Genomic DNA, 55,531 nt, shown 5'->3' with positions numbered 1-55,531 from the left:
CCGACACTGTCCAAGGCGTGCCCCCACTGCCGTTTCTAGGGCGGGTGTAGGTGCGGACGATGCCGTCAGGGTCCATCCTCGTGTACTGCAAGTAGTTGCCGACGTTGGAACCGTCGTTCGGCAAAATCAAGCTGTGAACGCTGCCATTCTGAAGCGTGTAGTTGAGGAAGCCCCGGTCATCGAAGGTGATGGTGGTGTTGGAGTCCTGGCCGTTGGTTTCCGTAGCCCAGTAGGCGTTGGTCGTTCTGTAGTCAGCTGTGAAGAGGTCGATGTAGAGGACGACGTTGCCATCGGGCTGGGCTGCCAGGCTGAACCGTCCCACATCAGCAAATGGTGGGCTCCATCTGTCATAATCGTCATCAGATGGGCCAAAGCCATCAACTAGTGTTTTTTGCGAAAGATTAGGCCAAAAATTAGTGGTTTCTAGTATGAGAGTCGTAAACCGGTGTTTTCTGCAAAACTAGGCGCGAATGTGGTGGTTTTCTGCAATTCACTCTCCATGCTCAGTATATATAAACACAATGGAGTACTAGTTCTCAAATTTTTGAAATGGGTGGATTTACTGAATTAAGACAACCATTGAGCCTTGATAGACAGCACGTACCATGTGCATTTACGGTCAAAGCCTAGATCCACGAGATTAGCTGAACCAATGCAGGTTCTACCATCTGCACTTGATACATGCTAACTGTAGGGCTCTCGAGGAAAAATGTGGGCACAATATATGAGAATCAGTTTCAGTAAAACAAATCAAGCAACCAGCTGCTGAGAACGACCATGGACCTCGCGACGGGGGCCATGGGCAGCCTGCTCCTCAAGCTTGGCCAACTCCTCACGGAGGAGTACAAGCTGCAGACGGGCGTCAAGGAAGATGTCGAGTATCTAAAGAGAGAGCTGGAGAGCATGTATGCTGCCCTCCGCAAGGTTGGGAACGTGCCACGAGACCAGCTCGACAAGCAGGTCAAACTCTGGGCCAATGAAGTCAGGGACTTGTCGTTCATAATGGAGGACATCGTCGACAAGTTCCTGGTGCGCGTCGAGAGAGCTGAGCCAGCCATCAAGCCACGCAAACTCAAGAAGCTCATGAAGAAGATGGGGAACTTGTTCGGCAAGAGCAAGACTCGCCATGAGATCTCGGATGAGATCAAAGATATCAAGGTCCGCGTCAAGGAGGCGGCCGACCGATGTGATAGGTACCGGGTCAACGATGTGGCTGTTAATCCAGTTGGCGCAATCACTATTGACCCTCGCCTATTGGATTTGTACAAGGACCAGAATGAGCTCGTTGGTATTGATGATTCATTGAATGAGCTAACCAAGATGATGAGTGATGGAGATGGTGATGTGTCCAAGCAACTCAAGATACTCTCCATTTTCGGATTCGGGGGCCTTGGCAAGACAACTATTGCCAAAGCAGTGTATGATAAGCTTAAAGCGGAGTTTGATTGTTGTGCTTTTGTTCCAGTAGGACGGAACCCTAGCGTGAAGAAACTTCTCAATGGCATACTCCTTGAAATTGCTGGGCAAAAGTACTTGGATTTGGATAAAAGGCAGCTAATCAACAAACTCTGAGGATTACTCGACAATAAAAGGTACGTGACCTACTATGTAATTTCATATGCTTCAAGTAGTAAATAGGGGGTTGTATGAAAGGCAACCAATCGTTGAACTCCGAGAACAAGAGGTATGCACTCTGTTATGTAGTTTCATATACATCAAATAGTAAATGGGAAAAAATAGCATCGACCCTGAGAAGAAATGAGTTTGAGATGAGTGGAAAATTTGGTTTGAGACATATTACAAGATAAGGGTTTCGATGTCCTATCATCACTCTTGTGTATTTTGGAAAAAATATGTGTACTTGTTTGCGCATGGTAATGTATTGTATCAAGTTTTTCTACCTTCTTTACTATAATTTGGGCTGGGACTTTCGTCGAATCTTCGCCGTTGTTTCATATATTCTAGTACTTCTTACAACTAATGTTAATTCAAAAATATATCTAAGAGTTGAAAGTATCTAGATTCGGAAATGTTGTTAATCAAAACTAGAATTCTGGATGATGAAATGGAATTAAACTCGGCTCGTGCATAGATGTCTCTCTCCAGGACCCCTCCATGTCCTGATTCAACAATGCAACTTTAGATTCCTCAACAAGTAGGCTAACATGCATGCATCCTCTTTTTAAAGATATTTTAAATACTTAGGGGCCTTATAAAATATTTCCACTAATTTGCTATACCCCTTGCGTTATGGATGGCGATGACAGGTATTTGATTGTCATTGATGATATATGGGATACAAAAACATGGGAACTGGTCAAGACCGCTTTGGTGTGTAATAATTGTGGAAGCAGGATAATCACAACTCGTATACTCGAAGTTGCCACAATGGCCAGTGAAGTATACAAGCTACAACCACTTTCTCTTGATTTATCCAAGGATTTATTTGATAGAAGATTATCTTGTGCTGCAATAGAATGGCCTAATCATCTTCCAGCAGAGGTATATGATAAAATTTTACATAAATGTGGTGGTGTACCATTGGCTATAATCACAATAGCTAGTTTGCTTGTCGGTAAACCTGTGGAGCTTTGGTCTAAGGTATACACTTCAATTGGTTTTGGGGATGAAGAAAATGAAGATGTGGAGAACACGAGAAAAATACTTTTATTTAGCTATTATGATCTACCTTGCCACCTAAAGACTTGCTTATTGTATGTGAGCATATATCCTGAAGATCATCTGTTTGAAAAAGATAGTTTGATATGGAAGTGGGTGGCCGAAGGTTTTATCCATGAGAAACCAGGGGTAGGACTATTCGAGATTGGTGAGAGGTACTTCAATGAGTTGGTAAACAAAAGCATGATAATGCCGGTAGAGGAGGCACTAGTATTGGACTTAGGTAAAAATAGCATAAGTGAACTTCCAAAGAGTATTGGTCGACTAAGTCAGCTCAAGTGCTTGAACATCTGCGAAACAGACATTGAAGTGCCATACTGGATCGGGAATTTGACTTCTTTGGAAGAGCTAAGCCTAGGAGAAGTTGATGATGACAACTTTGTGACAGAGCTGTGCAAGTTGACAGAGTTGAGGAAGCTCTACATTTCTGGAATTTTAAAATTATCCAATGATCGCGCAATGAATGGCTGGGCGGAGTCCGTAGCCAAAGTGAGCAAGATCCAAGTCATAGACATTAGTTTAGTTTTAGGGTGTAGAATTTCCCATCATGAAGAGAACCCCTGGGAACGGTATGCCCTCTCTCCACAACTCCGTTTTCTACACATGGCCTACGATGAACCTGGGCTGGTGGCAAGGATCAATCCCTCACTTCTTCCAAACCTGTCCCATTTAAAACTGCGTATATTCGATCCAGATCTGGAGGTTTTTGGAAGTTTCCGTGAGCTTGTTTCCCTCAAGCTGGGCACAAGTTCAGCTCCACATCATGACACCATGGGCCGTGCAGGTGCCTTCCCCAAGCTGAGGGTCTTCACGACACAAGCAACGATTGGTTCGTTTCAAGAGGGAGATATGCCGGTCCTTGAATCTCTTGAGTTCGGCGTTGTAGCACAGTCCAATGATGATGGCATTAGCTTTGATTTTGACTTTGGTAGCCTAGGGAACCTCCCTTTGCTTCAAAAATTCATGGTCACTTTATATGCCCCTCCTGCGGACCACAAGAAGGCTAGGGAAACTGCGAAGCGTGCAATTGATGTGCTTCCCAATCGCCTTAGACATTATATCATACTAGAGGATATAAAGAAGTTGGAGGTAACTAAGTGTATATTGATTTATTCATTAGTATCTCCAGGGGCAGCTAGCCATGCATCTCACGGATTTCCTTTTCCCCCTTTTCCAGATTCTCACGGAGCTAAGCTTGCCGTGCATCTCCACCTGCGGGAATCAAGGTATGCACACTCCCTTCCCTGCCCTTTTCTTTTTCTTTCTAGACTAGATAAATTAACAGGAATTGCCGATTAACTGTAAAAAAAAGTCGATTACCAATCTGTGTGCACGATACATATATCTTTCTCATCATTTTAAATAGTAACCATTGGTACTCCAAGTATACATTTACTGAGAATTACTCCATATATGCAGGCTGACAGCGGTGTTAACAAATCACCGCGGAAAAAGAAAAAAAATCGGGAGGCTTCCATTTGTTTGCTCTATTATTTATTGTGTTTTAAGCAAAGGAAAAAACACAAAAAAATATCTACTTATTTTACTGTCTTTTCAAGAAATGGAAAATGAAACCGCACAAAGCCAAAAAGAAGTGTTTTTTTTGCTATGTTCTCTTTTTTTTAGTAGAAGAAAAAATTTCCAATATAAATGCTTGTTTGTTTTACTGCCTTTTGTAGTAAAATAAAATGAAAATCACAAAGAAAATCGTTTCTCTACCTTTCGTAGTAATGGAAAAAAATCACACAAAAAAGTTTGTTTTGAGGGCCGAGTAGTTTGTTGCTTCGTTGTTCACTCAGAAAAACAATTCTAAAAGAGGGTCTTGGGGTTTCGTTAAAATTTATTTGGTGTGTGGTTTGGGTTTGTATCCTGGGTCTTGGTCTTCGAGATCATGCGTGCGTGTGTGTGCCTTGTTCTTTGGGTTTTGGTTTTTGGTTTAGTCGGGTTCGATGTGTATATGGGTGTGTGTGGAGTGGGGGTGTAACTCCGCCTATGCTAAGATGGTGGTACGCTTCATGTTGCATAGCCGGTCTCAAGCCCGGAAAAAGGAGGAGGGGCCAAACTCTGCTTATTATGAAATTGTGTGACCATTCTATCTTCTAATGGTTGAATGTACCCATTACCTGTAGCACCTGCAGAACCAGAGTGCGCAGTGGGTTTTTGCCATGTCCCTTTTTGCCACTTAGAGTTCCGTTTCCATTTAGTGTTATTTTTCCTGAGGGTGCAGCTATATCCTGGCTGCCATCTATACCCATCTCGTACATGATGTCCGGGAGATGTAACGGGCAAAAGAAGTATCAGGCATGGCATGTTTATGTATGAAACATTTGATGTAAATGTGAGGATTCAATACCTTCTGTCTGTAGTTTGATTGATGATTTCATATCTGAAGCTCTGGCTGAAAGAGCAAACTTATGCCAGATCTATTGTCTATATGGATTGCTGCACAATGGGCAGTCTCTCATTATGAAGGATCTCTGCCAGAAGCAACGCTAAATTCTGATATTGAAACAAAACAATCTGAAGGCTATATGAGGTCAGATTCTGAATAGATGCTGGTTACCTTCTGCTATTTTAGGGGCACATCTTTGGCTTCTGCTTTATATCAACTTAGGCACATCTACTTCATTAGAACTAGCGGAGACCAGGGTTTAACTATGAACCTCATGACCACTTGCTTATTACAAGTTTCCACAGTTCACATTCTCATTTTCCGGTGTGTACATGCTTCCATGCCACCAGAACCCCAAAAGTACTGCCGGCACCCTTATTTATCAGTTTATTTCTTTTCCTACATATATTATCATTGAAAGAAGTGTGATATAATCAACTTTAAAACTGATCTATAGGGGTTTCACTGTTTATTTGTGGTGACTACTTTGGTACTTGACCACTATATATTCTTGAATTTATGACGTATATTCTGCTTAATTTCGCTTCAGGCCAAATTTTCTGCCTAGAATTACCCTTGTAAACATATAGGAGCCAGCAAGCAGAGAATCTTGTGGAAACAATATTTGGGAGATAATGAAAGCTTGTTTTGGGATTTTATTTGCCAGGTCTACTTCTTTTTTTCTGAAACGAGGCAAAAGATTTGCCATTTTCATTGATTAAGCAGAAGAGAGTTGCCCGGTTAATTAGCGGAAAACCGGGTGAAAACCTAGATTACAACCCCCACGGGGCACACACAGACGACCTGGCCACAAACGCCAAACAATCGACCGAAGCGTCGAGGACTTGACAGCTCCGATTTTGCTGAAGAGCTTCACATGAGAAAGTTGCACGCCTCGCACCGACCTAGTCCAACGCAACACCCGGAGAGCACCGCCCGCTGAAAACCACCCTCATGGAGTCATCGTTGCCGCAATGGCGTCGCTGACCGCAGCTCCGACTTCTCTGTCACAGCACGAAACCAGCATAGGAGCACCCATTAGCGCACTGGACTGTCGACATCAGAAGGACAAGCCGCGACCTAGCTTCGCTCGCCACCATCGTCGTCGCCACACGAGTCGCAACGCCAAACCGCCTACATCACCAGATGGACACCAGCCGACCGCAATGTTGTGCACGTCCAGCCCGTCGGAAGCACCAAAGGAACCAAGATCTTCAAGACGGTGCCCTAAAGAGGGAAAACGACGTTGAAGACGCCGCCGCCGCCCGACCCTGCAACAGAATCTTGGCTTTCGCCTGAAGATCTTGATCCGGAAGATGAGGATGCGCAGGTCTCCTCGACGACGCCTCCAAGGAGAATAACGACGCCCACAGACGCCGTCGCCGCCGGCCGGCAAGCACCGGCCAGGCTTTCACCCGGAGTAGCACAACCACCACTCCCACGCAGTACCTCCACTGGTCCACGCACCCCAACGCAGCGAGCACGCCAACGTTGCGCAGGACCACCTCCTTCCTCATCGCCGACAAACGCAGGCAAGCCAAAACAGACCAATCCCAGTCAGATCTGGCACCCACACCCGCTGCACCGCGGTGAGCCGCCCACAGCCGCCGCAAATCACCTGAGCCGGAGGGGAGGGCTGCCACCCCGCCCCTGATCCGCAAGGCCGAGCCGCCGGACGGCCGCTCGAAGCCCTCCACATCGAGCCACCGACGCAGACGAGCCGGATCCAGCCGCAGCCGGCCAGATCCACAGGCCGCCACCTCCAGCGCACGCAACACGTTGAGATGGCATGAGCCGAGCAGCGTCAAGGAGCGCGTGAAGCCGACGCGACTCGACGCCCAGGCAGACCACGTCAGCGCCAGAGCAGCCACGCAGCGCAAGCAGAGAGGAGCCGAGCCTCCCCCACCGCGAGACCCCACAGCTAGGCAGAGAGAAGCCCCGCCGCCGCCGTCCGCCACGCAGGCTTAGCCCGGCGGCGTCCTCCGGCGACGGCAAGGTGAGGGAAGGAGGCGGGGAGGGGTCCGGTGGCGCTGGATTGGGGATTCCGCCCGAGCCGCCTGAGAGGCGACGCGGGGGACGGGGCTTCTGTGTACTACTGAAATTATAGATCCGAGCTGTTTGATTCCCAGGTCTACTCTTTAGGTATCTAGGATTTGATATCTGAACCCCTGGTCTTACCAGTAGGTTATGAATATCTCTATTTATATTATGATTCTGGAGTATTCGCCATGTTGTGTGAAACATGTAACCATTGGGAGATAGTCTAGTGGAAGTGTGGAACAGAGGACTGGCCAATGTAGAAAATGTTGATGGATTCTAAGCATAGATAGCCCTTCAGCAGGGTTGTAGTAGTAACCAATGTGCAAAATCTGGACAATGTGCGTACTCAAGATGCACATTGTTGTATAACTTACCATGAGATCACAGACTGGGTAACAGCACCATGATGCAGAAATTCAAGTGCCTTTTGCGATGTGGAAGACAGTAAAGTCTGAATATTCTTACGCTTGCCTGCAGAACAGTTGGAGTTCCACAGAATTAGGCTACTTACAAAGAGGTTAGGGATCGAACAGGAGGCATGTTCCATGTTGATGGATGTTTACCTTCCCTGGTGCATACAGCATACTCAAACACAAGACTGTAGTCATCGAAGTTAAATCCCCTTGGGATACAACATTGTAATATCTGCATTAGAGAAAGAAAATTAGCTTTCACTTTTATTGAAAAAAGCAACATTAATTTATATGAATGGAATGCAGAATGGCAAAGGAAAACACCCAATTAGGAACAGCCTACACAGTACACACTGAAGAATATATACTTGTATTGAAGAGATTCGCCTGAAGTGGATTCACAATCTGATCTGCACAGTACAAGAACCGAATCACCACATTCATCCTCTCCGGCCGCCGCCGGTGCTCCTCTCCCCACCCCTGCTTATGGCGGGTCTCTGAAGCACCGCGCGAGAAAGCGCGCAGGGAGAAGAATGGATGGCGGAGGTTCGTCGCCGGCGGCGTCCAGATTGGGGATCGGGGTGGTCGAGGGCGACGGCATGGGTCTTTGTCTCTTTTTTTTTTTACCTTTCTTCGAGAGAGAGGGACAGAGAAGCCGAGCGTGTGGTGTGCTGTGTAGCTCGACTCAACTGGGCCGACGGCCCATCATTTCCGCTAGCCATTTCTTCCTTCCCGCGTTCTTATGCACGTTTTCTTTGTTTTCGCGCACATGAGTACGTACGTTGTGTGTTCTTCTACACAAACACAACGAAAGTTCAATCAAAATGTGTATATTTCCTTATTTATTTATTTTGCGGGTAAAATGTGTATGTTTCAAACCTCATCTTCCAAATGGATAATCTATGACAGCACCCACCTCGACCCGGCAGCCAATTGGAACCCGGCATGAGATGAAGGAAGCTTCGTCGCCCGGATAGGGTGTCCTTGCACTCTGAATTCTGAAAAGGATAAAATGGGCATATTAGAATATGTCAAGTTACATCTAAATTCAGACCCAGCATAGGTGCTATGATTTATAGATGTGAAATAGAAATAACACTATTTGGAAAAGTCTTGGGGTGCCGACGCGGTTTAGGGAATTGGTGAAAGACTTACCTACAAATTCAGATCTGACAGAGGGGCTGTGATTTAGATGTGCAATAAAAACAACTCTATTCAGACAAGTCTTGGGATGTCGATGCAGTTTACAGAGTGGCCCCTCAACAACCTATGGGGCTAACTGCATACTAAGAAAACCACTTTCATTCTGAAATTGACTGGGTCTCGTATTGACTAATTAAGATTAGGTTGCATATACTAGTGTTAGGGTCGCAGTGGTACTAAAATTAAATAGACTTGGTCGTTTCTCATTTAGAGCACGTACATGTCACCCACTACCTTCCAATGATTTTAAAATGTGTGGCTTGCAAAGTCAAAGAGAGCATAATGCTCTTTGGGGTTTGCCAATGCTTGTTGGTCGTACCTGTGCACCGGCATCTCTCGCCAATGGAATATTCATAAGAATTTGATGACTCTTAACCGAGCTATGAAAGCCCCCTTTTTCCTTGGAAACTGTCATGTTCACCTCTTGAAGAATACGAGAAGTGCATATTTTTGTGTGCAGGAAAACTTTCGATCTATTCATCTTCAATCATGGTAGTACAACGAACACTAGAAAATAAAAAATACATCCAGATCTGTAGACGACCTAGCGGCAATTACAAGCACTGAAGCAAGCCGAAGGCGCGTCACTGTCATCTCCCCTCCCTAGCCGGAGGCGGCAAAAACTTGTCGTAGTAAATAGTAGGGAAGTCGTCGTACTACGGCCCCATAGGACCAACACAACAAAACATCAACCACCGCAGATGAAGAGTAGCGTACATTAGAAGAAATCAACCTAAAGACACAGCTTTAAATGAGTCTTGCCGAGTCTCATGAATTTGAGAAAATGTTTATGCTTGTTATTATGAATTTTTTTAAATAATATTACAATAATGTATTCTATCCTTCTTTGCAATCATATGGGTCTTGAATTACGGTCCAATGTTCTCAACACATTCAAATGTGTTGAGAATACAAACACACACACACACACACACACACACACACACACACACACACACACGTTAGAACTTGTTACAATGAATTTGAATTAAAACATTTAATCCATTGCGCAAATTGAAACTTCGAAGTGAATTCTAGCTAGAGACATGGTTGTTGAAATGAAACCATACACATGGAGGCATGTCTGCCATGACATGCATGCATTTATGATGTTTTTTTTCTGTAAATACTCAATGCCTTGACAAATCATTTCACTAATTTATTATGGGTGTTGTGTTATGAATGTCGATAGGTACTTCATCGTTATTGACGATATATGGGATACGGAAATATGGGATATAATCAGGTGCACGTTGATGCATAATAACTGTGCTAGTAGGATAATCGCAACTACTCGTATCCTTGAAGTTGCCAGAATCATCGGTGAAGTATATAAGCTCGAGCCTCTTTCTCATGATTTATCCAAGGATTTATTTAATACAAGATTATTTGGTGGTAAGAAGAAATGCCATTATGATCCCTTGATAAACACATACCATCAATTTTTACATAAATGTGGTGGTGTACCGTTGACTATAACCACAATAGCTAGCCTACTTGTTGGCAAACCAATGGAATATTTGTCCAAGGTATATCGCTCAATTGGTTTCAAATACGAAGATAACACGAGAACAATACTTTTATTGAGCTACTATGATCTACCTTGTCATCTGCGAACATGTTTATTATATCTAAGCATATATCCAGAATATCGTATTATTGAGAAAGATAGTTTGATATGGAAGTGGATTGCCGAGGGTTTTGTTCATGACCAGGAACCGGGGGTAGGATTATATGCTATTGGTGAGAGATACTTTGATGAGCTGATAGATAAAAGTATGATACAACCATGTGATTTTCCTACAAATAAGGGCATGATAAGTGGTTGTCGTGTCCATGACATGGTGCATGACATGATATGTCTGCTAGCAAAGGAAGAAAATTTTGTCACTATATTGGATAGTAATGAGCAGCACATCAATTTAGTACATAGAAGTGTTCGTTGGTTAGCCATTGGAGACAAAATCCGCCTGGCTAACATACCTATGCCACAAGTAAGGTCATTAAATGACTTCAACAATGATGTTATGTTGCCATCACTTTCATGCTTTCAAGTTTTGCGTGTCCTAGCTCTAGAAGGTGGTGCTTTCTCTCAGAACAACAATATTTGCCTTGAAAATCTTGGAAAGTTAGTACATCTGAGGTATCTTGGACTAGGGAAGATGGTGGGCATCCTTGAGCTCCCAAAGGGAATAGGGGACCTTAAGTTCTTACAGACATTGGATTTGGGTTGTGATAGATTACGAGAACTACCACGGAGTGTTGGCCTACTAAGACAACTCAAGTGCCTACGCGCTTATGGTAAGCACATAATAATGCCAGACTGGATTGGGAGCCTAACATCTCTACAAGAGCTATGGGTGAGCCAGGTCCATGAGTCTTCAAATTTTATGAATGAACTTGGCAAGCTTACAGAGCTGAGGAAGCTCCGCACTGCTGGAACATTATGGTTGTTCGGTGCGAGCTCGATGAAAGCTTGGAAGGAGTCTCTGGTAAAACTGAAGAAAATCCAAACCATAGACATGATTTTGGTTATGTCCATGGGATATGATGATTCCACTTGTTGTTGGGAAGGCTACATCCCTCCTCAGCAATTCTGTCTTTTGTACCTATGGTATAACTACGAAAAACCTGGTTGGGGTGGACCTATTGACTTGGCGCTTCTAGACCCCTCCCATTTATCCATGTTGGTGGAGACCGAGATCTTTGGAAGGTTTCCAGAGCTTGTTACTCTCCATTTGAACATGCCAAGGGGTCACCAATGTGAGATCATGGGAGCTGAAGGTGCATTGCCCAAATTGAGGGTTTACAAGAGTGCAACATCTGATCATATTCCAAAGGAAAGGTTTTCAAGTATGCCCAGCATTGAATCTCTGGATTTCCACATTGAAGTGCGTGTCTCCAGTGACAGCAAGGTTGATTATTTTGACTTTGGTAGCTTGAGGAACCTTCCTTTGCTCCAGAGTATACCAATCGACACATGGAGCTCACGTCCATAGTTGAGGCAAGATATCTTGGGGGTAAGTTTAACTCCACAGGCAACACTGGTTTATATCTATCGCATGCTAATTAATATGTAGTATATCTATTCAATTCTAGATGCCCAATCTGATTGAGCTAAATAAGATAGCTAACCAGCTCCACCTGCATTGGTACGTATGCTCCTGCCTATTTTTCAATACATCCTGCAAACTACATGTGTCTTCCTTCTCCTTTTATCAAAAAATATTAACAGCTAGCACTATGTATACATGCACGCTACATCTCTGTCTTCCCCATCAAATATGTATACACACGAGATATTATCTATATATTTATACAGTTGTTTCCACTCATTTTATGTGACCATGTACATACTTTCTGTGACAGTTATCTTTTCTATATGTAGGTTGGCAGTGTTAGCAAATCCCAGTGGAGAAAGAAAAAAAAGTTAGCGAGAGACTTCCGGAGCAGTGTTACCAACTGGAAGATTACCTACCTACGTATTCATCCATAGGTAGTTTATCTGTGTGCTTGAAGGATTTTAGTATTCATTTGCCTAATTCAACACTAGTTACAAAAAAAGGAACTCGATAGCCTAAATACAAAAAAAACAGGTTCCAGATTTGGTACTGGGTTGTTTGATCCTTAATTATGTTGTATTTTGTAGCAAACAAAAAAGAAAATCACAAAAAAAAGTGTTTGTATGCCTTATGGCAGCAAGTAGTGTGTTGCCTCGCTTTTAGTCAGGGAAAAAAACTAGAAAAAATGTCTTTGGACTTGTGTTTGTTTTGGGGTTTTGGTTTTGGGGGTCGGATGTGTACATATTTCTTGCTTGGGGTGTGGGGGAGGGGGGAGGGGGGGTGTAACTCCGCCTATGGCACTTGATGTTGCATAGCCGGTCCCAAGCCCGGATAAAGGAGGAGGGACCAAACAACTATTTGTTACGAAATGATGTGTTAATGTTCTGACAGATGACTTTATCCTTTATTTGTAGTGTTTGTTATTTGTATTCTTCATTATGTCGGTCAAGTATATAACATCGTAAGTTCATCACATACAGTGGTTCAAATTTGACTACTCCACAACATTCAGGGGCTTAGTTTTGTACAAAATCATTTCCCAAGGAAGAAGAGAACTCTTGGTTTCCTTTGTAGGCTTCTCTGCCGCAGAAAGTTCTAAACCCTTGTTCACATTTTATTTACTGATTCCTTTTAAAGGATTTAATGCCTGGAAGTGCGATCTCCTGCAAGCATCAGAGATACGTGTGATCGAGCAGGTTGATTTTCTTTATGCAATGATGGGGAGTCGATAATCTTTAAATGCCGTTGGGATAGTCTGCTAGAGCATATAGACCCAGGTAGAAACTGCTGATGGATTCTATGCATAGCTCGTGAAAGTGGAAAGGCCTGTCTAAGACTTATGTTGTTGTATGTTTTGCAGGATGATGGCAATCGGGACTCATTTCTACACAGAACGACGGCATAGTAAAGTGTAATTGTTGATAGGAGCCGCTGCTGATCTTGGTGTACACTAGAGAAGTTGTAGGAAAACAATCGTCTGAATTCCAACCTTGTGCCAAGGAGAAAATTATATAGCAACTACCAGCGCCCACCTATGGGCGCATATAGTTCTGATCTACCGCTTTTGGATCAAGACTATTCCATTGATGTGCTCTCAGCATGTGCAGACGGTAACGTTGTCTTCAGCACCGCCATTGACATCATCCTAGTCACTCTAGTGGATGGTTTAGTCAACCGTACTGAAAGTTGAACAACGGCGTCGAATTGTCTGCCTGCCTTTGTTCTCCGCATCGAATGTTGAACACTTCTTGAACTTGAATGAATATACTTGAAAAACACGTACAAGTCTTGGGAAGTGAATCTATACTGGGAAAGAATTGCTACCTCGTCAGTTATAGTTATCTCATATTTTTTTGCGGGGTAGTTATAGTTATCTCATTACTGGCTTAGTTTCATGATCTTCTACGGTAATGAGCATCATCAGGCTCTCTGCTTCACTATCTCCCTTTCTCCCACTTCTTTGATTATATCGATATCCTTTGGTTCATGGATGCACATGAAGTACTTATATTCGTACGAACACAACTTTAAGGATCAGCCAAGCAGTGCAATTATCTATTTTGCAGCTTCAATATATGGTTCAAGGTTAACTGATTACAACAAATCCCTTCAGAATATTAATACATCACCACAACATAGCCTAAACTCAAATAATGGCGACAACTGCTACAACAAAACATGCCGCAGTGCGAATAAGTGATTGTCATCAACGGGGCCTATCAATCATCAATGGTTGACCACCACCCTGAGGCGCCTGTACTACGGAAGTTCTTTCCGGAATGTCAGTAATTTGTTCGTGGGAAACATATGATTTTTCAAGCATATTAATGATACATCTTTTGGATGGTATGATGGTCAAGAGTATCCGTCTGCGCAATAAAGTTCATGCGTGAGGCATGAACATTAGAGAGAGTGGTATTATAGTGGGTATTATAGCGAGGCAATGTAAAGGGAACCCCCCCCCCCCCCCCCCCCCTAACAGAAGGTAAGCACGGCGCATCCCAATGTCCATTGAGGAAAACCCTGCAAATGTGCAGCAGAATGCAGAAAGTGCAGATGAAGCAAGTGCGATGGCATCGCAGATGATTAGCATTTTCAAATCTTGGAGTCGATACTTGTTAGTAGTATGAGCAGGAGCAAGAGCAGGCGCAGTTGCAACGGAACCAGTGTTAGGTATGCGTGGCCCTCCAACACTAAAAAAATTCTGTAACCGACATATTCAGAGTGACAACTGCACAGACAGCCATGAGTCCCCCATACTTGCTAATTGATTCGGATAGTTTTGCCTTATATTAACTTTTCATGTCATGTTATCAGTGACTCCATCCCATCGATAAGTACCATAATCAGCTTGAGCCAGTGTCAACTGTCAAGTGGCGATATATCAATGCTTTTGAATCCTACAGCAACATCAAGGAAAAAAATCTCTGTTACTTAGACAGGGGAGAGCAATTTTGTAAGAAAAATGACCGGTAAAAATATACAGGCAAGGGTGCGTACCGTGAAACCAAAGAGTGGACGTTCAAGGTTGAAGGCGGCAAGATCTAGAGGTGTGCCCCCCTCGTTGTTAAAAGGAAAGAGAGGATAGATAGAAGCCGCCATTAGCGTGAGGAGGCCGGCAGCATCTCCATCCGTCTGTGAGTCTGTCCCGTGGTCGGAAGGAGGAATATTGTCTGTCTGGCCCTGAGTGGAGTCAACCTGACACCTGAAACGGCTCTGAAGCTACAACCAAATATTCAGATCTCATAAGCAAAAGAAGGGACTTGCAAATATTCAGAGTTGAGAAAACAGAGCAAAGCAAAGTAGTAGAGGAGTCTCACTACAGGTAAAACAGAGTTGAGAAAACATCAAGGGGTCTCCGGCAGGTAAGCTTCATAACTCAACTACGTACATATATAGACCATCAGTGTGCACTTAACCACGCTTTAGAAACAGAGCATAGGACCTCTACACAACATACACTCAGCTCTACCTTTCCAACCCCTTTTGCTAACGCTAACCTTAGTTAAGATACTGTACTCCACAAGCAAAACCCACATAGGAAAATTGAGTTTCAAAGTTTCCTTGGCAACATCCAAGGTTTATTTATTTTAAGGAATAATAAAGCAGGATATCTTCGACAACAACGATAGCAATTGTTGGCGACAAACAACACACACACACACACACACAGAGAGAGAGAGAGATGCCGGTGTGGCAGCGAGCGCAGGTTGCCCGTAGCCCCGGCGCCATCCTGTTGCACAGCTGGAGTGAAGTTGTCATGGCTTGATCTGTAAGTTTGTTCTGTACTACCTAGCTAGCAAGGGTTCCTGATGCCGTGGATTCAGCGCCGTACATCGAGTACTATCACACAGTCTAGTGTGTATTCTCCATGTAAAAATAAAGAGAAGATAGATAGCAGCCATTAACGTGACGAGGCACCATTTTCGTCGATCCTGTGGTCGAGAGTAATATTGTCTGTCAGGCCCCAAGTCGATCTGACGCATGAAACGGACCTGAAGCTACAGGGAAATATTCAAAGTTGAGAAAACAGAGCAAAAGCAGAGGAAGCGACAGGCAAGTATTCAGAGTTCAGAAAGCAGAGGAAGCACAATTGCAGTCGGTTTTTATATGCATCAGTTCTGAGTGTCCATCTTTGTCCACTGCCTTCCGCATTCCAAGGTTAGTTGATCATCATCAGTGGATCTCCGGCAGGTAAGCTTCACATCTCAGCTACATATATAGACCATCACTCAAAAGAATCATGATAACACACAACCCGTTCAATCCCTTAGTTGCTCAATCAAAAGAATAGAAACAGGAGCAACCTGAGTATCCAGAGTGCACACTTAACCGCGCAGCACAAATATTCAGAAACAGTGAGCACACAAATCTCAAGCGATCCTCGGTTTCAGCCGTGCTGCACAACATACACTCTGCTCTACCTTTCCAACTCCTTCTTGTAACACAAACCTCATTTAACCCGCAAAAAAAAAAAACACAACCCACAGTTAAGTTATACGACAAGCAAGGTGGCAGCAGGGGGTTAGCTTTTCCTTTATGTCTTGTTGCACAACAAGCAGTGCTCTATACGACGGTATTCAGGTAGTAGTTTGGAGAGGGTATTTACTCACAGCTGAACTATTTGGTTATTTGATTGCGCCTAAAAAAATGTCAGAAATTTCTAAATTATTAGGTGCATGTCATGGTTGCCATAGAACAGAGAAATTTAGACCAATCGAAACTTTTCCTTTAAAATTACCTGCAAAGTAGACCATAGAAAAATCCCTGGTGATTTCCAATACTACTGTATAAAACAAGCAATTCCTATAGGACAATAACCCTCTAAAAGTTCTGTGAAATACCTTTGAACCAAAGTGGCCTTTAGACAGTGTTCATGCAAATTGCAGCAGCTAGCCTGAACTTTCACAAATGAATATGCTTCAAAAATAGATACAAGTCTTTGAGTGAACCTATGTACAAATTCGTATCCTTTAAATTCTAACTTTTGCCATGATTTGGATGTTCAACAGACTATTTGAACAAGACTTGGAATGTCGACACGGTTTGGTCCTGCTTGTGGTGGCAAATCAGTGTGCAGTTCTCCTGCGTCGCTTTTGGGCCGAGGCCATTCCATCATGTGCTCTAACCTTGTGCTCTTAATAACCTCGTCTTCAAGACCACAATGAGTCCGTCAGTGTCACTCTAGATGAATGTCATAGTCAGTGAAAGGTTGACGTTGAATTATCGGTCTGCCTTTGTTGTCTGTATTGAAGGTTGAATGTTTCGCGAATGAATGTACTTAAAGAGTACTCCCTTTGTAAAGTAACTGATCTAAAACGTCTTATGTTACTTTACAGAGGGAGTACATAGGAGTCTTTTTTTTTCGAAAAGGGGGGGCTCCCCGGCCTCTGCATCAGAGTGATGCATACGGCCATCTTATTAACCAAGAAAAACAAAATGTGCCAACAAGGTTCTAAAGTCTCCAACTGAAAAAAAAGAAAAGGCAGCTCACACAGAGCCTAAAAGGCTAGATACACAAACTAGCCAGGAAAAGACGCCACAACCGGCTGGCTAAAAATAGATAGGTAAACTAATTGTCTATCCTATTACATGACCGCCATCCAAACCGGTTGAAGATACATCTATTGGCTAAGGAAGAAAACTTTCTCACTGTAGTGGATAGTCACAAGCAAAAAACATATCCAGTACACCACAAGGTTCGTAGGCTGGCCATTGGAAATAAAAACCGTCTGGTTGACACACACATGCCACAAGTAAGGACATTTAATTCCATGTGCTTCGATGAATGTCACCCATCGCTTTCATGCTTTCAATTTTTGCTTGTCCTATCTCTAGCAGGTGGCAATTATTCTTATATAGACACCACAAATCATCTGGAACATCTTGGAAAGTTAGTCCACTTGAGGTATCTTGCACTAGCGTACATGAAAATCCATGAGCTACCAAAGGAAATAGGGGACCTAAAGTTCTTACATACACTAGACTTCCTTGAGGTTAGACTACAAGAACTGCCACAGAGTGTTGGTCAGCTAAGTCAACTGAAGTGTCTGTGGCTTGAAGCCACGAACACAAGAGTGCCAGAAGTGTTATGCGTGAATAGTGTTGAAGGCTGCTCGAACTTTGTGAATGAGATTGGCAAACTTGCAGAGCTGCGGAAACTCCGTATTGGTGGAAGTTTATGTCTGCCTAGTGCGGCCATGGCAAAAGCTTGGGCGGAGTCACTTGTGAAACTGCAGAAAATCCAAGTCATAGACATTGCTTGCATTGAGTCAGGTGGGTATGATGATGTCACCTGCTCCTGGGAAGGCTACGCCCTCTGTTCACAACTCCGTGTTCTGCACATGGCGTACAGACAACCAGGGCTGCTAGCTAGGATTAACCCACTGCTTCTTCCAAGCCTCTCTAATTTAGAGGTACACGTGGACGCTCCAGATCTTCAGATCTTTGGAATATTTCCAGAGCTGGTGACTCTTAAGCTGAACACTCCAATTGGTCTCCACCATGATGCCATGGGAGCTCCAGGTGCTTTCCCCAAGCTAAGGGTTTTCACGACGCATGGAACGCCTGGTCGGTTTGTGAAGGGAGATATGCCAAGCCTTGAACACCTCGAGTTCCGCATCAACTTTGTGCAGGGCTCCAATTTTGACTTTGACTTTGCTAGCTTGGTGAACCTCCCTTTGCTCCAGAAAGTTAAAGCCTATATAGTGCATGATCCTGCTCTCCCTCGTGCGGACCTCCACAAGGCAGTGGAAGTGGCAAGGCATGCGATTAACATCCTTCCCGACCCTCGCATACTTGAGTTCTTTGCGGTAAATATCTATCCATTTGTGTTGAGCAACACATGTTTATATTTGTCGCATGCCAATTAATTTGCAATATTTCCTTTTCTGCAGATGCCGATCAATTCTGACTGAGCTAGGCTAGCTAGTAGTGCATGGATCTCCGCCTACGTCAAGGTACACTCCCTGCGTATTTTACTATATACTAGATCATTGTTGGCACGCCATCTATTTGTACAATGAAATGATAGGAATTTTGCTAAATATATGACCACATGAAACATATTAAATGCATAAATATAACCATACATCAGTTAGTAATTTGAGGAGATCTGGCAAGATTCTTTTTTTTGCATACTAATTGGAGAGCTTTATTCATCGAAGAGCATTCATGGATGAGTCGGCCAATAGGCTGGTCACCAGGAAGCTTGGAGTATCATCTATCCAGCTATCTGTTACATCCAGTGCACAAGCACGCTTTGCACAAAGATGCGCAGGAAGATTAGCTGATCTACTTACATGTCGAACACCGAAAGATGTAAAGTACTAAGCTCTCCTATCTCATCTAATAAATAGGCCACAATAGAACGTGAATTGTGACGAGAGTTTCAAAGTGTGCTTGATTGTATACAAATAGGCCACAATAGATCTGGCAAGATTCACACATACAAATTGGCTTGGTATAACAATATACACAACAACTAAGATAGTAAATACGCCTACTCAGCACTACCAAGACAATAATAAGCAGAGATTGTATACATGCACTAGTAGAAAAAGGGTCAAATGTGAAGCACATTAGTGCCGGTTTGAATTTGAGCCGGCACTAATGTGACCATTAGTGCCGGTTCCAACGGCTAGGCGGGCGGGCATCATTAGTACTGGTTCGTGGGTAACCTTTAGTACCGGTTCATGCCACGAACCGGTACTAATGAGGCTGTGTCAGGCTATGGTCAGTCTGGGGCCCCCACGAAGACCTTTAGTACCGGTTCATGCCATGAACCGGTACTAGAGTATCTTTGTAAGCTGATTTTTAGTCCCACCTCGCCAAGAGAGAGGCAGTATGAGCGGTTTATAAGCCGTGAGTGCACAGACAATGACGAAGAGTTGCAATGCTCACCTACATGTTGATTAGCTTCAAGCCTTGCGGAATAGCATAGATTGCACTGAGCTATGTGCAATGCAGTCTACACTATTCCGAATGGCTTAAAGCAAATTAACCAGCATTGCACCTCTTTTTTATTTTTAATAACTTATTTGAACTCCGGACTTCTTTTGTGTTCAGTATGCAGCATTCAAAGCGACGTCATCAATTTCCAACATGTTCTGACATCATTTGTTGTTTTTCGATCATTTACCTAATTGTTTTAGAAAGCTAAATGACCGTGAAATTGAAAATCACTACAAAATGAATCCTGAAAATGTTGAAACTTGGCATGGTATCATCATATCACCCGCATAGCATGCGCGAAAGAGTAGAGAGGGTCATGGCAAAAACTGGACGCACTTCGTGTACAAACTGGACATACTCTTTCGGAGTATCAGGGTTTCGGACGAGAACTCATCTGTTACACGGCCACTTCAATGTTTTTTAAACTTATTTGAACTCCGGACTTCTTTTGTGTTCAGTATGCAGCATTCAAAGCGACGTCATCAATTTCCAACATGTTCTGACATCATTTATTGTTTTTCGGTCATTTACCTAATTGTTTTAGAGAGCTAAATGACCGTGAAATTGAAAATCACTACAAAATGAATCCTGAAAATGTTGAAACTTGGCATGGTATCATCATATCACCCGCATAGTATGCGCGAAAGAGTAGAGAGGGTCACGGCAAAAACTGGACGCACTTCATGTACAAACTGGACAAACTCTTTCAGAGTATCAGGGTTTCGGACGAGAACTCATCTGTTATTCCGGTTGGTGGCTCCAACCGGTACTAAAGAGTGACCAGTACTACAGTTTCTTAAGCTGTTTTTTAGTCCCACCTCGCCAAGAGAGAGGGACTAGGAGCGGTTTATAAGCCCTGAGTGCAGAGACGATGAAGAAGAGGCTCAATGCTCATGTTGCTTAGCTTCAAGCCTCCAGGAATATGGTAGATTGCACGGAGCTACGCGCAGTGCAGTTTACACTATTCCGAAAGGCTTGAAGCAAATTAACGAAGCATTGCACCTCTTTTTTATTTTTAATAACTTATTACAACTCCGGACTTATTACACTACACGTCGGCATTTCTTTTTTTTAAACTTTGGTTATAACTCCAAACTTTGACCATCAAGTTTTGCAGAAAAGAAAAAATTGCAGAAAAGAAAAAAATTATATAAAAAAACTACTCAGAAATAAATAGAAGAAAATAAATATAGCAGAAAAGAAAAAACTACTCAGAAATAAATAGAAGAAAAAATAAAGCAGAAAAGAAACTTCTTATATTTGCTATTTTTCAATCGTTCACAAAATTACCGTGAAATTGAAAATCACTACAAAATGAACTCTGAAAATGTTGAATTTTGGCAAACTAGATGAAAAACTACTCACAAATAAATATAACAGAAAAGAAAAAACTATACAAAAAACTACGAAGAAATAAATAGAAGAAACAGAAAAGAAAAAAATATAAAAAAAATTGGGGCGCTGCCCTGTGGGCCTGCTACGCCACAGGCGTGCAATTATAGGCCCTAAAGGCCCAGCAAACTCACAGGGCAGCGCGCAGAAATTAGGCCCACAAGCCTGCTATATAGAGGAGTTCAAAGAGGCAGCCGCGGCTGGGCTTATAAAGCAGTGCGGCTGCCCTTCGCCCGGCGAGGTGGGACTAAACTTTGCGAACTACGGGGTGGCAGCGCAAGGCCTTTAGTACCGGTTGGTGGCTCCAACCGGTACTAAAGGCCTGCTCTTCCCGCCTCTTGGCCTGGCCAAAGTTGGCCTTTAGTACCGATTGGTGGCTCCAACCGGTACTAAAGGCCTCTCCTATATATATAGCACTTACGAAAATTTCAGTTACATTTCCCCACTTCTTCGCGTCTCCAACCTCTCGCGCGCCGCTCCCGTCGTCGCCGCCCGTCGCCCGTCGTCGTCATCGTCGTCCCCGCCGCCGCCCCGAACGCCGCGCGCCGCCGTCCCGTATACGTACGTATCTCGCTCTCCTCGCGTACCCGTCGCGCCGCGCGCCGTCCGTCGTCTCGTCGCGCGCACCCGGCCGGCCGGCCCGTACGCCGCCGCCCCCGCTCGTACGTACGGGGCGGCGGCGTACGGGGCCGCACACACACACATACCACACACGCATACACACACATACGTACACACATAATATACGTATATATACACACACATACACACACGCATACACACACACATTTTTTTTACTTATTTTCTGTTTTTTAGAAAAGTTAATTAGATGATCGAATGTTAGATTAATGTCGAATGTTAGATGAATTAGCTAGCTAGATAGAAAAATTGTCGAACTAAAGATTAGAACTATAGTTGAATAATTAATATAACTAGTTTATTTTTAGTTAGAAAATTGTCGAACTAGTTTATTTAAGTATATGAGATTTGAACTAGTTCAATAATTAATACAACTAGTTTATTTTTAGTAAGAAAATTTAGGTATCTGAGATTTGATGATCTAATTAAAATATTATTTATTAATGAGTTTTTCTGTTTATTTAATTTTTTATATATTTTGAGTTTATATAAATGTTAGATTAATGTTGAATGTTAGATGAATTAGATAGAGAAGTTAAATATATAATAATGTCAATTGTTAGAGATGAATATAGTTAGATATATTAATGTCAAATGTTAGATGAATATATATTTGGCTAGATATAGGTGTTTAATGTTTTACCTATATGAACATAGGAAATGTCATCTGACGACGAAAAAGATTTCATTATGTGCGAACACTGTGAAGACCAGCGCGGCCTGTGCGACAAAAATTTCCTTGTTGATGGTAGGCGCTTCAGCATCAAGCTGGATGAGACATTCGAAGTTGATACAGTAAGTCACTTTGTCAATTATTATTTGAATGCAAAACTTATGCTTCATTTGCTTCAACTTATAATTTTAAAATTTCACTATTCTACTAGCGCATCCCCTGCCATGCAAGAATTTTTGTCTTGAATAAGATAGGTTTTAGTGCTATAGATGATATGGAGGTAAAGAGATTTTACTTGAAGACGGAGCATGGGTATACTTTCAACGTCAAATTATATAATGGAGACACATACACCCATTTTGAATGCAAAACTTGGCAAGCACTATGCAAGGCTTATGCATTTGAGCCTGATATGGTTATCACCTTTGATATTCGTCCGGAAGATGATATTGAAGGTAATATAAACATCTGGGTCGATGTGCAAACGCCTCCAGTTCTACCATTTGGTGAGTTTTTCTCAACCATGCATGCATATGTTTATGTCTTTGATACAGTTTATTTAAAAATAGTTGACAACTAATTTGTATTGTCAGTTTATTTCGGTTCAAGTAAACATGTCCGGCGCTTGGTAGACAGGACCTACTACTGCCCCGGGGCTCAATTAAACTGCAAGGAGATAAGTCATTATGTTTCATGGCTTGAGGATCTTAATACTGTCAAGACAAATTTTTTTCCTGAACTTAGAAATGTTAGTACTCAAAACATGCGACCAATGGTGATCGTATTGAACTACGGTCACATCTATAATCGAAAGATGGTAAGACTTTAAATATTTGTCCTTAATTAGTGCATCTTTTGCGTATAATATTTTTGAAGCTAAACTTTCATTACTTAGTATATTAATTACTATACGATGTTCTTCAACAGGGACTTCCGATGACAGTTGTGCCTCAGTGGATCGAGACAAAAGGTCGCATGTCAATGGTTAGCTTACGACCAAGATTTCCTACATTGCACATGAGTGCATTCAGGATTTCTGAAAGCGAAGAATGCTTAATAGTGAAAGATTGGAGCAAAATTGTTAACGATCGCAGAGAAGTACTAGGGGGCAGCAAGGAAAAGCGCAACCCAAGATTAGGAGACAGATTCATCTGCATGCTCCAGTATGATGAATCAGGAGAGCTATACATGTTCTATGCTATTCTACCTGAGAGGGAGCAGCAGGATCAGTAGCTACTACTTCATGCTCTTAATTAGTACTTGTCTCATGTCCGTGTCCTTAACTTCGATGTTGGTGATGATTATGTTGAACTTGATGATATCTTTGCTTCTGTTACAAAGTGAATGTTTCCTCTTTAAGCTAGCCAGCGTTGATGATGATTAGATAGCTAGCGGGAATGACTATGATGATTAAATAGTGGTAATTAGACGACTATGATGATTTTTAGCTAGCTAGAGTTTATTTATTTATTAATATGCGATGATGATGATGATGACGACTACAACTCATTATAACGTAAAACAATCCTAAATTAAATTGATAACACAAATTTAATTAAAAAATATAAAATAAAACAAAAACCCACAACCATTTAGTACCGGTTGGTGTTACCAACCGGTACTAAAGGGCTCCCGGCCCCCGGAGCTGGCTCGTGCCACGTGGTTTCCCTTTAGCACCGGTTCATGCTGAACCGGTACTAAAGGGGGGGGGGCCTTTAGTGCCCACACTTTAGTGCCGGTTTAAGAACCGGCACTAAAGGGCCTTACGAACCGGTGCTATTGCCCGGTTCTGCACTAGTGATGGTACATAAATGGCATCTTCACAAGCCTCTACCAAAGGGCTACCATGTTTGGAAACAAAGAAGAAATAGGGGAGCCTTATGCATCTGGTCACAAAAATGTAAAACTCCCATGGAGACAGCATAACTGATATAGCGAGCAGCATCATGTGCTAGATGAAAAACAAATAGTATGAGAACAAAAGTGATAACTGGAATAAATGTGGAGATGCGTAAATGTCAGTACACCTAGCATGGATCCAGTACGTCCTTCTTGAAGCTCTCAACCTAGATATCATTACTTGGTTATGCGGTAGTACTGAAATAAATTTCAGCAAAGAGTCGGTCAAATTTTATCGCATGAAAACCTACATACAGAAAAAACGTAACTTGAATCCTCTTTGACAACATAATATCCGTTCAACTTGAAACAACCAAACTTTCTACAATATTTGTTAAAAAAAATTGAGTACTAACAGTCTAGCCTGATTGGCACACTTCTTCTGTTCTTTCACCAGACACGGAGCCATCACAGGTTTGACCTATCACTAACACGGCAGTGAAACCTTGTCTGACAACCAAATACAATGTCCTAAATTTAAACTCGGCCAGACATATTAAGAACTTTTTATCTCTAGGAATTATATACTGAGAGGAGACGTTCTAAACAAATAGACATTACAGGAATCTGTAGCAAACATTGCTTTCTGGTAAATAATTTGGCATACCTTGGAACAGTAATAAGCAACATTTGTATTTATGACGAATGGGAAAATCAAATGGAACAGATCTTTGTGTTCGCGAGGCCAGCTTATAAGTTCAATCAGGTTCACTCCAAATATTAGATAGTGAGTGTACTCTAGTAATACCACATGTATTCATGAATTAGAGCAAAAAATTCATACCCAATTTATAATCTTCATGTAGTATTACTGCTACTCATGATTGAAAAGGGACCACATGATTTAGAGATAGATAATCTACATAATGTGAAAAATAATTTTGGATGCTGACATATACTGTAACAAAATTCAAGATACTCATATACTCTATTATATTGTACATGATAATTTGCTAACTCCAGCAAAAATAACAATTCTTTTGCTTTCAGGCACATAATTAGCTAAGTACAAGAGGGGTGAAATCTAGGAAAAGAGAAAATGGTAAGTACAAAATGTTTCCAGCCGAGGGACTTCAGAATCATGTACTTACGCTGGAACCAAAAGTTGATGCTCCATTCCTATCTTAGCATCCATCTAAAACTCAATAGGTGGTACATATTGGAGTCATTTGATTTATAACATGGAAGAAGTTGTTAAATTAGGTATTGCGATTACACAAAGTAATCGGTTACCTTGAGATTTAGAATAATAATATTAAACAACTGACTGCATTCAGATTAGAACATTACAATATTTACAGTAACAGATTTATGATCTGTCAGATAGACGACCCTCCTACTCTAAAAGTAGTTAAGTCAAAATATAGTCAAGGGATTGCCTATTAGTTCATCCACATGTAAACAAAGTGAATTCATTAAGAATCTAGCAAAAATACATTGTAACCTCTTTTGCCATGATTCCTGAAGCAACACATATGCATGGTGGGAGATGAGGTCTACCAACACATTGATATTGATGAATAAACAACAATGGAACTTGAACTTATTTCATGCCTAATTCGAAGGAACAAAGACATATAAGAATTCTACCCAAAATATATTTGAAAAATCTTTTCTTGATGTCTAATTAATCATAAAATATTATCCCATGAAAGAAACAGGAAGGAATCAAAACTTCAATAGTATAAACAATGGAATCACCATAGAAGTGATATCAATAGGAATTTGATTGGGGTTGAAGGGATTTCAAATGGGATACACGTACATTGTAAAATGCTTGGCTGACACAAAAATCCTTGCTTATAACTGATTAGTGTAATAATCTTGCAACAGCAAACCAATACTGACAGACAGTAACATTATCTTCCACTTGGAGCAAAGATTCAACTCTGCTTCATAAAATAAAACTCAGAGCGGGCAACTTCTTGTATGCAGCACTGAAACGTGATCACTAAGATACTCTTCCTGGTTTTTCAAATTGGTTGTTTCAACACAACAAAACTAAAAAGAACATAACTAAATACAAGTGCATAACAAAACTATGAGGATGATGGCATGATGTTACTAAAACTGAAAAGAGTAAGCCATCATTATATTTTGCAACAACCAATTAACTATATTAATTAAATGATACGATTGCAAAAGGAAAAGTGTTAGGAAGATCTACCAATACCTGAACAGTAGTTTCCTCCACAAAAATTCCTTTACCTCATAGCAGAACGCTTTGACCTGCAATTGGCTCTACCAGTACAAGAGAAAATTCACAGATTGAATGAAATATTGTTCGGGGGTGAGTGGAAGACAGAGAGAAACAAAGTTTGCAAAGTTGTATGAAGGTGTTACCTTGGAGGAGGGAATTTGACATCAACGTGTAGAGGAGAGGGTGTCATGACGTGTATATAATCACCCAAACCAAATCCCTGCTGCTCGTTGTAGCACGTTTGTGCTGGTTGTGCACCTGCGAGAGGTGCCAGATCCACAAGGCTAGTGTCAGAAACATAGGGTCGGGCTGGATGGCAGCGGCGCCGACGTTCCACCTTGAAGGACGGATCTGAGCATTCCAGGTAGACGGAGAACATGCCGTCGAGGAGGCGAAGCGACAGAGATGGCCGGTGCCGCCATCTGGCAAGCTGGGGGTTGCCGATAGAAAACGAGAACGAGGGAGACGCACCACTGCTCGAGGTCGTGGTGGGAGGCGGTGCCGGGAAGGCGACGTCGCGTCCAGCCGCCCGGAACGCCATGGCCCTCGCTCCGGGACCGTTCGCGGCCTAGGTCGACCAGCCATGGGAACAGCCGCCAGCCGCCAGGCGAAGGGTGTGAGAGGCGTTTGGTCTTGGGAACAAAACGGTGGCTTCACGAAGGGGATGGTGCTGCAGGCCCATTAGGCCCAATTTAATCCGAGACGCCGAAAAAAGCGACCAGAGCAGCGGCCCATGACAATTAGCAATCCCTAATAGCGAACGAGGCCAGATGAGGAGCGATTTACAGTAAATCTGACGACTGAAAATGCTCAAGATTGATGATCCGACGGCTACGGGTGCTGATGTCCTGAGACGGCAGAAAAATTGCTCAGTTTTAATGTTTCTAAATAAATGTACCAGTGGCGGATGTACAGGGTGGCCCACCCTGAGATTTTGAATGTGCTTTATATACCTATATCTATACTTGGGCCAGAGAGAAAAAGAAAACAGCCCAGTAACTTCCAGGGACGAACGCATCACGGCCTGTCCAAGCAGAACCCTCGTCTCTCCCGGTCGCCCCCCTCGCACAGCGACTCCTCTGCGGCTCTGCCCGACCCCAACACCCAGCCCGCCAGCCGTCGCGGCTTCGCCGGTCGCCGGCTGGAGCCCGGAGTTCAACCGTCCAGGAGGCTCCCGCCTCCCCTCTTCCCGGCTTCCCGCCTGGCCGCCCGGTCCAGCCGTGCCCCTGCGGACTGCGGTCCTGGCGTCCCGCCTCCCCTTTTTGGCGCCCCGTCGGCCCGGCCGCCCCCCTTCAAAGCCCCACCATGTCGGCAAACTCCTGACCGATTTAAGGTACCCAAATGCCTCAATTTCAGACTTAGGGTTTGCTTTTTTTGCACCAATTCATGTACATGAACTGATGAATACATACATAATTTTGCACAAGTACTTTGGTTAAATCGGTCTATATTCGGATATGATGTGAAATTATAGCTTGCTTGAATGAAGCCACAAAGGCTTGAATTTTTCCTCAATTACTTTCATTTTGCACATAATCCCTCAATTTACTTGTGTATTGTGTATTGATAGAAAGTAATTTTTGTTACAGAATTATTGAAGAATGAAGAGGGCCGGAGACATTGTTTCTCTTTTCCAGAGAGAAGCTATTAAGATAGGGAAGAAGAAGAAGGCAGGGAATATGTCGGATGTGGCCAAAGAGCAAACTCATGAACCAACAAGGTCTATGTCGAATGTGACTGTAGAGCAAACGGAAGAGCATTTTCTGCCATGAGTTTGGTCAAGAGCAAGTTGAGAAAATAAGATGGGTGATAGTCTTTTGGATGATTGGCTAGTGACATACTTTGAGAGGGGCGCTTTCTCCCAGGTGAATGAAGATGATATAATTGATAGCTTCATGGCAATGCAAAAGCGTAGGCCAGAAACAGTCTTTTTGAACTTGTCAAGGTATGTACTATGGTCTAGGTAGTATTCACTATGTAGGCTTCTTTATGCAAAATTAAGATTTAGTTGAGAATTTTAGTGTGTTCATAAGACCATATTGCTTTATGATATTGATAATTAGTTAGAACACGCACATATCATATTGCTTATCAAAAAAAATTGAGGCGGACCACCCTGGTGTCAAATGCTAGCTCCGCCACTGATATGTACTATATGTGTACACGCCGCAATTTTCCAAACCATACACGTATACGTTCACTGACAGTTATTTCATATATGTAGGCTGGCATCGGTGTTAATAAATTACACGGAGAAAAGAAAAGGACAACAAGAGAAATTTCGGTTTGTTTGCTTTATTGGGAAAACAATAAAAAAATGTCTTTTGTAACAAAGGTAAAACAAAATAGCAAAAAAGAGTGTTTGTTTAGTTTATCGCCTTCTGCAGCAAAGAAAAAAAATCACAAAAAAACTTCGCTTGTTGGTTTTGTTCTCTTTTGTAACAAAGTAGAAATGAAAATTAAAAAAAAAAAGTTTAGTTGCTTTGTGGAATCGAGTAGCGTTTACTCGCAGAAAAAAAACTCCAAAAAAAGGGTCTTCACCTTTTCGTACCGTTTATGTTGTGTGTGTATTTGAGTTTGTTTCTTGGGTTTGGGGGTCAGGTGTCTGTATATATGTGTTTTTCAGTTGGAAGGGGGTGGGGGTGGTGTAACTCTGCCTATGCTAATATGATGTTACACTTCATGTTGCATAGCCGGTCCCAAGCCCGGAAAGAGGAGGAGGGACCAAACATCTACTCATTAACCAAATGTGGTGACCATTTTATGTTCTTACGGTTGATTGTATCCTTTATTTGTAGTGTTTGTACTTTATTTGTCTTAAGTACCTTGTTCGAGTATATAACATCTTAGTTCAGCATACCTAGTGGTTCAGGGTTGACTATTTCTGAACAGTCAAGGGCTTATTTGTAAACAAATCGTTCCCCAAGGAATAATGCCAAGAAGACAAGCACCTGGTTTCCTTTCTAGGCTCTCTCTGCCACACAAATCCTTGGCTCCTTTTTGATGTCTCGGAGAGAACATCTCAGCCAAGTATTTTTTTTTTTGTATGTGCAGTAGTCTCAGCAGAAAAAGACTTCTAACGTCATCTGGAAAATTAACTTCATGATCATTTCTTAGTCTCGCTCTGAAAGGCTTTTACGAGGTTAGTTTCACGAGTAATTACTCGTTTCTTGACAGAACCAGAGTATGCAGCTTCAGATAATGAATACATGGTTACTCTTTGGAAATAAATGAAGCACTACTTCTATGGAAGTGGAGTGGAGTATATATATTTCTTCCTTCTCTGGCCCAATGGTTTCTTTGAGTTTCATTTCCATTTAATGTTATTTTTTCTGATGCTGAGCTCTTCCATGTCCAGACACATACGAAATCTTCGTAAATAACAGCCTGTCCACAAAGCTATATGGAGACGCTGTTGCGCTGCTGGGTTAGCTCTTCCATGCCCGGACGCGTATGGAATTCTCAAAAGCTAGCCGTTGGGAGATGATCTAGTGGAAGTTTGGAACAGAGGACTGGCCAAGGTAGAAGATGTTGATGGGTTGTAAGCATAGATAGCCCTGCAGCAGAGTTGTAGTAACCAATGCAAACAATGTTCGACAAAGCGATTAAAAAGTCCCCCTTTTATTTTTGATAACATTTAAAAGCAGATGCATCTACAATGATGAACATTGTTGTATAACTTACCATGAGATCTCCTGAAATTAATCCTCACCCCTCCATGGGCGCGCGCCAATGACCCGATCTCGATCGCCACAAAGCACCAGCCACTGCTCCTTCTCACGCCGGACAAGGGAACCCGGCCAGAAAACCAGGAGGCTCGCCGCATGGAGATAAAAAACGAACACATACGGGAATCATGTGTCGTACGGCAGCCGCCTGTTGCACGACATTCGCTCCTCGAGGATCAGCAGGTTGGCACATACGGTTGCCGATGGGAAAGACTTAACTTACAGTTCATTGTCTGAATGAAACCTACTAGAGTAAATTCAAGTTATGGATATGCTGAATTGATTAGAAGCCGGCATCATGAAGAAGAATATATCAGTACTACTCTGATGGTAGCCCTACAAGATTATCCACCCAAACTCTTCTGTACAGTTGCAAATAACCATATATTGAACTAAGCACTGATGATAGTATAACATTTCGTGTTCCATCAAACACACAAATCAAGCTCAGTTTACATGGTTCATCAATCACACACACTGACACAAACAAGAATTTTATTACAAACCACCCAGCTTAAATGTAATTGCAGGAACATAAGTAAATTAAAATTTAAGCTGATGTACACCATGTCATCAGTGCTTTGGTATCGATATACTGTCATGAGTGCATTGTTAATGGGACATTATGAAGTAAATCAAAATTAAAAGCTTAATTTGTGTTTGGCTGATGAAATATGAAATGATATACTTGAAAATAGAAGAGAGCGGCAACCGAGTTTCCGTGTCCGTTGGATCCACGCCGCTGAGACGCAGGCATCTCCTCTGGACTCTGGTGCAGAGGAATCAAGAGAGAAAGAGATGCCGGAGAAGCGGCGAGTGAACAGCTTCGTCGTTGGCACCATATTGTCCCAGAGCTCGAGTGGAGTCGTCGCTGATTGATCTGTAAGTCTTTGTTCTGTGGACTATGGTTAGCTAGGGTTATTGGAACTGTTGATTTGGCGCTGTATGTAAATATCATACAGTCTAGTGTGTAGTCTCCTTGTTAAAAGACAGAGAGGATGGATAGCAGCCGCCATGAACGTGAGGAGGCAAGCAGCATCTCCGTCCATCCATCACGTGGTCGGAAGGAGGAAGATTGTCTGTCCGGCCTGACGTCTGAAACAGACCTGAAGCCAGCGAAATATTCAGAGCTCAGAAAACAGAGCAAAAGCAGAGGAAGTGAAATGCAAGTATTCAGAGTTGAGAAATCAGAGCAAAGCAGGCAAACACAGTTGGCAGTCTTTTTTTTCTATTTTTTTTTCACTTTCTTTGTTTTCATTTTTTGGCTTTCTTTTTTAACTTTTGTTTGCACTTCCAAATACGTTCATGCCGCTAGAGACATATCTGTAAACGATTTGGGAACATACATGGACAATGCGGGGGTGATATCTATTCGTATGTGTATACTGCATTGTTGAGTAGAACTTGCATGTGTAGACACCAGCTCTCCACAAACAAAAACAAAAGGTGGCTGCGAATCAGGTAATTCATTCCAACCGCTGGACGACGGTATATATAGGAGCTACTGATCTTGGTCTACAGTTAGACAAGTTGTTGAAGGAAAAACACACTTCTGATTTCCATGCAAAGAAAAAGATACACTTTCTGAATTTCTAACCTTGAGCCAAGGAGTAAATTATGGCAGCCATCGTTGCCCACTCGTGCAGGCGCGCTAGTGTTCGGTCCAGTTCTCGTTCGTTGCTTTTGGGACGCGACTGTTCCATCGCTGTGCTCTCACCTGTACCCACGGTAACCTTGTCTTCAGCACCGTCATTGAGATCGTCCTTGTTGCTCTAGATGACGGCGCAGCCCATTGAACGTTGGTAGATCGAGATGCCTATTGACAAAGCCATGGAGACATTGTTGCGGCTGGGCCTGGTGATCGAGCTGCCAACTGACGGCAGCTCCATTTGTAATAGCCCTTCCATGCCCAGACGCAAACAAGATCATGAAAAGCCTTTGGGATAGTCTGCTGGAGCAGAGCACAGGCCAAGGTAGGAAATGTTGATGGTTTGTAAGTATAGCTCTTTAGCAGAGTTGTACTAATAACCAAGTAAAGGGTTCTTTGATGGAGAATGCTCCTGAAAGTGGCAACCATTACGAGGTTGCGCTCTCACCGTGTGCAACCTCATCTTCAGCACCATCATTGAGACCGTTCATGTCGCTTTAGATGAGTAAGTAGCATGGTCATCTGTACTGAAAGTTGAACGTTGACGTTGAATTCTCGATCTGCCTTTGTTGTCTGTTCTTGAATGTTTGGATGTTCTCGGAGCGAGCATACTTCGAAAGTGGTAAATACAAGTCCTCCACTGAATCTCACGTACAGATTCTGAGCCTCTAAATCCCACTTGGCTGCACAGTGTATGGCAGTGATTTCGATGTTCCAGGATAAATGCAGGCAATTTTCTACCGACGCAAGGCTTCGCTTAAGCACCGCTACAGTATTATTGAGGTGGACTATGGTGGAGGGGGGCACCGCACACGGCTAAAAGATCAACTGATCAATTGTTGTGTCTATGGGGTGTCCCCCTGCCCCAGTATATAAAGGAGCAAGGGGGGAGGTGCGGCCGGCCAGGAGGAGGCGCGCCAGGAGGAGTCTTACTCCCGGTGGGAGTACGACTCCCTCCCTTCCTTGTTGGATTAGGAGAAGGGGGGAAGGAGGAAGAGGAGAAGAAGGAAAGCCCCCCCCCCCCCCTCCTTGTCCAATTCGGACTAGAGGGGAAGGGGGCGCGTGGCCTGCCCTGGCCGCCCCTCCTCTTCTCCACTAAGGCCCACTATGTCCCATTAAACCCCCGGGGTTCCGGTAACCCCTCTGGTACTCCGGTAAAATCCCGATTTCATCCGGAACACTTCTGATATCCAAATATAGGCTTCCAATATATCAATCTTCATGTCTCGACCATTTCGAGACTCCTCGTCATGTCCGTGATCACATCCGGGACTCCGAACAACCTTCGGTACATCAAAACTCATAAACTCATAATATAACCGTCATCGAAACTTTAAGCGCGTGGACCCTACGGGTTCGAGAACTATGTAGACATGACCGAGACACGTCTCTGGTCAATAACCAATAGCGAAACCTGGATGCTCATATTGGCTCCCACATATTCTACGAAGATCTTTATCGGTCAAACCGCATAACAACATACGTTGTTCCCTTTGTCATCGGTATGTTACTTGCCCGAGATTCGATCGTCGGTATCTCAATACCTAGTTCAATCTCGTTACCGGCAAGTCTCTTTACTCGTTCCGTAATACATCATCCCGCAACTAACTCATTAGTTGCAATGCTTGCAAGGCTTAAGTGATGTGCATTACCTAGTGGGCCCAGAGATACCTCTCCGACAATCGGAGTGACAAATCCTAATCTCGAAATACGCCACCCAACAAGTACCTTCGGAGACACCTGTAGAGCACCTTTATAATCACCCAGTTACGTTGTGACGTTTGGTAGCACACAAAGTGCTCCTCCGATAAACGGGAGTTGCATAATCTCATAGTCATAGGAACATGTATAAGTCATGATGAAAGCAATAGCAGAATACTAAACGATCGTGTGCTAAGCTAACGGAATGGGTCAAGTCAATCACATCATTCTCCTAATGATGTGATCCCGTTAATCAAATGACAACTCATGTCTATGGCTAGGAAACATAACCATCTTTGATCAACGAGCTAGTCAAGTAGAGGCATACTAGTGACACTCTGTTTGTCTATGTATTCACACAAGTATTATGTTTCCGGTTAATACAATTCTAGCATGAATAATAAACATTTATCATGATATAAGGAAATAAATAATAACTTTATTATTGCCTCTAGGGCATATTTCCTTCAGAACTTTATGAAGAACGGACAATTTTCAGTAAAGTCAGCTTATCATCTTTGCATGGAAAAGAAGAAGGCGAGAGCAAGACAGCCTGCCTCGTCCTCAACGGTGGTGAACCACAAGAGTTGGCTGGCGCTTTGGGCCTCCAATGCGCTGGGGAAGGTGTTGATCCACGTATGTCGACTGATCAAGAATGGCTTGGCGGTGGGGGCAGAACTTCTTCGCAGAAGGATCAAGGCCGGAGTGTTTTGCCCTGCTTGTGGACGTGAAGAAACAATGTATCACAGATTTTGGGGCTGCTATCATTCCATACTTTTCTGGAAAGAGTTGAGCTCGGTATTGGGTGCGAGGGTGGTGACCCCACCTAGATCGATGAGCACCCAGAGTTCGATTGCATCCTGGTTGCTACAGTGGTTGTCCGATGCTTAAAATGATGACAAGTCAGCGATGTTTCAGGGTTTATATGCGCTTTGGCTGGCAAGAAATGACACCCGTGATGGAAAGCGAATTGAGGAGGCCAGCATGGTGGCGAGGAGAGTAGCAACTCTCATGGAAGAATGGAAGAAAGTGAGAGGACGGACGGAGCCATCGACATCACTCACCCAGCGTGCAAGATGGGAACCACCGGCGTCGGGCTGGCTCAAGGCCCACGTCGATGGAGCTATGTCTCGGTTGAGACAGGTGGAGGAGGTGGAGTTGTGTTCAGAGATGAAGATGGTGCATTTAGAGGTGCGGATGCTATATTTTTACCGGATATTACATCGGCAGAAGTGACGGAATTGCTGGCTTGCCGGAGGGCAGTAGTATTAACGCTGCAAAGAGGCATACCCAAACTCCATTTGGAGACCGACTACCTCAATGTCGCCAGGATGCTGAATGAGCAAGGACGGAACTCGTCGGCTGTTGGTATCATGGTGGAAGAGATCAAGATGATGGCCACAAACTTGGGTGAGTTCAAAGCTACATGGGTTCGGAGGGAAGCGAATAAGGCGGCTCACGAGATTGCTTGGTTCGGTTTATGTAATGAAGTTTCGGTTTCGTGGGAGATTTCTCCTGCAGGTTATATCCTTAGTATTGTTTCTGACGAACTTCCTAATCTAGTTTAATAAATCTAAACATCTTCCAAACTTTCAAAAAAAAAATCCTAGATCTTAAAATGGTAATCATATCACGCACGGTGGGCAGATGTCCGTGGACACTGTCACCTCCTAGAGCGAAATCGAAGTATAAGTATTTTTAACGAGTATATACACTGTTCTTCAAAAGAAAAAAATAACATGTATTCTAAAATGGAGCGAGTACCCATGCATGATCAAATTGTGAAGCTTACCTACCCCCACTGGAGGACGTATTGCAAACTCAATGCTCCAACAACTTCATTTTTGTTGGGATCTCGACTCGACGGCATTATCATCAGCGAGTCGTGGTTGACTTCAGCAATGGGATGTAAATTTTGATTGACCATTTGACGCAGATCAATGGTTATGCAGTGGCGGTGGTCACATCGCATGTAACTGCTGGGATCGTGAAAAAGTGGTAGCGACAACACTTGCATGACTTCGATGGTCGTGCTACTCGAGCACTGGGTCGCAAGGTCTGGGATGAAAGCCTAGGTCTGACCCGAGTTGGTTATACCTGGGAATTGCGATATTTTTTACATCGTTATCTTGTTGAAGGTATTGTCCATATATGCTCCGACTGATTCTTCAAGATGAAAACCTAGATTCTAGCCTTGATAGTTTGATCCGGTTATGACGACGCTTGAGTGTCGCTTCCTTTTTGAAGGCGTTGCTATTAAAAAACCTCGTCCTGTGTGTGGTGTCGTCGGATAATTGGTGCGGATATGGTGTTTATTGTAGTTTGCCGATCGTGGCTCCGATCATTTTTGGTTTTTCTTTTTTACTCGGCTACACATAGCTTTGGTCTTATATGACATTGTTATTTGCCGTCGTGTTTTTTTATATGTATGTGTTTGTATTCACTGTGTGCATACTAGCTATGCAGAGACTAGATGTATATTCTTTTGGTTTGTATCCTCTTGATGCACTAATAAAATCCACCCTTTATCAGAAAAAAATCATCAGCGAGCCGTGAAGGCACCGTGACAAGGATGGACAGTAAGAACTGATGTGTATAGATACAAACTGCAACTATGCTTGCATGTAGGCTGTAGGTAGCTTCCTCTGCTTTGCTCTGTTTTCATAACTCCGAATACTTGTCCGTTGCTTTCTCTATTTTTGCTCAGTTTTCTCAACTCTTAATATACTTAGAGACATAATCACATTGAAGGCATATGTCTCTAAATCGTGCCTCGACACGTGGGAGCTATAGTCGCATCGAGGGTGTTACATAACTCTACCCACATAAAAAGTAGTTGTTTTACAAATATAGGTAGAGACATTTTTCTTGTGCACTAACGTATGCACATTTTGGCGATTTCTGAACCTAGCTAAAAAACGTTGGTCTATGAATACAAGTTAGAATATGTGAGTACCATGATATATGCATGATCATAGAGTGAAAATTCATCACGCCCAACAACACACCATAAATTACATAAGATGAATCACAATCATGTAGGGCAACTCATTTGATATTTGTATTGAAGAACAAGGAAGAGAGATTGCCATTTAGCTAGTCTTATGGATCCATGGTCCAAGAAAGATTACTCACACATGGTCATGGTGGTAATAAGATCGACGAAAATGGATCTTAAGATGGATTCCCCATCGGCACAACAACATAAAAGGCCTGTAGGTTAGACCGCACAAAACAAGAGGTGGCAGAGGCATAAAAAAACCCTTTATAATTGCTTTTAGGGTTTTGGGAGCAATATAAACACAAGGGCGCACAAAAAAGTGGTCGAGCAAAGGCTCGTGGCCGCCACGCGGCCAGGCCCTAAGGTGCATGCCCAAGCCACATGGCAGTCGAGCCCCCTGGCTTCATCCTGATATGAAACTTCACGATTTTTCTTTCTGATTTGTTCAGTTCCCGAAAGCGGTGATTTTCTAGAAAAGACTAAAAACATCAATTAACACTGGGCAATAAATTAAAAGTTTAGCCCAATAAAATTGGGTGCAAAAGATATACAATTATGATATAAATATAGCATAAAACAAGAAAAATTATCAGTTTTGCTAAAGCACATCTAGATGTGCTCTAAGTATTGCACATCTAAGTCCTATGTCATTGATTTTGCACTAAGATTTGAGCAAGTATTTTCTTTTGTCTTTTTTCTTTTTCTTTCTTGTTTGATTGAGTCACTTAGATATGCAATAACTAGGGCACATCTAGATATACCTTAGACATACCTAAAAATTATATATACGTTTGAGATGTATCAAACCCCTATGTGGTGCATTATGCGTCAAATAGGTGGCAAGTCGCGCTGCTCGGGTGAGCTGACCCATGCAGCGGTGTACTGCCGACCCATGCTTTGATTTTTAATGCAAACATTTTTAAAATTTAGCTTATTTTTAAAACACTATTTTTTAAGTTTCATGATTTTTTTTGAAAATACAAGCATTTACTAATTTTTTTAGTTTTTTTAAACACAATCATTTTAAGAACATTTTTTTAAACATGAAAATTTTAAAGTGCAGACATTTTGCGAAATCCCGACTTGAAAACATGAGCAATCTTTAAAGTTTTGGAGACCTTTTTTTAAAAAACATATACATTTTCTAAAGTTTCATAAATATTTTCATCTGGGGCCGGGGAGGGGGGGGGGGGGGGAGGGGGGCAGGAAACAACAACGTGGGTTGTTTATCTGGGACGGGCACCTCCTAAAGGGTAACAAGGAAAAAAGAAAAACTAGACCAGAACCGCTTATAAGGTTCCCAAGACCAGTAAAAAACCATACAAGAACCTTCTAGAAGGTTTTTGAAACCGTAATCACCTTCTAACTAATGGGCCCCCTAGCGGTTTCTTCTTCCATCCTCCTTGTGTGCCGCCCGGCTATTTGACCCTGGTTCCTATTCTGCGCCTCAAGCGCCGGTTGTAGTACAATTCGCAATCGGTGCACACCCTCAACTACACTATCTACGTAAATGGACTGACCCATGTAGGCCTCATTCAGTTTTTGAGGATTTTCATGCGAAAAACATAGGAACAAGGATTTCAGAGGAAATTTTCTGACAGATGCATTTGGTTTGTAGGAAAATGCATTCATGAATTTCATAGGAATACTATTCATTTCCTATGTTTTTGGAGAAAACTACACATCCACTCAAAACTCATTTTACGCATAGAAACGAGGCAAGTCAATTTCTTAGGATGGCAAGTGTCATCCTATCAAAGTCCTACACTACCTCCAATTTTTAAGTTTTGATTTCCTCCTAACCGAATGAGGCCGTAGGGTCTTTTTCACCATTTTTCCAAGAAGCTTCGCAATGATGCACTGACGGTTTTTTCTTCTGGTTTTCTTTTGGATGTTTTTTTTTCGGTTTCTCATTTCATTTTTCATTTTTTAGTTTATTTTTTCTATTTTTCATTTCTATTTTTTTATTTTTATCAGATTCATAATTGTTTCCACAAATCCGTGAACTTTTTTCAAATTACAATTTTTTTCTCAAATTAATTTTTTTAAATCTCGTTAATATTTTTCAAATTCATGATTTTTTCTTCCAGAATCCAGGAAATTTTTTTAAGTCTTATTTTTTCATAAATAGCTGACATTTTTTAATTTGTGAATTTTTTTTCAAATCCATGAACATTTTTGAATTCATGTTTTTTACTTTCCCTATTTTTTTTGGATTTTCTGTTTTTCTTGCAATTTTTCCCAACGTGAATTGGCCAACCATCGACTGGTCAACCAATTATCGAGCAAAACAAGTGCACCCTCGCGAAGCGACCGCGTCGCGCATGTGAATGCCCGCCCCATGGCTATGGGCGTGTGGGCGCCAGAGCTCCTTACCATCGCAGAAGGCGCCGATTAAGAGGTCTCATATTTGACATGCATTCGCCCTAGCGACCACCCGGACAAGGAAAACCGAGCATCCCATTTTTTTCTTCCAAACAGGCACGCAACTACACCTCGCCTAACGCGAGACGATGGGATCGCTAGGCTGTCCTAGCACCGGGGGGGGGGTGCATTAAGCGCTCGGTTTTCTGTTATTTTTCGCATTTTTTGTTCCTGTTTTCTCATCTCTTTGTTATTTTATTATATTTGAAAATCCATCCTACCACCCAGTGGTAGTTACCCCACATATCTCATATACTACTATGTGGTAATATATATATTATTTTATCATTTTAAATATGTTCATATATTATATGTGGTACTATATACTATGCAACCTCTTACCGGGCCTATTCGCAGTGCTAATGGGCCGGCCCAGCGAGGTTAAGGTCCTTTTTTGTAGGAAGCATGAGGTATGATATTTGATGTTGTAGTAAGATTTACTTTTTATTCCTCGTGCCTAGGTAAAAAAAAGCGGTAGGTGTAGACAAGGCGGTTGGTGTTCGCATAGTGCCTTTGGTGGCGGTTAACGTCCTAGGCGTGACTTAGGAGATTGTGTCGTTCTAACTACTAGGTGTGTATTTGAAATATTATATGCATTGTTGAGAAAATCGTTAACTAGTAGCTACTCAATTAGATGACGAGTAAATGATTAATAGGCTAATCAATAATTTAATCGGTCCATTAAATTATTAATTTGCTGATTTATCAGTTTATCGGTTACTCAGCTGTGACCCTATGAGTATAAAAAAGAGATACGGTGCATGATACGGTGGAGTGAATACATGGTCTCTTCGTACATGCACTCCCAGTGATGCAAGTTGAACCGCCTCGCCGTGTAGCCAAAGGATGCCGCAACGTCGGATACGATGTCCTGAAAATACAAGCACGGTTGGTGGTACTATGCATTCTCTTCTGCATGTCGTCCTATTCCCATATTCTCGAAGTACTCATTGATCTTTTCTTGCATTGTCTATTATTGACATTAGGTGCTCTAGTGAAAGCTGGTGATCCTCCTAGACTATTGAGAAAACATTCACATATGATCTGATCGGTCCTCCTCGGTCATGTCTCTACACACACACACACACACACACACACGCAGGCACACACGCAGGCACGCACGCACGCATGCACGCACACACGCACAGACACACACACACACGCACGCACGCACACACGCATGAACAAACATTTATCCTTTTTCTCACAATTGGTTGCCAGAATTTAATCTTATAAGACATTTTCACACAGAATGAAGACTTGTCACCGGCTTTAATGCTATTCAATAAGACCTTGTGTTGTAAGAAAGGAAGACCATGTGCAATCTTTAGGGCATCTCCAATACTGACCTCAAATCGCACGCATACGTCTGGACCGTGTGGTTCAGTCCCTGGAAGCCATCCGAAACGGTCATGTATCGGTCCACTCCCGGACGCATTTTCCCCCAACACTGACCCTAAAATCGCACGCAAACAGGAGATAAAGTTATTTGAGAGGGGGGGGGGGGGGCTTTGCGGGCGTCCGGACCGTTATCACGCCCGCTCCTGACTATCCCGACCCAAAAAAAACCCTCCTCCTTAGCTCGCGTGCATTCCCGCCCAGTCAGTTGCCCGCATTCATGCCGCTATAGAGCGGCCGCTCCACATTGACGTCGGCGCAGAGCAGACGCGACCTCTCACTTGCACCAGCACTGAAGCGGCGCGACGACCGTGAGCGCTGCCCGCGCCGCGTCCCCGATGTCCGCGTTATTTTCGCATTTTTTGTTTCTATTTTCTCATTTTCTTTTTTCTTTTATTTATATTTGGAAAAAATCTAATTTTTTTAGGGATTGAAAATATTATAATTTTTTTGAGACAATGAAAATATTATAAAATATATATGCAACCTCTTACCGGCCCTATTCGCAGTGCGAATGGGCCGGCCGAGCGAGGGTGGAGGACATGCTTTAAGAAAAAGAAATGTTTAAGGCCCAGATTTTGGCCCATTGCAACCTCTTAGCGGGCCTATTTTCAGTGCTTGCACTCTCTCGCGGGTCCACCCAACAGGTCTCCTCTCATACTTTTCCCCTGTTTGCTCTATCACCTGCTCAGTTTTCGCCGTCGGTCTCCTCCCCAGATCCACATCCACCCATGGCCATGGCGATCTTCCCCCGCCTCCTCCTCCCGCTCCTCCTCGCGGCGGCGGCCGCCTCCGCCCTCGCCGGCGCCAACGACCTGGTCGGCGAGCTCCAGTCCCTCCGCTCCCGCTCCCCCGCCGGCGTGATCCACCTCACCGACACCTCCGTCACCCGCTTCCTCTCCTCGCCGGCCCCGCGCCCCTACTCCGTGCTCGTCTTCTTCGACGCCACCTCGCTCCACTCCAAGACCGACCTCCACCTCCCCCAGCTCCGCCGCGAGTTCGCGCTCCTCTCCGCCTCCTTCCACGCCAACAACCCCGACTCCTCCGACCTCTTCTTCGCCGACATCGAGTTCTCCGAGTCGCAGCACTCCTTCTCCCAGTTCGGCGTCAACTCCCTCCCCCACGTCCGCCTCATCCGCCCGGAGCACTCCCGCCTCGCCGACTCCGAGCAGATGGACCAGTCCCACTTCTCCCGCCTCGCCGACTCCATGGTCGAGTTCGTGGAGGCCCGCACCGGCCTCGAGGTCGGCCCCATCGTCCGCCCGCCTCTCGTCTCCCGCAACCAGATGATCCTGCTCGGCCTCCTGTTCCTGATCTCCATCCCGTTCGGGATCAAGAGGATCATGGAAGGGGACACCCTGCTTCATGACCGCAAGCTTTGGATGGCCGGGGCGCTGTTCGTCTACTTCTTCAGCGTCTCAGGGGGCATGTACGGGATCATCAGGCATACGCCCATGTTCATCACGAACCGGGAGGATCCAAACAAGCTCGTCTTCTTCTACCAGGGTTCGGGGATGCAGCTCGGCGCAGAGGGGTTTGCCGTGGGTTTCCTGTACACCCTCGTGGGGCTGATGATAGCTGTGATGACACACTTGCTGGTGAAGGTGGAGAGCCTGCAGACACAGCGATTTGCGATGCTGGCAATCATGGCGGTTGGGTGGTGGGCAGTCAGGAAGGTGATTTACCTGGATAACTGGAAGACTGGATATGGCATTCATACCTTCTGGCCAAGTAGCTGGAGGTAATTGTTGTCTCAACCGGCGACCGATGCTTCTTTCCTTTGGTTGCAGAGGTATGTTATAGTATCTCTTCTTTTCCCTGCTGCGCATGGCATTTTGGTTCAGATGATTTCAATTTGAATATTGGACATGATGGGTTTAATCATATTTTAGCAATTCACCCAATCTTGTTAGATGAGTCAGAGAATTTGTCATTTCGGAAATGGTTTTATAGCTGAAACGAAATGCACACCGACTCATAATATCATATGCGATTCTCCAACTGTAATAAAGAAGAACATCAATTATGTTCAGGAAAAACTGCTGGTTTTGTTTCAAAATTACTTTGGGACGCATCCCTCAACTTCTTTCCTTGATTCTGAAGACTAGTATGGCAGATAGACTTCTTTCGTTTCTTTCAGTTTCCCTCTGTAAATGCTCCTATGCTCCCTCAGCGTCACAATGTATGTTGTTTGAGATCCACATCAGTTAATCATTTTAAGGTAGGACCATGGATATAGGAAAACCTATCTACATCTACAAGAATGGAATCATAATTCTAGATTCACTGTCAAATATGCTTCTATAATGTATACGTACTTTTATTTCAAGAAGCATATTTTAATTGGCATGTAGTAAAGTGACACGGAATAAAATGGAGTATGGTAGAGTGGTAGGTTGTCCTTTGTCTTTGTGGAATGTGATGACTTTGATGGTGTAATTTTCTAGTGGGTATCACTGGCCAGGCCCTTCCTAAAACACTTTATGATAGACACTTCAATGACCTCTAATCTAATTCATAATTTGTTATTTATGGGATATAATCATAGACTGAGTATACTTATCATAAACTATATCTTAAAACAGTGAGGCAACAAGATTGTATTTATTTCGGTCAAGCATTAGTATATTGCCTTCACCTAGATTCACGTCCTGTACAATTGACGTTTTGTCCTGCAATATGATTATATGAATATACCATGTGTCCTCCCCCATTTATTGAAAAGATGTATGTATCGTCTAGATGTCTTGTCAGAGTAAGAGCTCGTTAACTAGAAGCTCTTAAACGGTTTGGAGTTTGATGCTGTTAGTATTAGTGACATGAAAATGACGTCCGAGTGTAAAATTAATATAATTTATTAGGCTTTACAAATAAACTGTGACAGAAATTTATAGTCAAATTCGTATTTGGCCAGTGCAAAACTGAAATACAATACTGTGCTAGATGGAGTATCTATGTGTTTGGTGCTATTGGTTTCTCACAGTCTCACTGTTGATTAGTCTGGTTGTAACCATATATCTACATAATGCTGTTTAACATATTAATGCACGTTGGGACTCAGAAGCAGAAGTATTTCAGGTTTGGTGCTATAATTAATTTTTATCCGTGGGTAAAATGATCTGGCAAATTTTCAAATACCCACATGATTGATTCATATGATTACATGTCTATTCAGAGAGTTAGTTTGTGAAGCTGCAATTCTTTCTTGTATACTCTCTCTGTCTCACAATATGAGTCCAAGCCCCGCTATACACATATGAAAATACCCCAGAAATTATGAAGGCTAAACCTTGACACAAGTCGTAAGAGTTGACCAAAATTTCACTTTGTTAACTGTAAGTTGTATGGAAATTCGAGACTGATTCGACTCGTCGAGTTAATCGAAAACGACTATACATTTGTTAAAATCGGAGCATAACTAAATTGAGAGTCCTCGTCTAGTTTTGACCTTGAATGATTTTCGTGATTGAAATTCAATTTGGTTTGGAGTCTAGAAAAAGGGAATAAACTCATGTTGGCTTTCCCAGCCTCACGCACGAAGCAGTCACCCGAAACCAAGGACTACTGCCGGCGACACTTGCATCACCATTTCCAGACGCCACAGTTGCCCTCTCCTGCTGCCTCCTGCCCGCTCTCTGGCGCTGCAAGGGAGAAGACAAGCAAGTGAAGCAGCACAACCATGAGTATGTTCCTGCGGAGAAAGAAGATCATATCCAGAAATATGGGACATGCTCAACACAGGACACTATAGCGCTTCCATGATTGCACGTGGTTCCGCCTGGCAGTTGCAGCCATCGTACCACCACCATATTATGGTGCGGTCGACTACCACTCCTATTCGGAATCTTCTCCATCTCTCAGAACTAGGGCACTGCCCATCTTCTTTTTCCTTGGTTTGCTATCATGACCAAGTTCTGAAAGTTCCATATTTCCGCTTGTATAAAACATTTGCTGCCTGCAGGGTACCATTTTCAAATCCTTTGACCTTCACCAAGATCTATGGCTAGTTTTTGCTATCAAATCTGAGAATGTTTAAGGTGTGAAGGAGAGAGAACATGAGATGGTGAAATATGCTTCTGTCTGGGAGGAGCTAGTTTTACCGCAGAGAAGCTGTAGTTGGTTATTAAATGGTTTGGCCCACTTGTAGATACCTGGGCACTTTGCGCTTGGGGAAGTAACATGCATGATTTTATCTAGATGAGGTGAAACTATTAGCATGTAGTGATTTAGATGTGTGCACTGTGAGTGCCCTTAGAAAATAGGCCAAGGATGCACAAAATCTATGAAATACTTGAACAACATGGTCGTAGTGATGGTACAAGAACATAGACCAAGGATGCACAAAATTTCACTTTGGGTTTTATCAAGCCTGGCCGGGACCTGGCCTGACCCGGGGTATGATCAGGTTTACCTGCTGCCCCACATGTGCAAAATCGTTTGACCTGGCCTCGTTTGGACCAAAGTGAGCACACATGATGAGGTGTTTTGTATCAACCAATGACTTGCGAGTTCATGAATAGTGAGCATGCTGGATAAGTTTGTATTCCCAGCATATTTCGCTCCATGGCGATACTTAACCCATTTAAATAGTACTCCCTCCGATCCAAAACTGTGACAATTATTATGGATCAGAGGGAGTAGCAAATACTATATTTATTGCCACCCAACCCAATAACCCATGTGACAGCATTATAATAAGTGTACAGGTTGGAGATACTGCAATAACTGCGCTGGTGATTTTCTCACCTCGACTTGCATGTCTTACCACGAATATGGGCATATATTGTGAAATGGAGGGAACGTGGGGAGTAGTCATCTGGTGGATACTCTGGGGATTCGTTCGTGATTTCAACTTATACCGCATCTTTACAAGTACATGTTGGTTAACGGCATTACGAATTTGTACCATGAAAGTATTTGTAACAATATAAGTCTACTGATATTAACTTCATCTGAGTAGTTGAGATGTTTCCCAGTATTTGGGGTGAGCATTTGACAAAACACATGCTGAACCATATCTATATTTTTAATTCACCACATTTTACAGCAGCTGTCCTTGTTCGAATCTGGTTTAAGCTATCAGTTTGTTGGATTTTTTGCTGCTAAATGGGGTGCGATGTAATGATACTTCAACTTCATGTTTAACCTGACATTTAAAAGGAAAACGACCAAATGTAGGCTATACTCATACAAAGAGTCGACATTGAATTATCTGGCACGCCTGAGATATGGACAAGCTTTGGGGCTTTACCTTACTAGATGCACATTGTATGTAATGGCATACTTATTCGTTCATCTTATTTCCACATGGTCTTGTCTACTGACAGCCAATGAAGAAAAAGAAAGTTAAACTGAGATCACTTGAGTTATTGCCTTACTGTCTTGTGCCCATGTTGTGACTATAAATTTTGTTTGATTAGCCAATATAATGCCTTTGTATTCATCATCTTCTAAGGACACATCCTGCAATATGTATCCATTATGATTACAGTGACGTTGTGGGTAAAAGCTTGAACCAGAAATAGCAGCCAAGTATCCTGGTGTTGGACTAGATGGGAACATGAAGCGCATTGGACTTGTATAAAACACTGGTGTTTGGGCCATTTTTTCAGTGTTAGTTGAGAGCAGCAATATTACGTCTTAAAGCTGCCTCTTTCCCAGTGAATGGTGCTCTGATCACCTGTTATGCTACTTGAGTTGATTTATATGAACATACTGGATAGTTAAACAATGTGATGTTATAGAATTTGAGTTAAACCATGTCAATACTTTAGACGTAATTTATGCTCTGGACCTAGTTGGCTAGAATGCAGTTTTATTTACTAAAAGAAGGCATATTTATTCTGCTTGCCTTCTACTCCCTCTGCTCTTATATTTCTTTACGGAGGGAGTAACAGTTATTTTAAATCAAGTCTTATACTGCTATGGACAAATATTTAACTGGCTGCTTGTTTTCATTTCAGGACGTGGAGTCATCCATCCAGGTCGACCATGCTGAGATAGAGCATCATTTTGGTTGTAACGTCGTACTACCAAGTTTAGCATTTCAATTCTCTGGTGCTTTATTGTGGGATATAGAGAACCGAGTAATTTTATACCGAGGATTTTTAACTCGAAGTATTACTTGAACAATGGTAAATCCTATTTAGCTGATATCTCTTCTGAGGCAGTAGCACGGCCGAGGATATTAACCGTGGACTCGTTTGGGTAATCTTATGATAGTATTGTGGACTATAGCTAATACGTCATCTTTGTTAGTACCCGTGCGCTATTCGTCAAACGGCTCGGTGAATGATCTCTGCATCTTTGCTACCCATTGCCAGTCAGCTGGTTTGAGGAAAAGAGACGGAGGTGGTCTCTTTGTTGCCAGAGACGCAGCATTAGTTGGTAATGTCCTGTTGAGTGGTTGGGCAGCGCCATTGGCACACCTTTTGGGGCAAATGCTCTGCCTTTGTTGTGTTGGTCTCGGAAGCACGTGAGATGCATTCACGCTTGCATTATCGCCCTGAGAAAACGCACAAGGGCATTTTCAAATGAAATCGGTACCGCGTAGTCTTGTCTTTGTTCTCTGTTCGCTTCACCATATGTCTTCACAGTCCATGTCTTCTGTTCTCTAAGTCCGTTTGACCCACCCTTGCTGTTTGGATTTTATGCCTATTTGAGAGACAGGGTTGACTTGTATCTTGTTCATGGACATGTTCGGACGTGATTTGTGGATGGATAGTGTGTCTGTTTTTGGAAAGAGCGTTGGAAGATGCCCTAAGTGGTTGTTTGGATAGAGGAGATTAGCGATGGGATTATGGAAAATGCGTTTTAAGCTGGTTTTAGGGAAAATCGGTTTTATCTACGTTTTTGAGAATAACCAATTTATACAAAACTATGTTTGGATTAGAAAAGTAAAAAACCGGCCGCTTCAGTTATTTGCTCGACAGTTAATAGCAAAAGAGACCACGTATTTCAGGACATAGAAAGAAGCTGCTTATAAGAAGCAAAACGCTGTTTGAGATGGACAACAAGCATGGCAAAGCATGGCCACATATACTCAGCAGATACTCCCTCTGTAAAATAAATAAATAAAAGTGTTTAGATCACTAAAGTAATAATTTAAACGTTTTTATATTTCTTTACAGAGGGAGTATATATAAATTGGAGTTCGCTACAAAGATTTCCTAATGTAACAAACATGGCGAAGTTACTTTGGATAATCTCATTTACATAATGATCTATGCTTGATGACGGTATGCATATCCTATCAATTTAAAATGTCAACCAAATCCATACAATCCCTTTTATCGAATTGAAAATTCCAATCTATACGTAGGGTGTCGAAGTACCTTCAAGAGCCGCAACAGTGTTGATTCCTTCCTCCATGGGGCTTGCTCCAACTCCTCCCTTGCAACCAAATTCCGCACGGTTTTACAAAGCAAGCGACCCTGCCCTCATTGAAGACCTCTAGTTATCCTCGGACATCACGCTCATTGGATCCAAATGATGGCTAAACCAACAAGGTGCGGAAAGGCGATGCGACCACCATAGAGAAAACACAAACGGTTGTAATCAGCGTGGGGACCAGTGAATGGGAACCGAGTTGGGAGGAGAAAGAGCGTAGGAGTGGTAAGGAAGACGACGCATTGAATCCCCGCCCCCCACCCAGTTCCATGGTCCAGAGATGACGAAGGCCAAGACGGTCCAAGTTCTATAGCGAGAGGATACGACTTAGACACACCATATTTGTGTAGGTGTGGAATGCAATAACATAGAGTTGTAACATCTGCATACCCGTGGAACCGAGAAACTATTTGTAAGTTACCATCAATCCTAGCGAACAATATCATCTATATCTGAATAGCCGGCCCACTATTAGATTGCTTTACAGTACTCTACATCTTTTGCATTAATATCCTATCCTCCATGCAATGCTCATCAAGTTATGCATGTTACTCCCTCCGTTCCTAAATATTTGTCTTTTTAGAGATTTCAAATGGACTACCACATACGGATGTATATAGACATATTTTAGAGTGTAGATTCACTCATTTTGCTCCGTATGTAGTCACTTGTTGAAATCTCTAGAAAGACAAATATTTAGGAACGGAGAGAGTATATCTTTTACATTGATTGCAAAAATGCCACCCCATCAAGCACTTACATACTTCTTAACTTTAAATGTTTCTAAAATGTAAACTCATGACACGTTTACATATATTTTCCCATTAATTTTAGTTATTTTAAGCACCTACTTATGCATTTTTTGAAGACATTGGCATAGTATATGAAGGGACCAGACGTGTGAAAATAAGTTCTTGAGGGGTCCTTTATAGTACTACACACCACTGACGCGCCTGCAACACGTGTCGCCCTCTGATTGGCCCTCTACACGTGGAGGCCGGATGGGTCCCGACCCGAAGCCAGTCTCCACGGAAGCAACGACCACGGCAAGCACAACAAGGTCCCGGAGCCCGCGAGATCTCGACGGTCGCAAGCACAGAGCAGCACGCCCAGGCACGAGAGACCACCCTGCTTCGCCGATCGCCGGCGGGAAAGGCCAAAGCCCCGCGCGCCTCGCGCGAACCAGACGCGGCCACGGCACCACCGGCCGCCGCCGCGGCCAAGGGGAAAGGCTCCTCGCCGTCACCGCCGCGGAGGCCCTATCGCGCCACCGCCGTCGTCGCGATGGCCGCGTCCGTCCTCGCGCTCGCCGTGGCGCTCCTCCTCGGCGCCAGCTCCCGGGTCGACCACGGCGCGGCCGCCGCCCCCGTGTCGGAAGAGGGGCTCCAGGTCCGCCTCCCAGATCTTAAGATCCGCCAAGAGATTGGGATTTTTGCGAGGAACTGGGTTTTGATCTGGATCTGGATGGCGTTGCAGGTGACCTACGGGAGCACGGTGAAGCTGATGCACGAGAAGACCAAGGTGAGGCTTCACTCGCACGACGTGGCCTATGGCTCCGGCAGCGGCCAGCAGTCCGTCACCGGTTTCCCCGAGATCGACGACTCCAATAGCTACTGGGTGGGTGCCTCTCCATCTCTTATGGTTTCATTTCGCGCGATTGCCGCCATCTTCCAAGTTCATGTCAAACCGTGGTTTTGAAAATTGATGAAGCCAGCGTTGGCTCTTCGTTCAGAGTGCAAATGCTCTACCCGCACTGATTGAAATCAGGGTGCAGGTGTGCATGTCATATCAAAGAAACATAGGAATGGTATAGAGAATTAAAAAAATTGTAAGGTCTGGACGGAGAAAACCGAATCATTAGGCATCAGTTGTTTACCTGCCACTTACATTGTCCAAACTGTGGAAATTTGTCACTTCGATTCATTGGATAATTATATGTAGCTATCCAATCTGACATCTCACTAAATAGATGGATAAATCAAAACAGTAGCATGATGAAACTCCAATACTGACACTGCAATGCTGCTAGTTTTTTCATTCCCAAACCCAAAGTCCCAACCTAATGTTATTTTGTGGCTAAAGAATTGGCAGTTAATTGCGATATTAATATGATTCGTCTTTCATGTAGTCTGATATTCCATCCTGAAGTAGGCAAGGTTAGAAGATGCTGTTGAACATCTAGGCTTGACTTTGCTTGTATTCCTGCAGGTCGTGAGACCTACTCTTGATTCATCTGCCAAACAAGGTGATGCTATTGAAACTGGTAGCATCATCAGGTTGCAACATATGAGGACACGAAGATGGTTACATAGCCACCTGCATGCTTCACCATTATCTGGTAACCTAGAGGTTAGTGTGATACCTAGTAAGTTCGTTTTGATATGTTGAAGAACCTGTAAACATTAATTTACTTAAATATATTTTGCTCTCTAGAAATGAATATTTGTACATTATGTGATTCCCAGTAGCCATCGTATCTATGGCCAGGAGTAAAGCTTTTGCGATTAGACGATACAATTTTTTTCCTAACCACTCCCAATGCATCATATCTAAAGCTATATCTTATACACTAAATAAGCATTTATATACAATTCTCATATGCTTTGTATCTAAAGAGTTCATATTTAATATGATTTTGTGATTAATGGTAGAATTCCAACTATGTGGCTTGTTCGTGGCATGTGGCTGCACAAACCATTGTTGAGCCAAATCAAGCACAACTGCGTTATCTAGATGTTAATTGTGTAACTAATACTAGCAAATCAAAATTAACTGAAAAAAATGCACACTCACAAAGCTTATTCATGAACATCTCTGAACTGGACATTGACTACAATCAATTTGATCACACATTTTAGCGAAGCATTGCCCAGCCACGAGAATCATCCACATAACAATTTGATTCACACAATCTACAGATACTTGTTGCTTATAAGTTAAACCTTCCTATTTACCAATGATTCATGGTACATCTGTGTACGTTATACTATCTAGAATATATTCTGCAAATACACGACCAAACTGGGATTAATTTTCCTAATTCCTTGGTGGCTGAAACATCTTCTCCAAGTCAATTTCATAAATTAACTCACAGTGCACAAATAACCCCACTTAGATTCCATTCCCGAAACAACAAGCACGGAGGCAGTGCATTCAAAGGGAGTATATACGTAACTCACGGTGAGCAAGATGAAGGCCTCCATTGGCTCTGTCAGTTAGCAACCAGACACCAGCACTTGTCTCCATTGGCTCTGTCAGTTAGCAACCAGACACCAGCACTTGTAGCACCAATGATGGAGGAGGGTCGGGAAGGAGGGGGTGGGATTGGGGGAGTACAGGATCAGAACAGCTTTTAGGTTAGAGGAACGCCTGGTCAGGGCTTGGCAGTGGCCTGAACTGACGACTTTGGTAGCATCGGTGGTGGCAGACAGCCCAAGGCCTGACTAGGTTAGGCAACAGTATGCGAATGTGTTGGGAAGGGAGGCAGGGAGAATGCAGCAGAGAGCAAGATGGGTGGGGATGGAGGACTGCGGCGTGAGGCAGGAGGACGGCTTTGTAATTTCCTGGCTAGGCCTCCGGAGGACGGCTTTGTGTTTCCTGGCTAGGCCTTAGGGTATCATGGCATAGCAGCACCTGTGAAGAGAAACTTATATCCTGCATTATATGGTGAGCATCCTGTCTCTATTTTCCTCATCTTGCCCTATCCATGGTAGGTGGATAATTGACACATGTTGTCTTGCACACGGTGTCCTTTGTCACAAAGAAAGAAGTTGTTGCCCATGTTCTTGAATCAAGTGACCGATAATGTCTACAATAACTTGCAACTGCCAAGCCCAAATGCTACCAGGCTGTTTTTTAGCAGCTTGTGTTGTGTGTCATGTAATTGCTGTCGTACCGAAGCTTGGGCGCACTAAAATCCTATCGGTAGGCCCAGGGCCAACCATCTTCATTACTATGAATAGACTTATCACTAGGAACTCATGTGGACAATTCTTTGCTGTGCGCAAAGACGTTTTGTTTTACTATATGTTTCTTTTGCTTTTTTTATTGAATTAAGTATGCGCCCTTAATCTTGAATGTGAACTTTACAGGTTAGCTGTTTTGGTGGGGATGGACAATCAGATACCGGTGACTATTGGAGGTGTGATTGCTTACAGTATGTGATGCATGCTACCTATTTGATTGCCTAACTTAATCTAGCTTAATGTCTTGCATTTCTATTATGCAGGCTAGAAATTGAGGGAAAGGACAAGGTATGGAAGCGAGATCAGAAGGTAAGATTGCGTCATGTTGATACGGGAGGTTATCTGCACAGTCACAACAAGAAGTATAACAGGCTTGGTGGTGGGCAGCAAGAGGTGAGTGTGATAATAGTTATAACTTACAAGTACAACCTTGTTCTGACATATATTAACCTTATATGCCAATGCCATTGGGTAATGCATGTTTAGAAACTACAGCTATTAATGCTAAGAAATAATAAAATTGAATTACATGCAGTATGCTTCGATGTCAACACACACTATTTGTTCAAGAACTCTAAATTAGCAGTCCTTGATCTTCCAAACATCAAGGAAATTTATTTTATCAATAAAATGAGACGGCATGAAAATGTCACAGCTATTTAATACATATGTTTTTTTAAGTTGTTGCAATGGATTCAGCTATTACCATGTGGTCTTATTTTCTATGAATTCAGGCAGTATGACATTTGCCTTTCATAGACACGAGCTTTTCAGTTAATGCGACCTTGGTTTGCTTATCTATTGTTTAAGTTACCTGTTTTCTGAGTTGAAACATTCTTCATGCAGGTCTGTGGTGTTCGAGACAAGCGAGCTGAGAATATTTGGTCGACAGCGGAGGGCGTTTATCTCCCAGTCGATGAAAGCAAGTGAACATAGCATCAGGAATTTTACTGACATTTTCCATTTTTCTATCTGTTCATGCTTTTAAATTAAACAAGGGACATGGTACCCAGAACTAGAATGATTGTTAGTGCAGTATTTTTCTATTTGGAAACGGCAATTACAACTACACACGCGTCATAGTATGACTCTGTCAGCATCATCACCCTGAACTAAATTGGGCCTCGGAATGCTTGAACCCCTGGGACAGTAAAGACTTTGTGTGACTATCTACAACTCAACTTTATTCTGGGATAAATTGAAGAGGTTGTACAACGATGTGGCTTCTCTAGTGTCAACAAACTGGTTACGATGAAAAGAGAGGAGAGTGATACCGTGGAACCACAGGTATACTAGAGCAGAAAGCGAATGACGATCTGCACCATAGGGGGTCAGAGGCAGGCACAGATTTGGGTGGCAAGTGGCAACATAGACCGACTCCACGGTGGCCTCCTTGCGAGGTTTGACAGCGAGTTAAATATATTTTTCTTGATGTCCTTATGTTTTCATAGTTGATGGTGTCCTGCTAGGTTCAAACTACAAACGTCTTGCCGTCCCTTTTGATCAGTGTGTACCCTTATCAGATTTGGCTAGTCAAGTTTTGCTACCTCCGGCATGTGCTCTTACCTATTAGACCCAAATTATTTGCCTTTGACTCCAGCATCTAAACCTTCACCTCCACTTACATCAACTACAGGTGTAGCCCTATGCACATATTACACCCGAATTCCAATAGTTAGTACAAGATAGAAACCTCACACTAAGTGGTTGATCCCAGATGTCTCCTACTCCTATTCTAAAGGTAGCATTGACCCCTTCTTTGCATTTTTTTTCAAACATGTCTCTCATTGCATCGTTATTTGGTAACAATTGGTGTTGGTGAGAAAGTTGGGGAACCTATATTAAAATGAAAAATAGTCGGTTTCCCAAGACACTTTATGCACGGAAGGTATAGTATTCATAAATAATGAACATCTCTAGTGCTATATGGTACAAATAAGGTACATTTGTATTGCTACAAGATACCACGACGATACGAAGAGACAATGACTATAAGAAACTTTATGTCTATTGAAAAAAACTTGGTAATGCAGGATACAAGAATGGGAATAAATGATTCCTAGGTAGTTAAACAAGTGCATAAAGGAGATTCCAACCATCTTTACAAAATAGCAAGCAGGTCATGGGCATGATGAATATGTATTGTGACTAATTGAGGCCTGAGTCTACCCCAAAATAGTATCTTCGGATGCTGATAGCATTGTGATTCGTATGTTAAAGAAGACAAAAATCTATTGTTGAGGAAGATAATGGCGGGACACATTATGTTATTGCAAATGGTTGAAGTGCTTCACATAATTGGCAGAATAATATCATATATACTTAACTTCACACTTGCAGAATATCTTTCAAATTGTATATTTCATCAATTCATCATTAAAAGATTACTACAGTCAACAAATAAAGCATTGAATACAATCATACATCAGAATGCCCAAATAAGTAAGGACGAGATGCATCATTTCTGACCTGATGCATGTTATTTATGCCTCTTGTCAATTTGGCCTATCATCCATGTGGTCCCGCTAATTTTTTTAGTACAACTCATGACACTTGTTATAAGATTAAAAATGAGGCGGTCACGTGGTAGACAAACTATTGGTCGCTATCATGGTTTGCACTCGAAGTGCAGATGTTTGTGGTGCCGTCTGAATCAACAAGTGTTTCCGGCGGTACTATTCTCCATGAACCAAATCGTTCTCACTCTACCCAGTTTAGAGCATCTCCAACAAGGCAATCGCATGAACATCACACTTCAACACTACGGCTAGAAGAAAATTACCATGACAGTAAAGGGACATGTGAGAGATTACTGTGGTTAGATTCAAATCAAGAGAAGGTGCTAGTAAATCGTATTTCCATACGTTACATCTTAGACACACATGATTGGAGACCTCTCTATGTAGTCAGGGAATGTTGTTCACCCAATGAAGCAAACTTCAGGTACACGGCCTTCATTTGGTACTAACCGTTAGATCCATGATGTCTCCTACTCCTATTCTCAAGGTAGCATTGCTCCCTTCTTGCATTGTTTTGTTGTTAACAACTGATGACGGGAGAGCCCCTGTGGACCTCCTAAACTACAGAGAGAGAGAGAGAGAGAGAGAGAGAGAGAGAGAGAGAGAGAGAGAGAGAGAGAGAGAGAGAACTTGCACACTCGATTGGTCCTCAACTATATATGCACACGAAGGTTCAGAGTGTTAAATGATGTATCATGTGGTCACAAAGATTCAATTTCATGAGATACTTGACAAGAAATGCCCTTACAAATATTTCTCTTAAAAAACTAACATTGCTCATTTCTGATGTCATACAACAGGACCACATGTTATATATTTTCTAGTATTTACTAGAAGAACGTCCGTGCGTTGCAACGGAGCCACATTAACTTTAAGAATTCAACATCAATTATGTTAATATTACATTTAATATTCTCATACATATTAAGTGACATTGAAGACCTTTTTTACTATCAAATTCTCACACACACACCCTCTCCCTCCCTCTTCCTCACTCTCTCTCCCCCTCTCCCTCTCTCTCTCTCTAACACACACACATATCCATCTTATTGGGCACGGGACCATAATCCATCTATTTCACACGCACACGCGCTAGTACACATAACAATATGGATTATGTGTATTATATTTGCCACCACAACTGAGGGAATTAATTTCATGTAATCGGCCAGCCACAGCTCAATGACAAACAATACATCTAAATTTTCAGCGT

General features: G+C 42.8%; 3 protein-coding genes, 2 long non-coding RNA genes and 1 pseudogene across 6 annotated transcripts; 5 read left to right on the top strand and 1 right to left on the bottom strand.

The window, feature by feature from the left end:
- Positions 1–325: 325 nt before the first annotated feature.
- Positions 326–4,441, top strand: LOC125518504 (disease resistance protein RGA5-like; annotated as a pseudogene).
- Positions 4,442–5,704: 1,263 nt separating this feature from the next.
- LOC147958552 (uncharacterized) lies at positions 5,705–8,151 on the bottom strand. The gene is made up of 3 exons (XR_015610724.1): positions 7,893–8,151; positions 7,675–7,756; positions 5,705–7,582 (listed from the first exon to the last, which is right to left on the bottom strand). It is a non-coding gene; the product is annotated as an uncharacterized LOC147958552 (long non-coding RNA).
- A 1,622-nt stretch (positions 8,152–9,773) lies between these two features.
- Positions 9,774–18,706, top strand: LOC147958551 (disease resistance protein RGA5-like). The gene is made up of 4 exons (XM_087532189.1): positions 9,774–9,805; positions 9,920–10,613; positions 17,426–18,601; positions 18,686–18,706. The coding sequence occupies exons 1-4, from the start codon at positions 9,774–9,776 to the stop codon at positions 18,704–18,706; spliced, it is 1,923 nt and encodes a 640-aa protein (XP_087388315.1).
- Positions 18,707–27,546: 8,840 nt separating this feature from the next.
- LOC125522423 (uncharacterized) lies at positions 27,547–30,280 on the top strand. Of its 2 annotated transcripts, none has more exons than XR_007289752.2 (3): positions 27,547–27,878; positions 28,135–28,490; positions 28,770–30,280. It is a non-coding gene; the product is annotated as an uncharacterized LOC125522423 (long non-coding RNA). The 2 variants fall into 2 exon arrangements; XR_007289753.2 differs by having other exon boundaries at positions 29,904–30,270.
- Positions 30,281–41,109: 10,829 nt separating this feature from the next.
- Positions 41,110–46,598, top strand: LOC125519792 (Oligosaccharyltransferase complex/magnesium transporter family protein). Its single transcript, XM_048684560.2, has 2 exons — positions 41,110–42,237; positions 46,409–46,598. The coding sequence occupies exon 1, from the start codon at positions 41,177–41,179 to the stop codon at positions 42,188–42,190; it is 1,014 nt and encodes a 337-aa protein (XP_048540517.2). The 5' UTR covers positions 41,110–41,176; the 3' UTR covers positions 42,191–42,237; positions 46,409–46,598.
- Positions 46,599–48,866: 2,268 nt separating this feature from the next.
- Positions 48,867–52,868, top strand: LOC125520749 (stromal cell-derived factor 2-like protein). Its single transcript, XM_048685751.2, has 6 exons — positions 48,867–49,223; positions 49,311–49,451; positions 50,043–50,183; positions 51,926–51,975; positions 52,063–52,192; positions 52,646–52,868. The coding sequence occupies exons 1-6, from the start codon at positions 49,119–49,121 to the stop codon at positions 52,727–52,729; spliced, it is 651 nt and encodes a 216-aa protein (XP_048541708.1). The 5' UTR covers positions 48,867–49,118; the 3' UTR covers positions 52,730–52,868.
- The last annotated feature ends 2,663 nt before the right edge of the window (positions 52,869–55,531 follow it).

Source organism: Triticum urartu, chromosome 7A (genome assembly GCF_056163025.1).
Source record: "Triticum urartu cultivar PI428250 chromosome 7A, HENAU_Tu73, whole genome shotgun sequence".
In the NCBI taxonomy this organism is placed as follows: Eukaryota; Viridiplantae; Streptophyta; class Magnoliopsida; order Poales; family Poaceae; genus Triticum; species Triticum urartu.
This window is presented reverse-complemented; position numbering and strand designations above follow the sequence as displayed.

Coding starts and splice junctions, on each gene's coding strand:
- LOC147958551 (XM_087532189.1), top strand. CDS start 9,774: ATGGTTGTTGAAATGAAACCATACACATGGAG. Junction 10,614..17,425: donor TAGCAAAGGAAGAAAATTTT/GTCACTATATTG, acceptor CTATTGGCTAAG/GAAGAAAACTTTCTCACTGT. Junction 18,602..18,685: donor GCATACTTGAGTTCTTTGCG/GTAAATATCTAT, acceptor CCTTTTCTGCAG/ATGCCGATCAATTCTGACTG.
- LOC125519792 (XM_048684560.2), top strand. CDS start 41,177: ATGGCCATGGCGATCTTCCCCCGCCTCCTCCTCCCGCTCCTCCTCGCG.
- LOC125520749 (XM_048685751.2), top strand. CDS start 49,119: ATGGCCGCGTCCGTCCTCGCGCTCGCCGTGGCGCTCCTCCTCGGCGCC. Junction 50,184..51,925: donor CATTATCTGGTAACCTAGAG/GTTAGTGTGATA, acceptor TGAACTTTACAG/GTTAGCTGTTTTGGTGGGGA. Junction 51,976..52,062: donor GATACCGGTGACTATTGGAG/GTGTGATTGCTT, acceptor TCTATTATGCAG/GCTAGAAATTGAGGGAAAGG.